Below are 70,876 nucleotides of genomic sequence, written 5' to 3' on the forward strand. Positions count from 1 at the left end.
GACCAAGTATGTAAACCTGTTTTTCTTTGGCTCATTAACTATAGCTACACAAGATTCTCTAAGAGCCAGAAAGTAGTCAGTGAGTAAGACACTTGACTTGCCCACAACCAATCTGAGTTCAGTCCCCAGAATCCCTTAAGGTAGATACCCAGAGCCAGAGCCAGGAAAAAGGCCTCAGCACCACTGGATGTGCCCCACCTCTCAACTCCAAAACTAAAACTCTTAAAATATGTATTAAAACTCAGACATAATTAAATGTCTCGTTCCCTTTTGCTTCCTCACATGAATATGGACACAGAGTTAACACTTCAACTAGGATCCTCAGACGTTAGAGCCTGTCTCTTCAATTCCTGGACTTTTATTTGTTTCATTTCTGCCTAAGATCCTTTCTTTAAGAGACTAAGAGGTGGGACTGGAGCGATAGCACAGCGAATAGGGTGTTTGCTTTGCACATGGCCGACCTGGGTTCGATTCCCAACATCCCATATGGTCCCCTGAGCACCACCAGGAGTAATTCCTGAGTGCATGAGCCAGGAGTAACTCCAGTGCAACACCGGGTGAGACCAGAGAGAGAGAGAGAGAGAGAGAGAGAGAGAGAGACTAAGGGGTGAAGAAATGGAAAAGAGAATTAAGCAAAGTAGAGATAAGGAGGAGGTCTGCCCCACAGCTTGGAAACTGGCCTCATATGCTGGAGGGAAAAGCAGCTCAGACAGAGAAGGGAACACTTAGTAGAGGATGTTGGGAGGACCCATTAAGGTTGGAAGATGCAAACTGAAAGTAGACTACAGACCGAACATGAAGGCCACTCAATCTACTGCAAACTACAACATCCAAAAGGAGAGAGAACAAAAGGGAATGCCCTGCTGCAGAAGCAGAGTGGGGTGGTGGGGGATGGGGTGGTGGGAGGGATGCTAGGATCATTGGTGAAGGTGAATGGACACTGATGGAGGGATGGGTAAACGATCACTGTATGAGTGAAATGCAAACACAAAAGTTCGTAAGTTTGTAACTGTACATCACAGTGATTCTCTAATAAATTTTTTTTAATTTAAAAAAAATTTTTTAATTTAAATTCTAAGTACTTTCAAAAAAAGAATTAAGCAAAAAATATTTCTTTATTTGAACTTTTTGTTTTAATCACTCAAAGCATATTTAATAACTTAATGTATAAGAGACTGGGTACAAAGGAGACAAATAAATACTAGTCTGTGAACATCACTACATGATATTCAAGCCTTTCTGAACCGTTCTGACATCTTTGTTGATCATATGTATGATAATAGCATCTTTCATTCTAAATATAATTACATTAAGAAATAAATACCAGAGGGGCTGGAGCGGTAGCACAGTGGTTAGGGCATTTTCTTGCACACAGCTGACCCGGGTTGGATTCCCAGCATCCCACATGCTCACCTGAGCACCACCAGGAGTTATTCCTGAGTGCAGAGCCAGATGTTAACTCCTGTGCATTGCTGGGTGTGACCCAAAAAGCAAAAAAAAAAAAAAAAAAGAAGAAGAAAGAAAAAAATAACAGCAAGGAAGAATCTATTCAGAAAGTATTTTTTTAAATATTTTGATCTTCTACACACAGCTTGTGTTTACAAGCCTTATATCAAGAAGGAAAAAAAAAAGCCAGAACATATGCTTGGGGATAACAATATTTTGGCAAAAATAAAATATCTACCCTCCCCCCCCTTTTTTTTTTTGCTGTTCCATATTGCAGGGCATTTTCCCAGTGAGGGGTTTCAGAGCTGTCTCCAGGACAGCCCACCCCTAGGAGACACTGGCTTGTAATCAGTGGCAGGTTGCCCGGTTAACCTCTCACCTTGCACCTTGCGTCTCACTCAACAAAGATGTCCCCTAAGTTTGGATTTTATTAAACAAATCATGTTGGCTGGAAGCACTGTTAGGTAAAGGAATTTAACATAGATCCTTTTAAAAATTGAAAAGGATTTTTAGAAATAGAAATGTTTCTCCCTAAAATACAGTAAATATTCAGTTGTTATGGTTGGTTACTGAGCTTACTTAAATTGGCCTGTGTGTTCAAAAAAATAAAAAACAGAATGGGAGTATGGTCAAAGCTTCACTGTACTTTTGTAACTGTGACCCAGTGTTATAAGTAGAAATAAACTTACTAAGACCCACAGCAAGTGTTATTATAACTGGCTTATCTGAGCATATATTAAAAAAAAAGTTGCCCCTTTTAAAACTTTTTTTTGTAATTGTTTTATGAAAATTGTAAGTTCAAGAATAACAGCCTTGAAAAAGACTCATGAGGTCAACAATGGTAAAACCAGCACTTGAGGGTATCTGTAATTGCTGAAAATCTAAATTTAATTGAAAAAAATAACATTTGGAACTGTGGCAAAAACAAAACAAAGCCCCTCCCCCCCAAAAAAATCCCGTTATTGTGTGATTTTTTTTCAATTATAGCTTTCTTGTCCTTTTACATGTTATATTTCTATCTCAATAAGAAAAAATAAGAATACACTTAGATTTGGACTCTGGAAATTTTCTGCGAAGACTCCCCATCTATTTTCTGCACTGGCTGTGCTTTGTAAAATCCAGCAGGAATAGGGTAGGATTGTATTGGGCTGGAGTCTGAAGAATTGTTTTAGCAGGAATTTTATATGCAAGACTAAATGCTGATCAACAGAGCATAATATTATATTCTGAAGTGTGCTAGCGAAAGCACAATTAATTTTTTTTTCTCCTTTCTTTCCTGCTCCTGAAATCTTCTGCCATAGCGACTGCATTTGCCTCCAGACTTGTCAGACACAGTGAGCCGCTCAAGCAAACAGGAGCTGGCAGGATCCACCACACTGCTGGGCCCAGGCTGTGGCATGATGGCCGGAGGCAAGAAGCACCTGGACTTCTAGCGATTCCTCCTTAGTCGTGGCAGGCAGAATTCTGTGACACTCTAATTATGATTGCTAATAGCTTATGTAAATATTTTCCTTAATGATTTGACCCTCCAATCCTTGGAAATACATAGTTAGGATTACAAAATGAGGCCACCGTTCATATCCTGAACCAACTTTTTCTACAAAAACAGGATAGCAGAAGTACTTTCACTTTAAATGTTTGCTAATTTTCTGTGTAGGAAATGCAAATTGTCTTATTTTTTAATAAAAGCTAATAAAATGTCCCAAGTTCAAGTTGCCTCTTTCCGATGGTCAATAGTGTCTGTGTATGAAGTTGCTTCCGTTTTCAGCACAATGCTTGTGATAGCAGGTAGCCAAGAAAACATGATGCAATCGGAACTGTATATGAAAAACATCATTGCTCTTTATTTTTTAAAAAGTAATTTGTCTCAAAAAATGCTAACTTTGTTTCAATGAAATATTCATTGGGTAATATATGGACACTATACTAAAATTAATTTGCATGTATGCATCCATTATTGAAATGATGAAGACAAAATAATATTTGGGACTAAGACTCCATTTAAAATAGTTACTCTACCATGGTCATTAATAAATATGAAAAGCTTGAGTGATAGATAGCACAGAAAAAGGAATTGATGGTCTTCTGTTTAGTATTCCTACACAATTGAAGTAAGCGCTATGAAATTATGTCAACAGACATAATTCAAGATTGAAATTCAAACTGACAACCACGTTAACTCCAGAATTCGGGGGGAGAATTGTTTGCAGAACGCAGGTCTAAAGCAAAGTAGAAAATTAAATGGAACTTGGACTTCTATTGCACAGGTAAGTCCTTTGTGAAATAAGAATATTGCTTGATAGCTATATTTCTAACTACAGAAACTTGACTTTGGGGGCCTGTAGCATGTTGAGTAAGTTTTCATAGAAATCTCTAGGTTTTTGAATCAGAGCTCCATATTCTTTAAGCTTTTGATCATAATAAACAAAAAAAATTTACAGTTTTGAAAGCAACTTACACACTAAAGGAAAGGATTTCAGTATTTTTAAATCTTTTTAACATCCATTAGGAAAAACTCAATTTCAAAATACACTTTCAAATATGGCAGACTGTTTTGCAGCAGTTATAACTAGCATCTTAAGCAATTTGCTTTTAATATACCACAAATTATACTTTATTTGTTCTTGACAACATTGTAGAAAACAAAGGCTAGGTTTTTAAAACTGTCTAACCAATATGATGAATGTCAGTCACTTAAAAAAAAAAAAAACCACTGTAGCATAAACACATACTGTATACAGCTTTTATTCAGAATTAGAATAATTGAATCAATGACAGTGATTTGCCAGGATGTCAAATCTCTCCATCATATTCTGTCACTACCAGTTTATTTTTTGTGATCAAAATCAAAAAGACAACTATTTGTCTCCTGCTATTTCATTAGTACTTAAAATCAGGTTTCTTCGTCTATTTTTTTTTTAGGATGTCTGATTTTTTTTTCACATCTTTTAATTCTAAAGACACAAATTCGTCCTCATTTTCTTTTCAAAATAAAGTTTTAGAATTGATCTGTCAGTTAAAATTAAAGGGCTTTTTTATTAGGCAAAGGTGTTTTAAAAATGTAAAGCAACTTCAAAAAATCAATTTAGCTCTTAGATAATAAATAATATGCAGATGTTCCACAAAAGCTTTGCTGTGTCCTTTGAAAACTATTACGAACAATATGAACAAATTCAAATGAATATTTTAGCCAGGCTATTTTAACAACCCTAATCTTTTTCTTACCGTGTTGTGATTCATTTTACACAAACACCACGGAACAATTGCATAGCGTTTAGCTCTGGAAAGGAAATGTGAGGTCATCAGATATGTAAATTGCTTGTCAAAAATACTTAAAAGTCATTGATTTACTACCCTAACATTTCTATAAAATTAACAAACCAGTATTAGTTAATAGATGCTTTGTAAATAGATAAATACTATAAAAATTAGAGTGTGCATATTTGAATTTTTATTTTAAATATGAAAGAAACTTCAAACTCAGTGAAAGTAAATTTTGAATAGTAAAAGTACCTGGGCTTTTCCCTAATCAGATCCAAATACTTGCTATTCTGCTTCTCTAGGACAGGCTTTGTGAAAAATTAACTACTAGTAGTAAAGAGGGAGTGTATATTTTTGTTTTCCTCTGAAAACCCAAAATCTAAAAATGTTTTTCTTTAGGAAACATCATTCAGATGCTAATCACGTTCTACATTAAAACTGGTCTCCGATATAATGCTACTGTAGGTAGATACTATTTCAATACATTTTGAAATATAATCTATTAGTAGATTTTTTCAATTATCATCTTGTCTCAAAGATGTAAATACTTAAGAATAATGCCAAGCATAGTGTTTGAAATGTCCTCCTAGCTTTTTTAAAACTTCACAATCTATATGGCATTCATTTCTTACGCTAGAATTGCCTTTCTTTGCAACAGATGTAAATATTTTGACTGATGCCGTCTGCTCAGGTGCTCACGTTCTTAGACCTTCTGAATTTCTGTGTAGTAGTCCAAGACCATCTCTCCATTTCCTCTCTGTCTTCCATTTTTCCCAGTATCCACCTCCAGGATAGACAATATTCAAGCTCGAAAAAAATAAAATGTCTTCCAAAGAAAGCAACCCTTTACAATCATTCCCCGTCTCTCATTTTTTTTAAAGGAGCAGACACACATATAGACATGCAAAAGGAGAGTGGAGGGGCCCTATTCATCTGTCGAAGCCTATTACAAGTGTCATTTCTAAACCACCCTGTTAGTGCTTTCCAAAAGTGATCACCATCAACATCATCAAGTTTAAGCAACACTAACCCTAAGTATATTCACACTCTGAACTTTAAAGTTGAGTCATTCAGGATTCAGGCAAAAATCGATACGGTTTATTCGTGAGAAATAGAAAAGGGAAGATAGTCTGTTTGATCTTTTGATAAGCAAAACATAAAAAGGTGAAAAGCCCCTTTAACATTAGGCCCAAAGAAAAAGAGAATGCTGAATACAGACCCTATCCTAAGATGACAAAGAATCACTGAATAAAGCTGATTCTAAGAATAATATTGCATATGTGAATCATAAGAAACTTCATCAAGATTGTTTTTAAGTCAGAAGAAATGGTTATGTAAAAAACTGCTTGCACGTAAGCACGTAAACCTCGGACACAACTTTTGGGGATGGAGAAAGATGGGATATTCTGGAAACTCATTGTAATTTTTAAAACATCTTTTTTTTAAAAAAATTGCTCAGAGTAATGCCAATGTCTCTTACACATTCAGCTCTGAGTCTGTTTACCTAGTCTCCCTAAGTCAACCCAATTGGGAAAGAAGTCATAGTCTATCAGTCTTGTGTTTCTTCTGTGGATGCTACAAATAGACAGTCACCATCCCCTGCATTAAAGCTTCCCTGCAGAGTTCATGTTGGTAAATATATAAATATACCTATCAATAAATAAATAGACACAGATCAATTATTCCAGCAGTGCCTACAAGGCCCTGCGTCCGCACTGAGCGGGAGTGTGCCTGGAGCTCCATTCAGGATGGTGCATCTCCCAAGGGTGAGGGCAGAAGGCAAGGTCCATCCCACTGGACAGAAGGCTACTGCCACTGAGCAGCTCCTTCAGAATAAATCAAGCTGTGCCCCAGTGCCTGGCAATCCTCACCCCACACATGTGCCTCCAAGTGGCTACTTGCAGACCTTATGCTCCTGCCACACTCCCTTTCTCCTATCCCACTTCCTGCACACCCAGAGCACAACTCCTGGTTCCTTTAAGTCTATGCTCTCCATGCTGGCTGCCTAACACTGGCCCAAGCCATAGCCAATTGGAAAGGAACGCTTCCTGCAGGCAAGGAGGCTGCCAGCAGCCACAACACATGCTCACATACAGCCCTTCTCTGACAGTTCCCTGGGCATGTGTCCCTCAGGGAATGTGGGCTGCAGAATGTCAGAAAGAAATGACATCTGCACGTGAGCAACTGCAGTGCACGTTGTGCGTGTGCCACTGCAGAAGTGTGCAAGCATGCAGTGCAGGCCGACAGGAAACAAAATGATGTGTATCACATAAAAACTGATACTCCTAGGGAAGTGTCTCCAAAGTCAATTGGGTGAAATAAAAATATTCATCTCTAACATGCCTGAGGGATGAATCAATTCTCTCTTCACCAGTAACTCCTTCACTAGACATTGCACTAAGTTATTCCTAAAGCCTCAATTTATACAATCTTGCTTATCTGACTTAGAAGATGTTAAAAATTAATAAGAAAGAGCAGAGAACAATTTAGTGAAGTGTGTCTTTGTCACATGCCGTGCAAGCATTTATTCTGAACTGTCAGAACTCTCAGCCATTGACTGAAGTTGGGCAAAGGAAACTTGTCTATGTTGACTTATATGATGGGCAGAACAGACAAAAATAAAAGTGTCAGGCGGGCCTCTTTCACCCAACAAAGGCTTATTTTTCTCCCCATCCTTTGCTTGGGCTCAAGCACTCCTGCCCTGCGTGCCGCCACTTTAAACATGATCAGATCTGTGCTTCACTACAAATAACAACTGACCGACAATGAGCCCCGCTTCATAGATTTGGGAATGTTTGGCTTAAGCTGCCAATGACTGAAGGCCTTTAACTCCCACCGGCCAGTCACAGTCCGCTTTGTTGTTGTCTGTTGATGTGTCTGTGCTCATTATTCCTTGACATGCAACATCCCCCCTCCACCCTCCAACCATCCACAACCCCACAGAAAGCGAGATTCAAATGGGAACAGCTGTAGTGGTTCAATGGGAAATGATGCCTCTTGTGCAAAGGGGAGGGAGACAGAAAAGGGAGAGGGGCCTATTTGAGAAAGGCAACAGCTTTCAGAGAGTCTTGTCTAAGAAATCTACTTTTGAATATACTTCAGTGAAATCACTGTTGAAATAGGCTGACAATGGTAATCTGCCCAGATTGAAAATGCCAGCCTTAATTCAAAAGACAATTCCTAGTTAATAGCTTGTTGCATTTTTAAATTATTTCTAGACCTTGGGCTTTTGAATTAAATAGCTAACTGAGAAACATTACCCTTTTGTAGATATGGGCTAGGTTTTTGTGGACACAAATTTGCACACAGATTTAAGTGGAATGTTTTTTGAGTGCCTTCTACTTTCTGTTTATGTATAAGAATTGTTTCTTTTAGGATTGTCAGGATTTCAAATAGAGTATGTGTGATCCACCATTATTTAGAATGTTATTCTAATATGGTAACAAAATTTGTAACACCACACTATTAGGTTAAAAAGAAAATAGTATAATAAAGGAAATACAAAGGCTTTGGCATGGTTTTTACAATCAACAATGGTTAATTCTGATATGTAGTTGTGAACAACTTCAAAACACTTAAGTTTAAAACTCTTGCAAGCACTTTTAATTGATTAGGAATGAATTCTAGATGCACATAATGATTGGACTGTGAACAGTAATACAACTATATCTAAGAACAATTAACTTTTGCTGGCCAAAAAAAGAAACGTATGATTGCATGAAAATGTGTATAAAACATCTATAGAGTATTCTTGTCAAATATAAATGAAATTAACTTTATTATAGAAATCATTCTGAGGATTTCTAGGGAAGACAAATACTTACATTTTGACATAAAACAAATTGGATTATATCGAAGACACACTCTACCTTTTGGCTATCAACTTTTTCCTTCCTTGAATTTATATCTTACCTTTTTTTTTTGCACATAAACTTCATCTGTTAACAACCTTTGGAAAACCAACAGATATTTCTTACATAAAATCTAGTGCATGTTGTTCCAGGTTTAATTATATGCAAAAGAATGATACAAACTTGGAACATCAGTCCATAAACTATGAACAGATGGGTAGAAGTATTCGATATATTGTGATAAAACTCTTTAAATTCATGGCAAATTGTTGATCAAGGTTTTCTTATTTTTTAACAACTTCATGACCAACACAGTTCAAACATCCATCCAGTCTACGTTGTTCTTTTTTTTTTCATTATAACATACAAATGCCCATTTACAAATAATACACCAAAATGAATAAAAGTTTGGATACCAAAATGAAGATTTGTTCCAACTGATTTCGTGCCTTCTGTATGCAAAGGTCCATGTTTCAAGTCCATCCCCCAGTGGTACAATACAGGACACAATTGCAGAACTGAAGTGCTTCTAACAGTCATTTTTCTCTCCTTCCTGAATGACCAACTGTGTGTCCAGAGTCACTGACCAAATTGAAACAATATATCCTTTCTGAAATACTTTTACTGTAATCTTGGCCAATATTGAGACATATCAGGTTCACTTCCAGGAACTTGAACAGGAACTGACACGCCAGGGGAAATGAGTCCTAGAAATGAATGAAAGAATAGACATGTCAATCTTTCCTTAGGAGACAAGCACAAAGTCTGAATTTATAGATTTTTTTAATATGATACTTTCTAACATTTTAAAAAAATATTCCAAGGGATGGCTCAAAAGGCTGAACACATGCTTTGCATGCAAGAGGCCCAGGTTTGACCTCTGGCACTGCATTGTCTGGCACTACAGGAAGCGATACCCAAGCACAGAATTGGGAGCAGCCCTGACCACTGTTGGGTGTGGCCCCCAAAACAAATAACAGAATTGGAAAGAAAAGTAGAATATTCAGAAACCAGATAAAATATTTATTTACACATACCTATTGAATCCCAAGTACACCCACCTACAAGAAAATTAAAAACATGCTTGGAACTTCCGCAATACAATGATCCAATATGATACTTCTTCAGTTGCAGTGAAAGGCACTGAGAAACAAGCCAATGGAGGTATTCCAATAAGTGCCCTCATGCAGGTCAGGGGATTGCCCCCAAGCATCTCACCAGTTCGCTCTGCCTAATAATCTTTCTTAAAAATTTCATAGTCTCAGGCCTTGTAACATATAACTTCTGGGTTGATTAAATTCAGGGGAAAAAAAGTTTTGTTTTTTTTTTTTCCTTTCTGTATCTAAGGTGTCAAGTTACTAAGTAGCTTGACTGAATTTGCCTTTTCCAGAGAAGCAGGCAGCAAAGAGTTTGCAGCCCTGTCACACCAGCCAGGAAGTTGTTGGACTAGAAGGGTATGACCTGGCCAGAGAAGGTGGGCAAGCCCCTGGAATGCAGCCTGTGGGAAGCAGTGACTCACCTGTGGAGGTGGTGCCCGAGGTGCCCATTGGCTGACTATTCATGTGTGTCTGCATATGTGGGGGGGTGTAGGTGTCATAACTCCGCCCATTCACCGAAGGGCTGGTGGGCAGCATGCAGGAGTACGAGGAGGTCTGACTGGGGACTGGAGGCTGAGGGGAGAGAGACAAACCTGTGGTTACTGAGAAAAACACATCACACAAACACACCCCCAGGTTCCCTTCCCTACAGGAACTCTGCCAACACACCTGACCATTAATGATGCTAGTGGGGAAAATACTGGAATTCTGTCCAATAACTCTTAAGGTTATATGTCTGACCATTCCTCGCACTGGCCACTGTCAAGAGTCCAGCCGCCTATGTACTGCACTTCTAAAGTGCTCATGAGTTCATAGTGGAGAGTGTCTAAGGGGTGGTAGTGGCATTTCAATATAAAAATTTGTAAATACTGGGGCTGGAGCAAGAGGGGGCTGGAGCAAATTTTTTCATTTTCATCTTGCCATCTTTCTAGAGAGCCCATAGCCTGAGAATTTTCTGCCATGCCTCCTACAAGCCCCATTTGTTTCGGGCCTCCAGTGACCCTCAAGCCTATATCTCAAATTTTGGGGCAGAGAACAGTGTGAAAAGTTTGGTTTTAAGAGGTGAGGTTCATAGCCCCGAAGGCTGGAGTTAATATGATAGGTATTTGGGAGTCCCATATTTGATCTCTAGCACCACATGGTCCTTCAACCACCACTGAGAGCAAATGTTCACCTTACCCAGCACCACCAAAGAAATTAATTTGGCTTAAGGACCTTGAGAGCCTCTCACAGTTGGACTCATGAGATTCAAGATTCTTTGAAAAGGCAGATCTATAATGAGCTCAGCTTAAAGTGGTCCGAATTCATCCTAAAGCTGTAACCCTCTTACAAACCCCATAAGCCTAGGGATTGATGTTATCCATAAAGATGTGTGGGCTCTCCCTAAGTACTTGAAAATGTGGACCATTTCTCCTAATTTAACAAGAAATTCAAGGGACTAGAACAGAGTCCTTCATGAGCTCTCGAGAGGCCAGGTCACTGAACTGGGGATGCATGAGTTCATAAAGGTCTAATGTTGGATACAAAGGCTGTACTAGTACTATGGTATAGCCCTGCTCCTATAGAGAAGTGGTGAACATCCCAGATCCATATTTTTAGAGAGACTGACACAGCAGAAGGATCAGGAAGGCTCCAACCTTTTGCAAAACTCTTGATCAGAGATTGAATTGGTGAATAGAAAAGCCAGCATCTGCTAAGTCTGAAACTCAGAGAGTAGTCTGAGTACTTGAATGACTAATAGTTTTGATTTGTGTTTAGTGAGTGTATATTTTTGCAGGAGAGGAGGGCAGCTAAGCAGTGCATAGGAGAGCCAGAGGACCAACTGATGTTTCTCAGCAAACCAAGGTGACAATTCAATGCAAGGGTCTGGGGATGCAATGCTGCTCTGGCCTTATGGTACTGAGATACCCAGGCCAGCCCCAGAGGAGCAGGGGACATTCAGGGTTGTCCCCTGGCAATTTTGCAAGACCAGGTGGTGCCAGGAATCAATCAAACCCAACTTGGGCGTATGCGAGGCATGTGTTTCCATTTAGAAAACTGGACCGGACCCTCACTGGCCTTCCTAAAGGCAGAAGACCACTGTAACATCAGGTTTAAAAAGGCAAGCAGCAGATCAGAGCGACAGCAGAGATGGTAGGGTACTTGCTTGCACGTGGCCAACCTGGGTTTGATGTCAGCCCATGGTCCCCTAAGCACCGAGTCAGGAGTGATCCCTAAGCGCAGAGCCAGGAGTAAGCCCTGAGCACTGCTGTACATGCCCCTCCTCCCCCAACGCCCCCCCCCACACACACACACACACGAGGTAAGCAGGCATTTGATTCTGATTACTAAAGTCACTTCCTCAAAGCAGTCTGACTTCTGGGAAGTTCCAAGGCAGTTGTAACAACTGTTAATTAATTTGCATCCATTGCACTAATACGGCCACTCTCATCCAGATGCAATAAAAACAAACTTTCTGAAGATACTTATCTAGCCACTCCTGTTTTAATCTGACAACTGTGAAGCATGTGTTTTGCTATCATTTGGATTAGAAATCTAACCAAAAATGCTCACCAGAAAAGAAAGAATGTTTGCAGCCCTAGACCTGCTTCCAGAGAGGACTCATGCTGGCCAGTCTCACCCCATGTGGGCAGCTTTAATTGTTATACATATATCAGTCCTGAGATAGAAACTGGAGAAGAATCCCCCCCCTCCAATAAAAGACCCATTCTCCCCATCAAAAAATTATGTGGTTCTGAAGTTCTGATCTACCCCATCTGTTGTGTACAGCTTTCATCAGAAGGGTTAATATAATGAGTCCTAGAGCTACCATACAAATAGCATCAACATTTCCAGGCAACAAAAAGGCCACAAACTCTTCACATGGTTTATGGCAAAAAGACATTAAATTTTGAGCAAGTACCATCTTCCTTTTTTATTGTCAGACACGGGAAAAAAATTTTCCTCTATATTAAGCATATCCCATTTTGTAAATATGAATCTCATTTCCAATCTTTTTTCATTCATTACTTGTTTATCCCATAATGTTCAAAATGCATATGCAGATTAGATGTTCAATCATATAAACAAATTAAAAATAAACCCACATTTTATGTTTACTAACCCCTTACAATTGACTCCACAGCATATTATCTCCAAGCATTAGGCGCATATTTCACTGGTACCCAAAATTTACCCTAACCCCTCCAACACAATCAAACTAACATTCTCTGTGGGCAAAATGTGGATAAATTTGACTGAACATCAGGTGAGTCGTTTTGGTTTTTTGATTTTTTTTTTTTTAGGACATGAATCAATCAATCAGTCCGTCAACTAAAAGACTGTTGACTGTTTTCACCTCAGATTTGACTGGCCCAGCCAAACACTGCAACAAGAATGACTTCCAGGGGGCTGGAGCAATAGCACAGCGGGTAGGGCGTTTGCCTTGCACGCAGCTGACCCGGGTTCGATTCTCAGCATCCCATATGGTCCCCTGAGCACCGCCAGGAGAAATTCCTGATTGCATGAGCCAGGAGTAACCCCTGTGTATTGCCGGGTGTGACCCAAAAGGAAAAAAAAAATGACTTCCAAGGGTGCACACACGGCAATGAGGTCTGCAATCTCCCACCCTTCCTCACTGCACCCGGGAGCAGGCAGCTTCCAGCAGCCTCACTTACTTGCATGGGCAGGTTATTTGCCATGGTAAAACTAGGCATGGGCGGCAGAGCGCTGTACGTGTTTGTGAGGGCTGTGTCTGTCCGGCCCAACATGGAGCCAGAGGTGAAGGAGGAAACTGGAAAAGAAGAATGTGACAGACAATTGTAGTGAGAATCAGAATCAAGGGAAAACAGGTTCAACACTTTTTTTTTCTCATAGAATTAATACTTCAAAGCACCTGGTGTGGTAGGCTGTGGGATTGGCTGGTAGACACTGGTGCTGAAACTACTGCTGATAGGAATATGACTAGGTGTGTTGCTGGCCTGTCTTCTCTGATTCCTCAGTTTTTCTTCTCTTCTCCATTTGGCCCTTCGATTAGAAAACCATACCTAGAAATAAGATGAGACAGGTTAGGGGCTGGAGTGATAGCACAGCAGGTAGGGCGTTTGCCTTGATCTCGGCCGACCTGGGTTTGAATCCCAGCATCCCATATGGTCCCCTGAGCACCGCCAGGGGTAATTCCTGAGTGAAAAGCCAGGAGTAACCCCTGTGCATCGCCAGGCATGACCCAAAAAGAAAAAAAAAAAAGATGGGACAGGTTAGCCCTGTGCTCAATCCCACCCACCACCCTGGTACATCAACTATCCGCCCCCCTCACACACACACACATTACTACTACTATTATTATTATATTATTATTACTAACACACACACAAAAGTGCACTCACACAAAAAAAAATATTTAGCAGACTGAACCTGCTACTTTTTGTACAGTGTTCCTTGGAAGAACCTTTGTCTTTTAACTCTTTCTAAATCAATCATGTGAAGCACAAAACATGAAACCACACAGTGCCTAGGTACCTGTATTCTTGCTTCTGGTAGATCTATTTTGGCCGCTAGTCTTTCGCGGGCAAAAACATCTGGATAATGGGTTCTCTCAAACTCTGAAAGAATAAATAGAGTTTTCTACATGTACCAGAACTACACAAAATATTAAAATCCAAGACCAAGATCAAGCTAGTTCCTACCTCCCTCCCCACTCCAACCAATTCCCTGTAAAGATCTTCTATTCAAACGGACTGAATCCAAATGAACTGTCCACCACAACTCAGCTAACTCTTTACTGGAATGACATTCCAGAACCTTCTATGACCTGAATTAAGCAAATAGATGGGAGGGGGTTTCCCCTTATGAGAAGTCAGACATTCAGTCTTTGAATTACAGGTACATAAAAAGAAGAAATAAAACACACACCAACTGAAAATATGCCCAGAAAAGAAAAAAAAAGAGAAAGGAAAAAGAAACCTTTTCAGTCCTCTATGCAAAGGGCCCTGGCCAAATTTAGCTCTTTGTACTGAAGATGTGGCATTTACTTTGATTTACTGCTTCTCTACTTTGAAAAACTCCATCACCTTTCTCCAGGGCCTCAATTTGCTCTTGGGTAAAGGATGTTCTATTTCTTTGCAGCTTCCGCTTCAGCTGAAGTCGCATTTGGGCCTCGTCTGAATCTTCTCCGTTGGAACTGATGGAGTTGGTATTCTCCCCCCCTCCTTCCTGTTGCTGGCAGCCATCTGGAACAAAAAGAATAGGACAGTGAAAGAAATTTGGAATAACTTGGAGCATCCAAAGGGATTAGATATAGCCATAAGATCCAAAAGCTATACATTCTGACAGTCTGTCTAGCCAAAACATTTCCAAGGTAACTAAGTGTTGACCTTCCTTTAATAAAAAGCATTTGTATCACCTGATCACCATTTGTTTTTATCAAGATGAAACTGTATAATACAGGCACAAATGGAAGTTCTTTGACAAAAGCACCTGTGAAAGTTTCCAATAAAATGTTTATTAACTAGCCTTCATTCCCCAATGCCTCATGCAGTTTTCTTTCCGTACAGAATTTATTTACCTATGGCTGTGTTGGGGAAATAGAAGAGTGATGTTCAAGATTTCAGCTGATCTATAATCAGTAATTCCTATCTAATCAATTAGATGTTGATAGGTTTGTAGAAAATGCTATTAAGAAACCAAACCAAGCTTGTAATCTTTTTAAAAAAATATTTATCTAGTTTTTATTTGAATTCTGCACAGTCAATTTCATTTTAAAGGTTGTGAATTTAGAAGTGCTCGCATTGTTCTGCAGTTTGATTCAACTATTGTATGAGTGCGCTTTGCCTTGACACCTATTACGAGCACAGCTGTAATTATATCATCACCAAGAACAGGCTATAATTGCTGAAAATGGAATTTTATATTTAGATAAAAGGACTGTCCATTCTTTGTAATGTGTTACACCAGAGAAAAGTAAGATTTCTTTTAAATTTTTAACGTGTAATTTTAAAAAAGAAATAGTAGAGAGTTCACTAACTAGCTAAATATGCTCTGGTGCAGCTGAATCCTTGGCATATCATTGAAGTGGTACATTTTTAATTAGGGCATTTCCACCACTTTTAATGTAATTTCTATCATTAAACAGGGGAAAGTTTTATTGTTTTCCTTGGCTGCATGGAGGGCAGGATGTGCTCTTGGGCTCGCTGGCTGAGTCTTGTGCCCGGTTCGGGAGTCCGCAGCCCCACTAAAGGGAAGAGTTCAATGTGACAGGGTCCCCAGGACCACAGAGCAGGGTCTTGGATCCAGAAACCCTGAGGGACACCAACAGGGGCTGTTCCCCTCCACACACACACCTCCATTCTAGAAACTTGGCTACTTGGTGGGGGAAGGGGCCCGTAGGGGCGCGTTGGTGGGAATCGACTTGGCCAGGAATATCATTTATAACCAGGAGACAATAGGCAATGCCTTCAAAGGGTTCGGGGAATTGTGACAGGATCTAGTGGGATCTTTTCAGGAACTTTGAAATGTTTTAAAACCCCAACTTTCTTCCCCATTTAAACAGGCGGATTCATCAGCACTGGCCACCATATGGGCCCTTGGAGATCTATTGAGATGACCACCAACACTTGAATAGCGAGGGGCTGCTTTTCAGGGCTGCACAATGCCCCGTGAGTAAGGGAAACTATTAAACTCCTGGGGCAGGAGCGTTGGCAAACTTTCGTGGGCAGAATTTTGAGGCCACAATGAGCGCGGACAACAAAAGGATTCTCTTGAGGCGTGCAGCGGGCCACATTGTGTTACAAGAAGCCCAGTCAACAGACTTTTCAGTGAAGTGTGTTAACCCCTTTGCTCTGCTCTCATTAATCACTGTCCGAAGAGCAGGCGCCTCAATGCTATTTAGGGCGCTTGGCTGGGAGGATGAAGGGTAGATGGGGGGCCAAAGTGGGGGGGAAGGGGCGGTCACGGATGGGGGAGGGGGAGAGGACAAGGAGGGTAGGGACACTGGGAGGGAGAGTGGGGGCCCATGGGGAGGGAGCAGGAGAGTTGAGGAGGGGAGAGGTACAGAGGGAAAAAGGGAAAAAGGGCTTCCAGGAGAGGAGGTCAGAGAGGTAGAAGGACAGAAGAGAATGGAGAGAAGCAAGAGGAACAAAAGGATGGAAGGAGAGGTTTCGGGAGGCGGGAGAGAGAAGAAGGAAGATAATGGAGAGGTGTTGCAGGCTATGGCTCCACCCTGCGTTATCCTGCTTTATAGACACATAAGATGGGGGGAGGAGAGTAGCTTTCCCTAAGCTGAGGGAAAAACCCGTTCAACTCATGTAAGTTGGCATAAGTGTCTATGCTAATTTACTGCTACCAGTTTTCTGGGAGATTTTTCAAAGTGATCTTCAGAGATTGGGTGTGGAGCGGGGAGGGGAGAATGAAGAATCCTCATCCACCTGCTCCCTTATTTCTGATTCCTGGAATACTTGAGAAATCCCCCCTTTTAGGCCAATTTAAAAGACAAGACCAGGCCAATTTAAAAGACAAGGACAGTTATCTCTTTAAACACAAACAACAATCCGTGCGCATCAGGATGCCTTGAGTTCCAGTGCACGTAATGCATTAGTGCATCTCAGCCCAGTGGTCAGCGGGAGTGGTCACTCAGGGCCCTTCAAGGGTCCCCGCCCCTCTCCCTTTTCAGGCACTTTCGGTCCAACCCATTCAACAGTACTGCTTGGGTGTTCTCAGAAGACATTCCCCTGCCCCACCCACCCTACCCCCTTAGTATTATCTGCTCTTGTTTGCTTCTTTGACATTTTCCTAACTTTAAAAATATGGAGATTTGCTCTATCTCTTTATTCCACCTCCTCCCCTCTCTCTCTCTCCCCACCCCCACCATGTCACCCCCCCCCCCCCCGCAGGTTTCACTGACTGGAGAACTGACATCTCGGGGCCAGTAAGTTGAGTTGGAAAGTGGATGAGGAGAGTTTGACCTCAAGATTTTTTAAACCCTTGGGGTGGCAGAGGAGAGGGAAGAGTGGTCTAAGAGGAAGCTGGTAAGAAGTTGCACCTCCAGGCTGCTGGGTTACCCACCCCTGTCAGTCCCTGCAGAGAGTTGGAAGTGTGGTAGCTGCTGTCGAAGGAGCGGCTATCTGCAACCAGCCGGTGACTGAAAGAGCACCCCCTTATCCTTAGATTGGGCAACCTTCACTTTTTTATTATTTTCTTAGTGGATTTACTTTCTGCTGTTGGAGCTTTTGACAAAAATAAAACTAAAAGTTGGATCTCGAATCCTCCCCCCACCGTCATAAACTTAACTGGCAGACAATTAAGATATCTTCTTTAAAAGGCGCCCTCGAGCGAGCTAGCAGCGCAAAGAAGGGGCCTTCAATGGGCTCCGAGCACCTTCCAGCCTAATCCGTGAGAAGGCCAGCGAATGCGCCTCCCATTATCCCAGCCCCAGCACCATCTGACGCTAGGGATAGGATTTGTTTCCTGGAAGAAGGAGAAGGGGGAGTGGGGGTGGCTGCGCGGGGTTGGGGGGGGGGGGGGTTGGGGGTAGAGAAAAAAAAAAGACGCTGGGAAATAAAATCATTCCTTAGTTTCTTAGTGTCTTAATCAGTGAGGCGGAAAACAAGCAAGAAAAGATAGCAACCCGGTTGCGGCACCTTTTCAGCTCTGGAGCGCGGATCAAAACATTGTAGCATCTGTTGAAAAAGAGACGGCCTAAATCCTATAGAGGGCCGGGGTATTATTGGGGAGGGGGGAGGGCGGGAGGAGACAAGAAAAGTGTCTCCGTGATCCCTAAAACCACCAAATCGCTGGAGAATTGGGGCTGGATTGAGTTGTCTCCTGTGATTGTGAGCTCACGTCACCACGATTTTATTCACTGCCGCGTGGCATTGATCAGATGGAAACCATATTTGTCTCCCTCTGAGACCTAACCTTGCCTTATGCTTTTCGAGTAATGGACTCTTTAAGACATCCCCACCCCCCAAAATAAAGCTTTCTGGGCAAGAAACGAAGGCCCGAGGAGGGAGGGGGACTTCTTAGTGCCAAAGGCCTGCGGATTCCCGGTCACCAGCCCCTGTCCTGCTATAACCGCCTCCCCTGGGCCTCTGCTCACTGGGCTGGAAGCTTGCTCGTCCTCCCCACGCGATAGGGTGGGGGCCTGGAACCCCTAAACAATGCACAAGAGAGGGGTGGCTTTTTTTTTTTTTTGGAGAAGGGGTTGTAATTGGCACTTAATGAGCCCAGAATGTCTATCAATTCTGAACCTAAAAGTTAAATGCTCCCGAACTAGCGCCATCTCCTGCCCTTACCTGAACTACTGAATCTGGGTCTGGCGCTGACACTCTCCTGCTGGGGCAGCCCTAATCTTGACTCCCCATTGTGGGGAAATGGTGCGAGTGGCGAAGCTACCCTCTCCGGGGAGCTGGGAGCATGGAGGGTGCCCAGCCTCTAGTCCCCACCTAATGTGAGCCCTAGCGCCAAGGGAGAGGGTACAGTGCAGCTCCCCTGGCACTTTGCCTCTGTACCGCAGACAGCCCCTCTCTTGAACCCCATATTTTTGAAACAGCCCCTTCAGATTGCAGGGGACGAAGGAGCTGACATGGCAGCAGTCTGAAGTTGAGGTTCCCCTCAGACACACCTGCAGGTGTACCGTTATTAAGGTCAGGTGGAGGGGGGTAGAATGGCACAGACGCTCGAGCTGGCCCTGGCCTGGAGACAGCGCCTTCCTCGGTGCTCCAGCTGACCCCGGGAAGTCATAGAATGGGGACATGGTGGGAAGATCGCCCAAGGGAACCCTACCCTGCGTGTCTGTCCCAGACCAGCGGTTGAGCTGAAAGGCCCTGAGCCTCTGAGCGGAGCTTTGCTCCCTATCTTCCCAGTGTCCGTCCTATATTGTTTCCTGCTCTTAAAACTGACATGTCTAATTGGCAATTGGTGCCGAATCGTGTCCAGAGGTCTCTTGTGGAACATTTCTACAGCTGTCTCCTTCAACTAGACGCTTATTCATGTCGCCTTAATGAGAAACAAAACGTTCTCTAATGAGCAATTACAGAGCGACAGGATTGTTCCCATAACAAATTCTTGCGAGTGACAGAAGCATCCTTTGTACCAGATATTTCGCATACTGTTACCGATTTTTCCCTTATCTAGCTGGCTCAGAGTGGGCTCGGGATACCCCAAGCAGGTCCGAGAGAGCGTGGGGTGCCTGAGCAACCCTGGCCGAGTCCCGCACCGCTGCCCCCCAGGTCCAGAGCTCCCGGGCTGCTTCTTGCTCTGGAGAGTGAGATGCCACGTCCCATTATCCCACATATTATCTCCTTGTCACGGGGACAACAAATACCGATTAATCTTGGGAGGAAACTGTTTCCTACTCTTGACCAAGATACCTCAGGGTAGAGAGAGGGAAGAGAGGAGAGAGCTAGCCTAGCCCATCCCACCCTGCCCCCTCCTGCTCCTCATTCCTCCATCCCTACTCTCTCCTGGGATGTCCAGAGTCCATCTCTCCTCCAGTCAGAAAGCAGCTCTGAGAATCCTAATTTAGCTTATAGTGTCCCCCACAAACCTTTCTAGCCAGTAATATCGCCCCTCCTACAGAGAAGGGGAAAGAACTGGCATGGTGGGGCTATTTTACTGAGCAGACCACCACCTCAGATGCCCCCCTCCTCAATAGCACCCTACTCATAGTCACATAATTTGTCAATTACAGCAAAAAGCAAAATAATACAATTATGTTTACCTCGCAGTCTGTCAGTGTGTTAACTTGTCACACTTCTACAAGGGGACTCCCTATGCATTTTAATGGCAAATTTGAATAGGGCACCACACAGCAAACTCTCACAGATAAACATCTACTCCTGCCCATATCTTCTCCTCCCCCCTTCCCCCCGCCATCATGCTCATACTTGTACTGACATACAAGCCTCATATTCCCAGAACAACCAGATAGTTCAATAAACACCACCTGCAAACAACACAAATCATTATGTCTCAAAGCTTTTGAAGACTCTTCACTACATTTCCAACTACAGGAGTCAAAAAAAGGCATCCTCAATTGGGAGATATGAGGATGAGCAAAGCGTTGCATATATAGCGAATCTCAAGGATGGGTGCATGGCATTTTACCTTGCGTAGGTTGCCCTGGCACCGATGTTCCCGGATACCAACCAGGGCGGGTGCCCCAACTTCCTGTCTGCCCGTTCAACATCCTTAGTTTATCATACATGCCGTCTGCGCCCATCTGTTGCTTTTCGCTAGCCAGGTTGCGAAGAACTCTGTTTATCGATGACACCTGTAAATCAAACCAAAATCAAATCAAATGGTAGCGTCTCCTGAAGAAAAGGACGCCCTTTCTTTAATCCCCATCTCAGCACACCTACCCCTTATAGAATCCCTCTTAACATATTAAAAGACTCCCAGCTATTCTGGGACTGTAGGTGAGTTTTCAGGGCCCTTGGGGGAAAGCAAGCCAGCCAGCACTTAGGATACGGAAACTCAAGTTGGATAGAGAATTAGGAGACTAGAGTTGGGGGTGGGGGATAGGGGGGAATCCTTTACCATTGTTTAGTATCTCTGGCCACCTAACTCACAGGGTTGCTTTGCTTTGTTCAATGACTTACCCCACCCCACCCCCCAAAAAACATGCAATCTTGATTTAGAGCTTTCTTTCAGTTTAATATTAGGACAGAAATAGGTATTTGGTGCCTGAAGAGAGGTTCAGGCAGGCAGACTTGGAGACCTGGCATTCATTTTCATTTTCTTTCTCGATGCACGTGCCTTTCAGAGGGTGCCTCCACCCTCTACTCTGCAACATGCAAATGAGGTGGACAAAGCCCCACACTTCCTCTCTACAACCCCAGGTACCGAGGAGATTTCAAAGCAGCAGCTAGGAAATAGAGACTGAGAGACCTCAGTAGAGAGGAAAGCAGGGGGAGGTAAAGTAAAAGATGGTAAAAAGAGAGCATGGAGCTTAGGTCATGGAGGGGAATGTTCTCAGTGAACTTACACTTGGTATGTTATCGTTGGTACAGACCCCCTCGGACAATAATCTGTCTCGGATTTCCCAAGCAAAGATGGACGGGCACTCCCGCTTATACTGGGCTATTTTGCTTACAACTTCTGGAGTCGCTACTCTCGGTTTACTACCACCGATTGCCCTGGGTCTGATGGAGCCAGTCTCGTAATACCTGCCCAGAATTTTACTCACACATCCGTTGGACACCTGCATAGGGGAAGTGGACAGAAAACCACATTATTAATAATTTCAAGACAAAAATAAAATTGTTTAAGTATGCATTAAACAATGACAAGCTTACGTTTTGATTGTCCAGCACTTGGACTTTTGCATCTGCATGGGTCTATAACACAAAAATATACCTTCAATGGTATGAGAACTTACTGTAGAGAGTTTTCTTTCTTAAAATGACATTTGTAGCCCTAGAAACTACAAATAGGGTGATACTTTCAAACATTTTGAAATAAAAAATACTGTTTTTTTTGTTTTTTTAAAAACTGTTCTCTTAAACACTGCCTGAAGATGCATCAAAACGAAGTCAGATTGTTTTGTGCTAACCTTACTTAAAGGTTATAGTTTCATGAACAAAGGGAAAAGAAAATGGAAATATTAACTCATTTTTTTCTTCAAAAATATGCCCAATTGAGTAAATGAGAATTAAGTGGGTGGAAGGAATAAACAGCATTGGTCTTTCTCAGCAAATATATATTCTTCACAAATATGAAGAACACAAACAGATATTTCAGGTAACCATGGGATGAGGGAGAGGAAATGAAATTATGCTGATTGATATAACTCAGCTTGTTATAGTTCATAAACTGTTAAACAATGTATGTTTTTACCAAATGAAAAAACAAAGGTGTTATTTATTAAATTCTCACACATTTTTTTTTTCCTGAAGCAGATGAGTTAGCTTATGTCACTGACCCAAGTTGCGAGAAAAAAGGGAAGGATGGCAGAAGGAAAGGGGACAGCAAGGCAGGGAGCAGGGTAGGACTGGGGTGGGGGACTGAGGAGGGTCCATAATTAGCGTTTGCAGTAAGAAATGAAGAGAGGGCGTTGAAAGTGGAGGACCTCAGGGGTGGCGAGTGGGGCGGCGCCGGGAGGATCACCTGCAGAATTCGGGAAATGTCGCACGGCCGGGCCCCGCTGTGAGCTAGTTCTACGATCTTCTGCCGGGTGGAGTCCGGCAGTGGCCGCCCGTTGACAAAGACACCACCGAGCTGGTTCACTCCGCTGTGACCTGAGGAAAGGGAGAGGAGAGCAGAGCAGAAGAGAAGAGAGAGAAGAGAAAGGAGGAAGAGGAAAAGGAAAGAGATAAAAGGGGGAGGAAGAAGGTGAAAAGAAAGGAGGGAGAGGAGAAACAACCACAATGCATCCTCAGCTCCCTGCCAACCCATGCCATGGGTGGGGAGGGGAAACACCAACAGGACCCACGCAGCCATGCAGGGCACCAGGTAGCCCAGCCCCAAACACAGCCATATTCCTGCCCACTGAAGTGCAGAAGCGGCATACAAACTTCCACATAGCAATGAGCAGAAATACCGCCTCTCAATACGGCCTTCACCCCAGCAGTACCCACAGCCCCCTGGCCCTCTTCAAAAACACACCAGTCTGCCTCTGAACCCACAGGGTGCAAACAATCAGCTATCAAAACATCCTCTGGAAGATCCTCCTCTGAAAGCCACGGCACACAGTGGGGTCCACAGAAACCCCCGTGGAATCTGCAAAGTCTCTGCCTCACTGGCACTGTGCTAGCAAAACCCAGACCTCTTGGCACTGGAGCCTGAAATGTTCGCTGTTACGTCCCAAACTGCCAGAGGCATCCCAGGAGCACCAGGGGATTCAAAGTGAAAACTAAATAGGAGAAGAGAAGAGAGTCGAGTAGGGAAGAACCAGAGGACCAATTCTGTAGCTAGCAAAGCACAAGAAGCCCAACCTGGGCTTCAACACCTCTACTGCAGGCGTGAAGGTCTGAGCCCCTGCCCAGTTCCAACCGTAAAGTGGCCCATATGCCCAGTGGAGTTGAGAGCTGGAAGTCTATTTGCACTGGCCGTTGCTCCCTTTACTTATGCCGCTGAACTTGGCCCTCCCATAGTCAGGGTTAGACGTTAAGGGGAAACTCAGAGAGAGAGAGAGAGAGACAGAGAGAGAGAGAGAGAGAGAGAGAGAGAGAGAGGAAAGGGAGAGGGGAGAGAAAGAGAGAGAGGGAGGGAGGGAGAGAGAGAGACTACAATGTCCTCCATCCCTCTATCTTATTATCTCCCAGTCTCACCCATTGTCTGATCTTACAAGAGTTAGCACTCTCTGGAGCTTCCTCCCCCAGAAACCACAGGCATACAAATAAAGCCAACTGCCAATTCCCACTTCCTTTAAAAAAAAAAAAATCTCCAACCTGCAGCCCCGACTCTCTAGAGCAGTCCTTGCAGGAGAAACCGGCACCCAGATCAGCTCTCGCCTCTCCTCGCCTCTCCTTGCTTCTCCTTGGAGCCTCCTGATAAATTGACTCCAGGAGTCTGAGCTTCTTAGCAATAAATAAGCTCCAAATATAGAAGAGGGGGGAAAATATGATGAGCTTCTCTGACATTTGTCTTTAAAATAAAACTAGCTGCACGTCAAGTTTGAGCTTAATTTCTGGAAATAGGCGGAAGTCGCTCCGGATCATGCATGGAAGGCTAATTGAAAAGATCAGTCGGGGCGCTTGTGGCAGCCTTGTCACTTTGTGACAGTGCTCCGCTCCAGGAAATTGCATCGTCACGACAAACGGGACCATGATAAAACGACCCTTTCCGTCCCTATTTGTAGATCACTCAGACGAGATTGAACTGCACTCGTTTACCCTTCGAGGGGAGCCACGTTTTCAGGGTAGCCGAAGGCTAGGGATGGGGGGGGCGCCCGCTAAAGAGAGGGGGGTTCAGATCTCAACTCGATGAGAAGTGACAGGCATTGGGAGATTTGGGTTCTGGCAGGGCCCAGCGCAAGTGGGGACAAGGCAGGGACATCCTTTCCTCCAACAGAGCCAGGCCTTGTCATGCATCTGCTTGCTCCTACATTCCCCTTTTCACCTACCTTTGCCTTGCAAGACCTATCTATGGCTCCAGGCGACGGGGTCTCCCCTTGAGAAGAAGCGAGCCCCCCACCTCACCCCAACACCCCAGGAAAGACAAAGGCTAGCTCAGAGAAGCGCTGAGAAACAGTTTGCTAACTTCACGCACAACCTGGTCCTCCATCCCCGCTCGATCAAAAGCCAAGGCGCTCCAGGTGGCGGCAGCCTAGACCTTCCTCCTCGCACCTAGCCGCCACCACAACCCCGTGGCAAAAAATTTCGCGATCCCGCCACCTCCACCACCACCGCGCGCGCCAGGAGACGCCCGAGTCAGTCGCCTCTGCCAGCATCGAAATGGCAGCGAGGCAGCGCAACTCGAAGTTCCCCCTCAGAGGTTAAGCCTCAATCATTGTGTCCTTTCCCTTGGGACGGCTGGCGCTCTCGCCCAGTGGCGATGATTATGCGCCTAGAATTCGACCGCGAAGCATCTAATAGGAAAACATATGGTGTCAATTTGGATGCTCCGCGCCTCGGGCACCCGGGAGCGAGCGGCACAAAGCCCTGCGGGCCGGCCCGCGACCCCGCGCCCCTCGGGGCCCGCCAGCCAGGCCGCAGCGGCCAGCACTCACTCGGCGCTGCGCTCTCGGCCCGGCCCGGCCCGGCCCGGCCCACCCGCGGGCCAGCTAGAGGCTGCGGCCCCGGAATGCTGAGTTCCTGCGGGAAGATCCCGGCATCCCGGAGGGCCGAGCCGGGGAGAAAGATGCTCGTGCCCAACCCCGGGGGCCTGGCAGCTTTGGTGCCACTAAGCCGCCTTTGCGCTCCGTCCTGGGCTTCGCGCCCTCCGGCTGCAGAAGCCAGGAGCTGGTGGCTATGCTTGAGGTTTCCTAAATCCCGGAGCTCAACCCTGCTGAAATGTGCCGAGTAGCTGCCGGACTTAGGACTTTGCGCACTTCTAAGACAGCCAAGACTGAAACCGCATCCAGACGCGTGCCGCCACCCACGCACGTTTGCTGGACCTGCAAGGTTTCCAGGCCCAGGTCCAGACTGGCCTGGTCACATACCAGTGGTGTCCATGGGCGGTGTGAAAGGTGGGCTGGGGGCCCAAGGGACCTGGGCAGAGGGAGGAGGATGGGAAGCCTAAGAGTTGGGGAAGCAAAGGCCCGGCCCCATTCCAGGGCCACTTGTCCCGTTCAAGGCACCGCCAACTTTGGGGCTCATCCCATTGGCTTCCCACACCTAGGAAATCCTGTAACCACCCTGTGAATTTACTAACCACCTCCATGGTGTGAATTTACCACCCCCCACCCACCCACCCAGCTAGCCAGCCACAGGCCAGGGGTGTCCTGCTCACGGGTCGGGGTGAGGAGGGGAGGAGCTGCCCTGAGAATGACTGAGGGAGGGGAGCCCCCTCCCCCCTTACCCCGATGGTGAAGTCTTAGCTAAGCCCAAAGGGGCCTCCTCCTAGTTCAGCCAAGAGAAGCCTCGCCCCGCCCTGCCCAGCCCAGCCCCTCTCTCTGGGGTCAGAGCCCGGGCAGGGGCGGGGAAGGGGGTGTGAGTTACAGGATTTGGTGGGGGGGGGGGATGGGGTTTCTCTACCGCAGCTTCACCAACTCAAATGGCCTGTTCTGAAGGGGCCAGACCCTGTTCTTCCAGGCCGGAGAAAAGCAGAACAAACGTCCCTCCCTCTCGGGTTGCGGGGCCGATGAGAGGGGCACAGCTGCAGCGGGTCCGAAGCTGCTGGCTCCCCTCCCACCAGGAAGCCTGGCCAGCGCGGGCACTGCAAAACCTCCAGGCCCTCCCAGAACCGATGGTCAGCGTCCCCCAAGCCGAAACCCCGACCACACTAGAAGCACTTACTGTTCTGCATGCTGGCGCTGGCTGGGGGCCGCAGGATCCCTCGGGGCTCGGCTGTGGGGCTCTGTGAGCAAGAATGCAGGCATGAATAGCCAGGCCACTGAGACAGGTAGGCCTAACACGGGACCGAGAAGACCTGGACCCAGGCCTTGAGAATCCTCTCAGCCGCTTGGTCATCCCTCTCTGCCCTCTAGTGCATGCAAACCCCTTTGGGTGACAAATAAAATACTCCAATATTTCCAGTCTGTTTTTTCCCAAATTCTTTTGTAATGAACCCATTTTCTTTTTTGAATTCGAAGAGCTGATGACCCAATTTTGATTTTGATTTTGAGGTTTTTTTTTTTTTTTTGGCTTCCATCTGAACTACTGTGCAGCAGCACTCGGAAATGCAAATTTTGTTTGAGCTCTCTTGGGGTTTGAAGCCCAAAGCAGCCGCTGTATAACTTGCCTGAGATTTGGGATGTCTGTCCACTCCTACAATAAAGGGTCTCACACATCTGCGCGCCCCTAGTTAAAGTCTTCCCCCTAAGACAAAACAGGAGAGAAAGGTCGGTCACACTGTAGCTCAAAAGTATAAGGCCCAGTGGCACTCTGAGACTCACTGTGGGTGGGGAGCGGGGATGCTTCTCAGGCTGGGCTCAAGCTGTCATAAAACCCTAAATCTCAGAGTTGAACAAACCTTTTCAGGGTTTGCTTCTGCAGAGAGCCCACATTTTAGATGTGACTTCCCTAGACTGGCTTGGGAGTCTAGATGGTCCAACAAGCCAAGCTCCCAATTTTGCAAATGAGAAAGGACAGGGAGAGAACAAGAGAAGGAAGTGAGGCAGAGAGTGGGTGGGAGGGACGCAGCTACCTAGAGTTTAGAGGTAAGAGGAAGAGGTCCCGGAACTTTAGGACACCTGAGTGTGCAGGCAGGGATCACTGGACTGAGAGAAATGCAGAGCCATGTTCTCTTCTTCCTTAAGGACTTTCACCACCCCTATGTTCCCCAAGGCTCTCACAAAACCACTCTCTGGTTACCTCTTTATTCCTCAGTCTCCCCTTCCAAGTTTTCCAGCCAGACCCCCCTTCTCGGCCCATCTCCTAGCCCTTCTGGAACTTAGAAAGTGATGAGCCCCCCACACCAACCCCCTTATTGTGATTAGCTTCTCCTTTGGTGTTTAGATCTTCCCCCTTTTACTGTACTGTGACACACGCAGTCTACCTCGCCTCAATGCTTTAAAAAGTACGAACAGGAGGGGGTGAGCATGGTCGACAAAGCCTTCAGACAGCAAACAATGGCTTCTATTCTCCAGCTCTCCCCAAACCCAAAGAGCAAAACCGAGTCTCCCTAACCAGCAACACAGCTTCTAACCACACGCACCAACAACCCACCAACTCACAAAGGGAACAGAGGGACACTTCTCCTCGCTTCAAAAGTCTTGACCTAGTGCAGGTCTCTCCACAGTGCCCCTCTCTACCACCTCCCTGCATTCTCCTAAAAAGTAGGTTCTGGGTGTCTGGGAGGTGGGGGACAGAAAAGTAATTTCTTGTTATAAATATCTGGAAGTAATTGTGTTACTGGTGTGAGTTGTTAGGGGCTGTAAAAAGATACAACGGCGCGGTGGGGAGCTCAATTGGGAAGAGAGAGCTACAATAAAGAGCCCATTCAAGACATTTGCAAAAAAAGAAAAAAAAGGTAAAATAATTAAATAGCCAAAGCATCTTTTCTCTGTGTTTTTGTTTCATAAAATGCTAAAATGGTCATCCTTTTTGCCTGCTTTGCCAATTATGATTATTAATTTTGCCTTCCAACAAGCAAAGAATTACAATAACATATTTTTCCTTCTCTTCAAGCCATTCATGGTTTAATTTATTAACTAGCCAGGAGGCAGTTTAAATCCATAAAAACAAACTTCTGAGCAGGACTTTTCCCTTCAGCTTCTGAATCTGGCCTGGTAAATGCTAAAATGCAAAAGGCTACCAAGTTACCCCTAGATGAGTTGCCTTCCTGAGGGATCCCTCCTGTCTCTCACTCATTTCCCAGCCTCATAGACAGAAATCCCAGCCTCCAGAGAATGTGCCCTCACTTTCTAAGTAGGGCTCAAATGGCAAAGTCGTTGCAGGGAGAAAGGGAGTGGAATTCCCCCTGAACTGGGAAAACTTCCCGAACTCCTCTCCGTAACCTACACTGTACTCAATCACCACTGAATGCCCCCACACCAGACCACCCATTCTTGAAGCTATTAAAAGAAGAGTTCATTAGCTGATTCCAGAAAGGCCCAGTCGATGAATTTTCGCAGCAGCTGGGAAGGTAGAAGTATTTCGAGTTCCGGTTGTGTTCCATTCCCACCCCACTCTCCATTAAGAAGCGATCTAATTACTTAAGTAATCGTTAACTTAGTGCAGAAGCAATCTGGGAAGCCAGGGACACTGACAGCAGGAAGCAGTTCTGCACCGAGAGGCTAGACCCCCCCCAGCCTTAGCCAGAACTTCCCAGCTCAGCCCCAGGCTTTGTATAGCCCTGACCGGCTCAGAGAGGCCACTCTGGGAAAGTCTTTCTAGACACCTAGCAATCACCCAGGCCTTCGTCCTGAGCCACTGGACCACTGCCTCTCTCCTATCCCCAACACAAGCCCTAGCTTTCAAATACTGCTGTTCTAATTACTTAATTCTCAAAATCATCCCCTGAACTGGGGCGAAAGGGGGGAGCTCACTTTCGCCCTCCTGGTTCCCCAGCCTAAGTGTAATTAGCAATTAAGATGACAAAGTTTTACTCTCTAGGGCCAAATAAGATAACAACTAATCAAATTGCCTTCAGACATTTGCAAATGTCACCAGCTATAAAAACTGTAATGTCAACACCAACAATTACTATTTCTCCCCCCGTAAACTCACCAGGCTTTCAAGCTCTTTGCTTTTTCATTTCATTTTCTGCTCCTGCCAACCTCCCCCCCCCTCCCGCCCCATTCACACCCTTTTCCTCAAACATTCCCAAGTTCGAGTTAAACCTCTAAAATGGTTTAGTGAGCTTTGGGGAGTATGAGAGAAAAAAAGAAACCACAGTTCACTTTGTTTTTAAACTTTCTAGAAATCACTTCGGACTGGAGAGCCGGTTTTAGCACTCGAAAAAGAAAGCAATTCCACTTGAAATTCAACTCCATTTCCCCCCAATTACACTTGCTAAAATTCAGGTCTATTATGGTACAGGGGGGACTGAGAAAATCAGCACAAGGAAAGAGGCAACAACTTTATGAACTTTGAAAAGACACTTTTCCTCCTGGGGTCTTAGAATCTCGAAAAGCTCTCAAATTACTTAGACTAATTAGCTGGGAGAGGATGTGATCAGAGGAATGAGCAGAGCAATGCTTTCATATTAATTTCTTTTCAGGTTTCACAAAGAAAAAAAATCAGTTGATTTTGATATATTTTTTTAAAAGGCACTCCACCTTTTCACCTCGAAACTTGTTGAAATGCCAGGGTCGGATGCAGCTTTGTCAGAGAGAAAGAAGAAAAAATACCCACCGAGCGCTGGGAGCCGAAGGACGGGAGGAGAAGACCTCAGCTTCCGCAGAGCTGGGGGCGAAGGTTGGGAGAAGCCTGGGGAGCAGAGAGTTTTCAAGTTCCGAGCTCTGCGCTCAAGTTGGGGACAAGAGTCTGGGGGCTGGCTGGAAGCTGACAATTCTCCCGCTCGGCTCTCAGCTGCTTCGGAGCGCGCGTTCCGTTCGACCGCCTTGGCCTGGTGGCTTCCTCCCCGGCTCGCGCTCACTTCGCTCTTTCTCTCCGCCTCCGGCGGCGGCCGTGGAGCTGCCTCGCCCGCCGACTCTGCTCGCGTTGGTGGCGGGCACGGTGCCCCTCGGCGCTCGAGTGTCTGCGAACTCTTCCGTGCCCGAGCCGAGTTCGGCACAAAGCCGGAGGGCGAGCGGGCGGGCGGGCGGGCGGGCGGCGAACGGGCTCTCTCGGCGCGCCCGCTCTCTGCGCACTCGCTGGGCCCGCGGCAGGGACAAAGCCGCCCGAGGCGGCTGATCTCAGCGGCCGTCCCCGGGCCGGGGGCACCGGAGCATCGCTGCGTCCTCTCCCGCCCTCCGGGAGCTTTTGGCGACGCTGTGGCCAGGAGCCGCGGCGGCGGCTGCGCCGGGAGCCTCGATTCTTCCTGCGAGCTCAGCCCGCGCTGGCGCTGGCGCTGCGGTGGTGCCGGCCGCCCGCCCCCCGAGCCCTGAGCCGCTCCCGCTCGCTGGCAGTCGCCCTCCGACGCGGGCTTTCGCTGGAAGTAGAAAGTTTGGGCTCCTGCGTGGAAACTTCTCCGGCCCAACTCTCCCGGCGTTGCAGTGGGGGAGGGGACCGGCGATCTGGGAGAAGGAAGGGGGGGTGGGGTGGAAGGGGGGGAGACCTGCCTGGATATCGCAATAAAAATGAAGCGAGAAGAAAGAAGCGGACTCACCTTTATGAGGCATCCTCTCTCGCGAAAGCTCCTGTCAAGAGTTTTGTTTGGTTAGGGTTTTGGTTTGGTTTTTGTTTTTGCTGTAGTAGTTGCTTAAAGACCACAACGGTTTGAAATGGTGTTTTAAAGGAGTTGCTGGCGAGAGTTTTCTCCACGGACGCTGCTGGTTTGGTGTGTGAGAGCAATTCTCAGATCCCTGGGAAGGAGACAGAGATTGACAATAAAATGGGCTGTCAGCGGCTGGAGAGTGAGAGATAAAGAGTGTGGGTGAGGGAAGTGGCTGCAGCCAGCACACCTATGCTGATTGGTGATGGCTCAAGTGTGTTAATGTGTGTGTGCCGGCGCCCGGCCTCGCCTCCACCGCTCCTCACTGGCCCATTAGCGAAGCCTGACCTCTGTCATCATCCTCCAGCAAAACACTTCCTCCTGCGCCTGAACCAGAGCGGGAAATGAGGCCGAGCCACGGTTCGCTTTTCAAACCCACTAATCACTCCGCAACATGCAAATGCACCGCTCGCTCCCACACAAAATATTGCTTTATGCAAAGCAGCGCCGGAGCCTCGCGCCAGCCGATTGGATGCTCCCTCTCCCCGCCTGGTGCAATTGGTCCGTTTGTTTGAATATGAATACACTTGTTTTCGGCTCCGCCGGTGGGTCCCAGCTCCTCTCCCCGGCGCTGGGCCCCCCGCGCCCAGGCCCTGGAGCTGGCGCTCGCCGACATCGCTAAGCTCCGAGCGCTCCGGGAGTTCGTGCGGCTTGCACGATGCCTGCAAACCTGAGGGTTCGAGTGGAGGCCGTTGGTGGTGGAGGGGTGGGGGGTGGAAGGGGGGGTCGCGCCGCCGCCCCCGCCCCCTAAGCCGAGCACGGGACTCCCAGTTCCAGGCGGGAACAAGTTTCCGCAGCAATGTGCAGTCCTTTCTTGCCAACTCCGGCGCAGCGTGGCCTGCTGCCCCGCCCCCGCCGCCCTCCACTCTTGCACCCACACCATCCTGGGCCTGAGCACTGGCAAGCAGGGTCCCCGCAGCGACCGCGCCCGAGGCCACCTAGCTTCTAGGAAGAAGACGAGGAGGAAAGGGGGCGTGCGCCGTAGGGGGTCGCCGCAAGAATAATCCGGTGGAGGCCGAGGCAAGGCTAGGCCCAAAGAGGGCCACGGGGTTGGGAACTCACTGAGGCCGATCGGACTCCCGAGCCTAGGCCTCCCGTTCCCCCCACAGCCCTTTCTTCTGTCCTTTCTCCTTTCGGAAGCCGCGGTGCGCAACGGAGCGGGAGGGAGCACAGCCCGGACTGGAGAGGCCCGAGCAAACACGCCACTTACTTTGTGTACAGAGGGTTCTTGTGAAAAGCCCTGAAGAGTCCTTACCAAACACTCACCAACTTCTCCCACGTGCCATTTGTTGACTAAGTGCCGCTGCTTTTGCAGGCTCCCAAGAGGAGGGGGCAGGCGGGGGAGACTAGGGGTGGGGGTGAGGGGGCTGACCGGGGGTAAAGGGAGACTGGGACAGCATGCGTCGCCCCGGCAGCAACGCCGTGGTGTGAATATGGACCGGAGTGTGACACTGGTTCTCTGTGGGTGATGTGTGAGTTTCTGCACCACGACCCCTTCTCCTGGGTCTGTCCAATCCACGGGAGGCAGCTCCCCTTCAGCCGTTGCCAGAAAACCGTGGAGGAAAGTAAGTAAATGGCTTTTCTCTTCTGACCACACACCAGAAGTCCATTTGTTGAAAGCCGGACAATTAGGCCACACCTCAATACACTCCAAAGGCGCCCCTCGGTGCCAGCAGTTAAGGTGACAGGGGAGGGAGCGGCTGCCTTGTCCTGCGCAGTCCAGAGTGTGCAGGCTCCTGGAGCTGGGGACGGGGAAGGTTTGGGACAGGACACAACCCAGGATCTGGCCCAGGAGAACGAGCTTGGAGAAGCTGAGGCAAGGAGGCCACCACCGGCTACACTTGACTCCTCTTGACTTCTGAAAAGTGCTGAAAGTCAGAGCTCATCAATAAAATCTGTGCACCCTGGACTCTCGGCTGGCAGGCGGCGCTGGAGCTGCCCCTGGGAACTGGGCCCCCAGGATGCTCCGGGCTGCCCTGGCCACAGCGCCTGCTTCGCCTCTCACGCTGTGTGTGAAGAGCAGGAAGCGGGCAGCGGGAACGGAGGCCTCCCAGCTCGAGACCGGGATGGGGTGGCACAAACCGCTCACCTTGGACCTGGACATGAGGCCGGCCCTTTCCGAGGCCCAGGAGTACTCGTCGCGGGGAGAAAGCTCGGGCCAAGTGGAGGAGATGGCGCCGGGCGAGGGGGTCCGCGGCCTCGGGTGGCAATTTCGTAGGAGCGCGACTTTCCGAGGAGCCCGGGAAAGGGGGCAGCGGACCCACGTCCAGACCAGAGCGAGCTGGCGTTCTTTCTTTCTCTCTCTCTCTCCTTTTTATTTCTAATGTGAATTAAAGAAGCTGAAGTCAAGTCCTCCGGACATAGCGAGGGAGAGGGGGGAGTGACGGTCCGAAGTGGAGGCGAATATCATTTTTTACAACCTCACAATTAGCGATCGAGTGGATTAGCACCTTCTTAAGCTTTGCCTCAGAAAGCTGCAACCCATAATCTTGTTGCTATTTCCCCCCCAGGGCACGGGCGCTTTGCATCCTTCTTCCACCCCCCACTCCCCAGCAAACTTTGGAGAAAAGTTTTAACCACGTCAAAAAAAAAAATTCTAAGGGACCAGGAGCGGGGAGCGAATGCCCCTGACGTCATTGCGCGTGGGGGGTGGGGGCTCAGAGACCGACTCTTGGAAACCCTTCGGAACAAATCAGCGACCAAAAGGACTTGGTTGCTTCCAATTTGTCGATATTTGAAGGGGAAGCTCAGCCCCGACGGAGGCAGAGTTTGCAAAGTTTAAAGGAGAGAGAGGTGGGGCTGCAGAATTTCTGCTGGCTCGGAGCTCTCCCCGCAGGGTTGAGGGTGCAGTTTTATCTGGTCCGGCGCCCCACGCCTTCCGCCTAGTACCTTTACAGGGTGGACGCGGCTGCGTGGGGGCTGGGGGAGGAGTGGGGTCCGAGGGGGCGCCACCCCCGAGCGCGCCCGAAGGTCGCCATTTGCATCGCGGCACTCGGCGCGGCCCGAGGCCCACTCGCTGCCCACCAAGCCCGGGCTCGGCGCCTTCCCTTTCCTTTTCGGTCTCGCATTTCCCCGCCTCCACCCCTCCAAAAGCCCCCTCTCCTCTGCCCCGAACCTCACTCGCAGAAGGCAACTCTCCGCTGGGCTGGGCCGGGTCCCCCGGGTCATCCCACCCGGTCTGGGGAGGCTGAGGGCCCACGAGAGAATCGCCGCGCACCCTCCCCGGCAGGGAGCCGCCCGCCAGTCTCCAGCAAAAGTGTGAGACCGCAGAGCAGCTTTCCCCGGCCCGCACCGGTGCCAATCCGCCAGGTTTCCTGTGCAGAAGTGGCCTATGGCAGACTGAAGACCTGCCCCGTGCCTAGGGCTTGTCCCTTGACTCTGGGCTTCGGAACCCGAGGTCGCGACACCTCCGATCGGCTACTTATCACCACGGAGCCAAAGCGTGGGGTTGGCGCTCAGGGCAGAATGAGGGACGAGTTTGTGGACAGGAGGGAAATCTCCGCAGACACCTGCGTCCCTCTCCTGCTCTCTCTTTGCAGGCCCAGGCTGTGTGGGTTTCCCGGTTGGTGGTTGCTGGCAAAGGAGAGAGATGCCCACCGCATTGGCCGGGTCGGGGTGCCTCAGCCACTCGGGGCCTTGTTCTGTCTCTCCTTTCTTCAGCAGCTGCAGTTTTTGGGTCACCGGGAAGCCTCAGGGATCCCGGAGCACTGGAAAGCCGAGGACAGCCAGAAGTGGCTGGATGGTCCTTCCAGGCTGTGGCCACACAGACCAGGGGGCTAGCAGGTGCCCTCACCCTTCCACTCTCCTGCCAAATAGCAAGCGTGTCAGAGCACTCTGTGTGACTCGGGTTCCTCTTTCAGGCACAGGAGGTGGCAAGCAAGTGACTTTTTCCCTCCCTGGGAAGGATGCTTTTAAAACTCATGGTCCTACTGGTTCTCCCAGCTCTGAGATTCCTGCAATCTCTGGGATCCCATTCTCTCAAACCTTCCCTTCCCCAACCAGATGTGGTCTTGTCTAGCTAGGGATCGGGTGTAAAACTCCTGCTGTCCTCTTGAGATCAGTGGCACTCTCCAAATTTTTGCAAATAGGGTTCCTAGGAAAGTTTGCTTTCCATTTCCTCTTGCAGAGTGGTCCCCAATCTCTTCCCACCCCTCATCAGGCAGCCTCCTCACCAGGCGAGTTCAACTTCAAAGGAAAAGCAAATATAGTTTCCCTTAGTCTAGTCTCCCTAGAGATCCTCTTCGGTTTGAAAGACCAGGGACCTAGCCATGCAGTTTGCCCTGGAGTGCAGCGGGGCACTTGGTCTGGGTACTGGACACTTTGCTGAAAGGGGAGGAATTTGAGGCTGGGGATAGAAGAGGGAGCAAATGTCACGTCTGGCTCCCAGAGCAGCCAGGGACTCAGAGCTAAGTGTATCCTGACGGGCTTTTAAAATGACATTGATTGGGACAAGCTGTTCCCCACCCCTGTAAGAGTTAATCTGCCTGTTAATCAAGGCACTAAAGAATTCAATGCGAGTTTTATTAGCGATTGGAGAACAGAGGCGACAGCAAGGGATCAAAAGCCTGGCGCCCAGATATTTGTCAACGGCGGTCAGAAAAAAAAAAGTATTTTCAATTAGAGAACAATTCGGCGCTTTTCATCACTTCTTACCTCTGTCCCATAGACAGTGACTAACAAACGAGGCAAGAGGGAAAACTGAGGCCAGAGCTGCGGTTTGGAGAAGCAGGGGAGGGTGAGGGGGTTGGTAAGAATCCTCAGCCGGGAGCCTGGAGGTTGCGGATTCCTCCCACGAAAGAAAAGAAGAAAAAGTAAAGCCCCACCTGCCACCACCAGTCCCAGTCTTGCATGTGTCCTATCCAGCCAGCTCTGCTCCCGGGGCTCAGACCTGGCTCGATCTGGGGAGGAAAGTTTACCCAGCAAGAGGGACTTTCCTTCCCACTCCCTTGCGTTGCCCCCTTCTGCCCCAAAGGGGCGTGGGGCTCTCTTTGGTTTCCTTTTCCAAGTCTGAGCAAATTCATAAACAATCACCCAGCCCTGGGGAGATCTATCTGCACGGTAAATCATTCAATAATCCATATGATAGGAAAAGGCCGGACAGGAGAGGAGACTTTGGGGGGGGGGGCGAAGACCAGGCGGCCACAAGCGCCCTCCGATCCAGGAGGGTACTCGAATGAGAAGGAGACAGAGGAGGTCCCCTCTTCGCCCTGGGCGCGGGGCACTGACTCTGGTCTGAGGTAATTATGTCACTGCGTTTTCTCACCGTGACAGCCGAATAAACATCATCTCCAATAAACATCTCTAATGAGGGAGGAGGCCCGAGGATGGCGGAGTTTGATTTATGACTGGAGGAGAAGGTCCACTTCCCACTGCGAAGCGGGCAACCTGCTCACCGCCGTCCAGCTCCGGGGACCTCTGCGCAGAGGAGCCGGGCCCAGGTAAGGCGCCGGCTGCAGCCGCTTCTCTCGTGGACCCGGATCCCCTGCGAGGGGGTGGGGGGCCACGGGCCGGGTACCCCTCCCTGGGAGTGGGGTAGGGGTCCCCAGCACCTGTCACACGTGTCACAGACACACGGTCCTCCCAGTGTGCTCTTCCGCAGACCTTCCACAGGAAGGGGGTGCCAGGAGGGAGGAGAAAGGGGGCGAGCTCCGGCCTAGTAGAGAGGTCTCCGGGCGGGTTGCCCCTGGGCCCTGCCCAAGCCTGCCCTGGCGTCTCCGGCCGCTTGGGGCTGGACGCCCGGAACTTTCGCTCCGTCGAACCACGACTGAGTCGAAGTGGGGTGGGGGCCTCCCGTGCCTGACCCAGTTCCGAGACACTTCTGGCAGCGGGCTCCGGCCGTGCCGAAGGCCAAAGAGGGGGCTCGGCTCAGCTCTCCCCCGCTCCCCCAGGCCCCACCAACTTCGCACCGAGGCGGCGAGCGCAGGGCGGGCGGTAACCCGATTCCGCGTTCTAGCTCAGTGAGAATCGCTAATTATTAGGTCTCCCCGAGTGAAGCTCAAATCACACGCTGGGAGCCCTCGGCGCTGCCCAGCTCCGCGGGCCACATTCTTTCGTCCTCCGCTCCTCTCTGAGAAACGAACTCCCGGCGCTCAGACTTTGTTTCGGTCCGACCAGCTACACCACACAACCGCGAGAAAGTTTTGCAGCGCTTCGCCTGCCGCGCGCGCCCGGGTGTTGCCACGAACTCTAGCAGCTAGGGGGAACTTCTCAGCGCATGAATGTCGTGAACTGCGGTGGCGAGGGATGGGTGGGGGGGTTATCTGGGTGCCAAAGGCTCTCCCCACCTCCTGCATTTCTCAAGGTTGCAAGCAGGTTCTGCAAACGACAACAGCAGACCCCTATGTGCCCTCACCCCCCACCCCGCGGCTCAGCACCCAACTGCAAGTCCTCTCTGGGGACTGGAACCTTTTGCTACTTTGGCACAAAAGCGCGCCCGGCAAAGAGAAGACAGCCCTCCCTCCCCCGCTTTTCAAATCCACCCTTCCATCTTTGTATGTCTCCATTTAAAAAGCAAAATGGGATAAAAAAAAAAAAAAGAGGGGGGAATCAAGCCCTTGAGCTACTTGGGGGCGGGCTTGGAATGGGGGCACCCGTCGTGGGGCAGCTGAGAAGGCGGCGCGGGCCGGGCACCGGACTCAGGGCCGGAGCTCAGGCGGTTACCTGGGAGCGGAGGGCGGGGAGGCAGGTGAGCCTGGCGGCGCCGGTTCCCACACTTCTCACCGCCGCTCGGCAGGGAAAGTGGCAGATCTGACAGCCGCGTTCTACGCGAGGACCTGCCCCAGAGTTTAAATGTCAATGATAAGAAAAGAGGGTGCTCCGGCAGACGCTAACTTTCCTTAATATCCTTGCCAGCGCCGTCCTCATTGGCTGCGCGGCGCGAGTGACGTCACGGCGGCCCGAGTTGGGCCTCTGCTCCTTGCGGACTAGCGCTCGGGCCCGGCGGGAGCCTCCCCCTGCTCGGCTGGGCCCGGCCTGTGCCTCGCCCAGCGAGGTCTTCCTGCGCTCTCGGCGGGGGCAGCCCACCCGCACCCCGGCCCGCCCCTCCCACCCGGAGGGCGCAGATCAACCCTAAGGAAACCGGTCCCTCCGAAACGCGCGGCTCCACGCACCCCGTCGCCGCGCGGTCAGGCGGGTCCACACCACCGTCCCCTTCTCTTATCTCCGTGGAGGACACTTTCCCAGTGGGACTAGGAGGTCGCGCCGGGGTTGAGAGGAACCTCGGGCAGGGATAGTTTTCAGGAGTAGCTTCGGGAGAGACAGAACCCTCAGTTTGGCTCTCGTGTCTACTTGTCACCAGCTGGGCACACACAGTCACTCTGGAGAGAAGATCGGTACTCCCTTCGGGCTGAGATCCAAGTCCTGGTCAAGCCCACTCGGTTCTCCAGAGCCGAGCCCCAAAGACACCTACTGGTGCTTCCTTTGGCCCCTTCTGGTCTTGGGCTGTAAAGCTCCTGAGTTGTGTAGAGAAAAACTCAACAACATAATTTAATTTATTTTTTTCCTTGGGGTCTGGCTAACTGTTGATTTTGTGGCCTAGAGGATTAAAAACAGCAAAGTCCTGGATTCTGAAGACAAGATTCGGCTTCTTGTGCAGATCAAATCATTGAGATTTGGAGTGTGGTGGATGGTGACTGCCTCCACTTTTAAGCTGGTAGCCAGTTTGACCCCTCACCCCCCAACCCCCAGGACTGCCAGGCAGTTTAGTGGAGCTGGGCCTGTTGTCTGGGGGGCGGGGGTGGGGAATCAGACCACAGCCATCATTCTCCAGACATCCTCCGCCACCGAGAAGAGCAGACCACTCCCAACTGTGCCTCCAGGCTCTACCTTGAACTTGGAAGTGACAGAGGTCCAGGGGCCATGGGACAGGTGGCAGGGAAGGGAAGCGGTGGGGCGTGGCATTGCTTTGGGACAGCTTGTGGGAGGTTGCCTCTGGTAACCTAGGCATGAGTCCAGGCGCAGAGATGGGACCTCTAGGCCGGACCCTGGCCCCTTGCTGCGATGGAACAAGAGTGGGGCACAGATGGCACCCAGACAGGAAAGGCAGAGAGGGTTCCATTCCCACTCTGGCACATCTGGCCAGATGTGGAGCTCTGAAACCAGCCTGATTGCCCCCTTCTCCAATACTCTGCCAGCTCCCTGTGAGACTGGAAGTTTCTTTTCTTGGCACACCCAGAATCTGGGGACATGATAGAGCTGGGAGAAGAATGAGGGTTTATTGGGTGACAGATCTAAGCTGGGTATTCCTACATAACTTACAAAGGATGCCTGCCTCCCCCACTTCCTCTCTATGCCCAGCTCCCAGACTCTGCAGGCAACTCCCAGGCAATTGCCTGCTCTTCCACCCAAAGCTCAAGCGATCCCCCGAGTCTGGGCAGGACTCCTTCTGCGGTCCTGAGTCCCCAAGGTCTGCTCAGAGCAGAGGCGCCCAAGGGGGCGTTAGCTCGTTTTTCTGTCGCCCTCAGCTATCTCCCATGACCTCTTTTCTTCTCAGTCAATAGCTCCCTTCCAGGATCCGGCCCTGCCCCGGGCTGCAGCCGACCTGAAACCTCCCGCTCCCCGTGGCTACTTTTGAAGATCCGGCGGAAGCGTAGGCCGTGGACCTGGGGCGGCCTCCCTAGCCCCCAGTTTCTGACGGTGCTCCCTCTGTGTACGCCGGAGGCCGCGAGGAAGGGTGCTTGTTTGGAGTTTGGGCCATTAAGCGTGAGCGGATCCCTGCAACCCATCAGGGTGCTCGACTGGGACGCTGGAAACGCCACGGCCCCAGCCGGCTTATCTGCCTGTCAATAAAGGGCGCGCTCAGGCCGCGCGGGAGCGCCGGGAGCAGGCGGCGAGGCCCCATCGGGTCCTTCCGAGCTCCGGGCCAACGCCAGAGCCGCTCTTCATCCGCCCCAGGCACAGAGAGCAGGGCGTGAGCCAGCCCGCGCCGTGGGGCGCCGCCCTGAGAGGACTCGGCGAGCTCGATCCCGGAGGCGCTCTGCACCCAGGAGAATGCTGGAGACCCTCCTGTCTTAGACCTGCAGGTTGCTCCCGCCAGGCCCCACCACGGCCCTTACAGGCCTTCTCATGGTGCCCCGAGGGAGACTCTGGGTCGCATTGGGTAGCCACGGGTGCCCCGAGGGAGGTCCGGGGGGCACCTTCGAAGCTCTGTACCCCGGGATGTGGAATGCGACCGTGAGATGGTATGTGCGGAGGATGCAAAAGGCCAGAAACGGGCTTCCCCTTCGCTCAGTCCAGCCCAGGCTGAGATTCGGAGCCATCTAGGGCAGTGCCAAGCGCCGAAGCTGCACAGAGGCCGGCAGTGTGCTCGCAGCCGCTAGGGCTCCCTGGTCACCGGCCTAGGCGGCGGCCAGGAAACCCAGAGGAGCGAGCTAGGGCTGGGGGTGCGGTGGGGAACCCGAGCCAAGGGTCAGGGGAAGAGAACAGGAGCTAGAGAGAAGATTGGAGCGCAAGGCTTGGTTGAAATACGAGAGAGGGAACCTAGATCGTCCCCTGCCTTGAACCGCGGCAGAGTCGGGCAGTTCTGGTCCGAGGTACGTCCCCCGCCTCCCGTTAACTACTTTATGCAAATAAAGCGGCCTCCAGATTGGCCGCGCCCCTCCCGCCCGATCTACAGGATGGGTGGGAATTGATTTAGTATTTGTCCTTTCAGTGAATTGGGCATTGGGTCTCTCTCGCAATCACTGGAAAGTAGAACTGACTTTTCAACTTCAATATTTTCATTTCATTTTACAAGTCTGGATAATAATGTATCCTGTTGACTTCTATTTTATTTATTACTGGATGAGTACAAATTTAAAAGGGAGCTTAAAACTTTTCTATATAAAAATTAATGGAGGGAGAGGGGAAAGTCCCCAACGAAGTGAGAGAAAATAATGTGCATATTGTGTTATCACTTCATATAACCAGACAAGCTAGAAACCCATATAATTTTGTACAACTTAGGCATTAAATTTGCAGTGCATGTAGCACTTTTTCTTTCAGCCCCTGCATTTTCTTATTTTTCAATGGCAAGCTTGCTTTCTAAGCACGATTTTTATTTTAAATATAGATGGGAGGACTGTTTTGAATGAATCTGAGTATCAAAAAGGGAAATATTTTGGAAGATAATATTTGTTATCTCTTCACCCAGGTCTAAGAGACTGCATAAAGGCATAATTATACACAATACTATGATTTCACTGCCAGCCAATCCCCTGCTCTCAAAGGGATCCAGTTTATTTTCTCTTCTGTCAGTTCTTCCCCCACCATAAAGTTTTCTTGGACATTTGGGGAGATGTTCAAATCTTTCTAGTTTGCTTTCCCACCAAGAAAATCTCTATTACAACCAATTTGTGGGAATCCTGCCTCCCTTTTAGTTCTAATCATTTTCATATTATGTCAGTCTGTGGCACCATGTTTGATTTCTTTCTTGCTCTTGTCTGGGTGGAGACTGAGACATTAGCTGAATTCCCTGAGGGTGATTGGATGCAATTCGCTGAAAGTCGACAGGCACGTCCTGGATGTTAGAAATTCACTTTTTCTCAACTTGACAAGGCCGCCTTCGATCTACAATTGTATTTGAATGGGCAATGAGCGGAAAGATCTCTCATCATTAAGCCTGCTTCTATTTTAGCAAAATAACGAGAGGCTTCATTTGCACACAAATGCTCATAAAACTCAGATTCCCTGCAATTCTTTAATAAAAAGGGATGGCTGCGTAATTTAAACTAGAGGTGAGATAACAGAGAGAGATAGGGGGTGAGTTCAGAGGTAGCCCCTCCCTTGCCCCTAAAAACCCATGTGATGGAGTTGACTTAAAAAAAAAAACTTTAAATCTTAAATAAGATGTGAGTTGTAACAAGGGGATTGGCACTTACTCTGTGACCCTTATAATTGGATTAAATATAGACTGAGACGTACAAAAACATACCAAGATTGACACCTGCCAACTGGACTTCCTTATGATTGATTGTGATGCTTCGTGCTGGCAACAATAATGAAATAAATTGTACGGATAAAACAGCACATTTGTCATTTCCGTGCCATGAGTGAGGAAGTCAACGAGTTAGGCAGGCTGCTAGCTGACAGGCGCGAGCAGGAGGCAAGCTAAAGAGATAAATAAGGATTCCAGGCATTGACAGGACAAATTATAACTTGTCACAACCTTTTTCAATTCAGAAGTTTTCAATTAACATATATATTGCTGTTACATATAAGATAAGGGGGCGCCTACATAAACACGCTTGGTGCCCAGAAGACCCTCCCCCGCAACCCCAGCGCCAAGGGCTTAGGTCTCCCAGGTTGTATTTGCAGGTGAGTCCTGGGGCCATCTGGGAGCCAGGGGTGACCAGTCAACCTTCAGTGACCCCAGGATTCATAAGGTGGGTATGGGGGGGTATGTCTGGCTGGCTTGGGAGTCTCTTCCTGTCAGTTGGTCTACAGGTCTTGGACCCAATTTGTCCTTCCCAAATGCAGCTCCCCACCCAAGGGAGAATCTGGGCAATGCCTGAATCCAGGTCAGGGAGAGGGAGTCCAGCTCCAGCTTGCTCTGCTATTCAAGTGATGGAAGAGGTAGAGGGCAAAGGCACTCCCTTTCCTGCTCTCAGAAATTCTGAATCCCTACACACGGGGTATCAGAAATGACTCCTTCTGGGTCCCGGCCTAGGCCATGGAATCCTGGCCAGCTCTGGAGTCCTCCTCTGATTGCTGGCCAACCCTGCCCTGGAGGAGGTGACTAAACCGGCTCTTTGTCCTACCAGCGAAAAGGAATTGCTTTCCCCTCTGAACCCTTTGATTTTTGTACAGCTTCCACATTTCCTGTTGGCCCATGGACAAGGAAGAGCCAGCCTGTATGTCCCTGGGTGACCTGAGGCCATTACTGTAGAGTTAGTGAGGTTTGGGGGAAGCAAAGCAATAGATCTACTCATAAGGGGCTACAAGTAGGAGGCTATCTTGGTGCAGATATGGTGGAAAGATGGACACCAATGTAGCTGAAGTTGGACAAACTGTTAGGAAGCGGTGGTTAAACTCCTTAGGCATCCCATCCTGGAGAATGCTGACTTGTTTTAAAAAAAATTTTTTTTTATTAGTGAAATCACCATGAGGTACAGTTACAGACTTACAAACTTTCATGCTTGCATTTCAGTCATACAATGGTTGAGTACCCATCCCTCCACCAGTGCCCATTTTCCACCACCAATGATCCCAGTATTCCTCCCCCCATCCCCACCCCATCCCTTCCAATTCACCCCGCCTCTGTGGCAGGGCATTCCCTTTTGATTTCTTTATTTTATAGTTTAAGCACATCCCAACCTAGAACCAGGGCTTGGTCGACTCTCATTATTTTCAGTCCCTCTAGGATCAAATGTTTCTGTCTCCCGCCCAAGCTCGGTTGGCACTTGGGAAAGTCTGGACGAAAGCCTGCTCAGGTCTGAGGCTACAGGGCGGGTGGGGGTGGGGGCACAGAATTGGATGGATCTCCCTGAGGTCCAGTGGAAGAGCTCCAGGTCTGAGGAAGCCCGCGGGTTCCCAGCAGGCGGCGCAGGCCTGGGGCAAGGCCTCCACCCAGGCCGCAGTCTGCCTCTGCTTGTCCACTCCCAGTCTTGCTGTCGATGCCCTACCACCTGTCCTCACAAACACTGTCCAAAGAAGTATATCAACCCACAAGCTCCTGCGTCCTAATTGCCCGGTGCCAGCACCAGACTTTCTGCAAAGACAGAAGAGCCAGAGGAAGAAGGGGAGAAAGAGAAAGGGAGCAAAAAAAAAAGCCCACCAAAAAACATGAACCAAGTGACAAGGAATTAGCTGGAAGCGGCAGCATTCCCCAGCGACCGCAGCCATTAACATTATAATCTCAAACGCCATTTTTTATGTAACACTATTGTTAGTAAATCAACTCCTCAGGTCCTCTGAGACGCTGACCCCTGGCAATTCAGTGAAAGTGTAATTATCTCCCCGAATCTTGGACAGATTTAAGAGATTACATTTCAACTAAATCTATATCAATGCTAATTCCCTCTCTGCCTCCAGCCTGCAGGTGCTAGGCACGGGAAATGGCGTCAGGCCCCAGCAGAACATTCACAAAGGGGAGAGGGCTTGCTGCGTACAGGGCCAAAAGAAATGAAGCCCCACATAAAATTACACCTATTTTTTTTTTTTTGCTACAAAACCTGGTTCTTATATAGCAAAGTTAAACAAAGCAGCTATGCTAAATTAGCGTTACATAAAGGCGAGTTTAATGCTCGGTTACAGTCAACTGGTGTATCTCTGATGGCTAATTGTCTATCAAAATTAAAGAGAAAAGAACAAATGATTCGTTATAAGAAGGTGTTAAAAGCTTCCACAAAAGGACATTTCACAAATATAATATCGGCAGTTCGGGGATTGCCCGCGGGGTTGTTCAGGCCCCGGCCCTGCGCAGCTATGAAAAGTGGGGTGCGGGCTGCTATTTGCCTGGCAAGAGCTCATTTCCTCCCAAATGAGTATAATAAAACCTGAGAGGCGATATTAGTGTAAAGATCAGGATTAGTAGTAATCGGCGCGATGGACGTGGCTTCAAAGGCGACCCCTACTCTCTCTGCCCGAGATGGGGGCGGAGGGCGCTCTGCCATCCCCCCTTACCGCCCCCCCCACCCCCGCCCAGGACACCACATCCACTCGCCAGTGCCTCCAGTGTCAGGGACAAGAGGGAGCGAGCACCGGGCTGGGGTGGTTTCAACAAAGGCGAGCAGGCTGCGCTGTCCGGGCTCTTCCCTGCCTTCTCCCGGCTGGAAGCGGATCTTGGTGGTTCTCGCCCGGCTCTCCGAGGCGCGGGCACTGTCCAGCACGTGCCTTTCTGAAGCGCCGCCCTGGCCAGCCCACCCTCCTGGGCTGGGCAGGATGCACATTGTAATTACGACGGTCCCCCTTCCTCAAGACGACACCAGTCCTAGAGCTCCAGGCGTATCTGTTGTTCAAAGTTCATTAAACCCGAAAGCAACCAAAATGTGCTCTCCAGGAACACGGAGGCCAACTCCAGATTCACGCAGCCGGCCCGCAGCGTCGGAGAAGCTGCGAGGGTCACCCCGGCTCGCTCCCTCGGCCGAATCTCCGTTAAAGAATCTGAGGCTGGGGAATAAAAGCCGACACCAAATTAGGCAGCAAGAGCAACAAACCGTCTGGAAAACGGACCGGCGGAGGTGCAAGAATGTACTTTTCTTTTCTTTCTTTCTATTTTTTTTAAGTAGATCTATCTTTGACAACTTGTGTCCTAAAAAAAAAAAGTGTATTGAAGATAATTGAAATGATTACAATTCATTGCTGCTTGACTTTGAATATGAACAGTCACATAATGACATCCCCCCCGCTCTATAACAACAGTTTAATTTCCATTATCCGACTTCAGGATCCTCACGCCAGCCTCCGGGGCAACGCGGAGCTCATGCAGAAATCTTGGCTCCTGCCTGCATTATTCATTTCGGAGACGTGGGGGTAGGATAAGAGTGGGGGAATGGTGTGTTGTCATCTCCTCCTCAAAACTGGCCCCGAAAATCCTAGGGATCTGCGGAGGGAGAGGAACCAACCGCGAGACAATCACAGTCAAGGAGAGACTTTGCCCGACGGGGCCGCGGGCTATGGCACTGTGTTGCAGCTGAGGTGTGTGCCCGAGTTCAGGGATCTTCAAGGGCTGGTCCTCTGCTCCCATCAGAGGGGTCAGGGCTAAAGAGGGACTAAATCGAGCCAGATTAGCCTTCTGGGGCGGCCGCCTTTCTTTCGGCCTCCCCCTTCATTCTAACCTTCTGCCCCGTCCTCTTTGCTCCTGCGTTCCCAACAGGCTAGCCCGGGTTGACTCCAGGGACACCCCAGCCCCCACACCATCACTGGGAATAAAAAATTGCTGGGGCCTTAAGCTTCCACCATGAGCACCCACGTCCCATGACCCAAGAGAAAGAGCGAAGAAAGTCAAGGTGTCTTGGCTTGGGAGACAGGGGCGCACATCTTGGGACCCGAGCCGGTGTTCTCCCAGATGAGAAATTGGTGGGGAGCGAAGTGGGCACCGTTCCCTTCCCAGACGTGGGGTCTTGGGGACAGACCCTGTGTCCCTCTCGGGGAAACTACCGCCTCTTAAAAAAAAAAAGACCATCTGGTAATTGTCTTTCTTTAGATCTTCCCTTAATTATGCTTTTAATTAAAGATGGTTCAAGGCACCGGACCACATGAAGGGCAGTAATTACAAATTACATTACAAACCCGACAGATGTAGGGGGATCTGCTGGGAAAAAAGGTACCGGAATAAAAATTGGACTAAACTTTGGGATAAATTAATCGGCGGCTTGCAGAACAGAAGCACGGTTCTGATGATGGAGGCTGCAGCCAGAATTTAAGTTTTGTGTCATGATTGTTTTCATATTTCTTTGACGTCTATTGATTTGGAGGCAGCTGCGAGCCTTTGTCACAGGAGAGAAGAGCAGTCACAATATATTAGCTTGATGGCATAACTCGAACCGAAGAGGCGAGGGGAGTCGGAGTGACGGGGGCGCACGTGACCCCGCCCGGGGCTTCCCGGTCCAGCCCTTACATTAACTTGTTTTAACAAGAATAATGGAGCATTACTACCGAGCGCTCGGTCAGAATGCGCTCTCAGGTGTAGAACAAGGGCGCGGTGGGAGGGCTGCGGCCGTGGGACCGAGGGTTTCGGGGCCCCTTGCCCCGGAATTGCGGGCTGCAGCCCCGCCGCCCCGAAGCTGAGGCCCAGCTCCGGGCGCCGCGCAGCGCGTTTCTGCTCTTCGCTCCGCGCCCACGTCGAGGGGCGCCTGTAAGGGAGTGGCGCAGCGGTACTCAGCCTCAGTCCTCAGGCCCAAGGCTAAGTCTTCCCTCTCGGGGTACCCATGGGGGCTTCCAGCCGGCAGCCTAGGGAATGCAGGGTCAGGGGAGACGAAAACGGCGACCTCCCGGGGGTGGGGATGGTGGTTGTGTGTGGCCGGCCTGAGCTGGAGGGAGCCGCCGCTCGCCGCAGGCTCGGGACGCACAGGAGCGTGACGCAGCTTGTGAACACACAGGGGAGGCGGTTGGGTCATTTCCTTCGCTGATGATCGTCCCAGCCTGCGCCTTCTTCCACCCGCAGCCCATCCCCGCCGCCGCCCAGTCTCGTACAGGTCCCTGCGCCAGAGTCTGATTCACCGGGAGCCCGTCGCTGAGCATTATAAAGAACAAATACGTGCCCATCACTCACCCACCTATCGACTGCGCGGGTGCGGCGCCCCCGGGAACTGGCCTGGACAATTAAACACGCCCATTGACCGTGGGAAGATCGAGGCTTTCTATTATCCACGTGCTTTCAGGACATCAATACCTCCCCCCCACCCTCCACGCCCTCACCCCTAAATGCTGACACAAAATTCTGCACGTGGAGCTCGCCACGGACGAACATTCCCCAAAAAGGTGTATTATCCACGCCTGATCTCACCGAAGAGAACAGGTCTGTGGTTGGAGAAGACCCAGCGGGCCTGACACCTCCTTGCTGTCTGCGCAACGGAAAGTTTCCTTTTGATTCGTCCTCTCACTGTGCTTCCTCTTCTCCTTGGCGTTACAGTTTCTCAGAGGAATGTAAATATTTTGACTAGACCGCTGCAGGGGCCTTTTAAACACCAGGCACAATCATCTGTGGAATACTGTAGTTCATAGTTTCAAAACTTGGGTGTTGAAGAGTCTGTCTTGCTGAGGAAACCATAGAACTAGTGGCGACCTCTCAACTCCCTATTTGTATACTGAAACCAAGTATTTCCTAGTAATTGTCCAAATTTCTGCCCCTGCCACTTCTCAATTGTTTGCAGGGAAGAAAAAAATATCAACACAGCAGACCTTTTGATGGACTCGGGAAAGCAAATTTTACTTGCTTCTGACTACATACTCTACCCTTGCGACTTGGGGGCACGTTCTGAAAGTGTGCAAAAGTAGAAAGAATATAATGGAGTTTGAAACAGAACACTCTGTTTAACTCTTCTGTGTATTTTAAGTAGGTCTTTCCTGTTTTGTCTTTAACACAAAACAAATATGTTGAAATAGAATGCAAAGTTCAGAGCTTCGGTAAGCAGAAAAGCAGTGCTAAAGTTCCTCTCCTTTTGTATATAATACAAATAATATGTCTTTTCATCCAGATTAAAACAAGAATTGCCAGGTTGCATACTGCATCACTGAATATGTGTTTTGCAAAAAGTATATAGCAAACATTTCCAACATTTATGTGCCAGCGTTTTATAGTCTAAAAATGTTTCTACACACTGCTATGTTACAAAAAACATTGACCTCAACTTTTTGTTTTTGTTCAAGTATTTTTTTTAAACATCCACATTCTTAATGCCATTTGTGGCCATTTTAGAACCTAGATGCAGGACCTTTAGTATCTTTTTACTTCCCTATCCCCCTTTCCTATAGTACAATGAGAATATTATATCAAATGCCTTAAACATTTTGAGTAATTTTTAAAATGAAATACTCTTTTGTGACAAGTAAAGACTTTTTTGTTTTATAGCAAATTTATTTCAATGAAATAAAGCAGAATCCTGAGAATGTAATTGCTCTATACAATTCTGACCAAAAAATGTGAAAGCAAAAAAAGGAAATATGCTAGTATTCACTATAATATTGCTTGCAGTTATATTTTTGTTGTTATTGTAAGAAACCTGAGTCTTCCAGCAAATATTTTTCTGTTACCTTGTCCCATGTTTCTATTAGAATGCTCACTTACAAGTATTCTAAGAATACTTCTGTGTGTTCTATGAATTTTAAGAAATATAAATTATTGCTTAAAAGAGTTGAGTGTTTCCTTGAGCCATATCTCATTGTTCTCTCTTTACAATCTGTTCCAAGTTGTTTTTTAGAAATCCCATTGCAGCTCTTTCCCCTCAATTCCATCATGAAAGTGAATAGTAAATGCCATTCAATTTAGAGGAGCTCAAGCACAGAGAATATAAAGATTTTGTTCAAAGAAAACCTTCCTCACATCTATTTTTGGACTTGGAGAGAGTTCTCGACTGGAGGCAACATCAGTACACATCTCTGACTGCATGCATATGAAACTACTTGAAGCAGGTTGCTTTAAGGTTCATTTTAGAAACAAGATAAACAGGGAAGCATGGGTTCCTGAGAGACTGGCAGACTGCAGTTGGTCCCAGGAGGAATCAAGTAACCCAGGCTCACACCCGCCTCTAAGTTACAGGCAAGCATGAGCTTCCTCTTATTTTCCTGCCTGTGTTACTTTTTTTCCCTGTTTGATAACTGAACCAGACAGCAGTCTGTAACATCTTGTCTTTGGGGACTTCTTGTGGCTTTGCCCCATTCCCTGGAGATCCTCAGAATCTTGGAATAGATGGAGGGATTACAGAGAACCACAAACAGCATTCTCCCCCTAATCCATCCGGGGTTGATGCAGTATTGATAACAACCTTTCTGTGACTTGACAGTTTCAGGCCATTCAAATGAGAACAAATAACAGGAATTTAGTAGTGGAGATGGGAATAAAGTAGGGGCAATTGGTATCATCTTTCAGGTTGAAAAGATTGGGTTTATTCCAAAATCATGGAACAAAGTGCAAAGTTGAATACACCCCTCGCATTTCTTTCTGAATGATTTCTTCTTTCCTTTGGTTATTATTGTGCATTTGGATTGGGGCACTGACACATTTATTTGCCAAGAAATCTTACATTGTCTTCAGAACAAGACAGTGCTCAGTTGCTTGAATTTTTTAGAGTTTGCTTGGTTCTCTGTGACTGAAATGACTCTTAGGTAATAAGGAAGCCTATTTGCATTAGATAATAAGAGTCTGGGACAAGACATACACAGTGCTGATTAAACAAGGACTCATCCCATTTGAGATCCCCCTGATAACTAGAGCCCCAATCACATCAGTAGGTCAAGCAAAAATCTAAAGATGAAATCAATGTCAGTTTTCTGTCTTGGTGACAGAGAGCCACCAGAAATCTTGTTATCAGGTACCTTACTGGCATCGATGAATCCAGTCACGCTGTGGGTCAAGTCATGCCCCTACCTCCATGATACTGTTCATAGCATCTCTCTCCTTGACACAGGCACACTTGGAACAATATGCTAATAATTACAGCTGTCGAAACAGTGGAAAGCTGCTTTGTAAGGTGAGATGAGTGGAGACATTGGAAATGTTAGGTGAGATATAGAATGTGGTGAAGGCTAAGTCCTCAGAAAGAGGAGAAATTGACCCACTCCTCAAACTCCTGTTCAGGTCTAGTTCAATTAGATTCCTTCCAGGAACATTGACTGATGTATTGACTAATTTTAATAGAATTGCTTCTTGAGCATGAGTAGACATTTATGTGGTGCAGAATGCTAAATATATACATATTATTTTTTTTAAAAAACAACATATCCTTTATACCTGGGTCATATCCAGTTCTCAACATATCCAGTTCTCAACACTGGGTTCAACCATATACAATTTTTTGGATTTAAGGGAATTGAAAACATACAGCATCCTGAGGCCTATTTAATCAGGTTATTTGGAGAGAAAAGGCAGATTAGGTCTTTTCATTTGCATTTATTTCTTTTTATCTCCTTCCCCAATTCATTGTAATTGTTATTGTTGTTGTTGAAATGACTGGAGAGGGGTTTGCACATCTGGCAGTGGCACTCATACATTGTTAGCTATAGGTGCTTGCTAGGGGTCCTACATCAGGTTGCAAATGTCTGCACATTTGGTGGTATGATCACCAGAGTTTGCTTTCTTATGGTCACAGTGCTGGCAACATGTGCTCAGCGCAGCACTTTAAATAAAGTGAGGTATCAAGACTTAGAATGGTATTTATATCAATGTTTTACTCATACAATGCTACTGTACCACACCAACCATGAGAGTGCCAATATTCCTCTGCTGCTGTGTTGCTCTCTGCTCTCTGAGTTGAGAAACACGTGTTGTGCTACTTGCCAGGGATCACTGCAGTGCTCACACACGTGCTCAGTCAAGGTTGTGTTTTTTGGTTTTGGAGTATGCAGATATTTTAGTGATGGTGCTTGTCATGGATTCATGCCTTTTCTGTAATACACACACATCATATGCACACTTAGTATAGCTGGAAACTGTTTCTAGCACTGGGGATTACAGAGCCTAGCTATCAGGCTCAAGTAGTAGATGTGCCAAGATAGTGCTCAGTATGTGTGAGACACCAGAGATTTGAACTTGTGACTATAACCTGGTAAGACTGGTGCTCAAAGTCCCTGTGCTAATTCCTTTGGGTCCTGCAATGTGTCTTTTAAAAAGCTTTCCAGATAATTTTGTTGAGCACTTTTTTCTTTTTGCTTTTTTTGGTTACACCCGGCGATGCACAGGGGTTACTCCTGGCTCTGTACTCAGGTGGTGCTCAGGGGACCAAATGGGATGCTGGGAATCAAACCCGGGTTAGCTGCGTGCAAGGTAAACACCCTACCTGCTGTGTTATTGCTCCAGTCCCTTGTTGAGCACTTCTAAACTTTTTTTCCAAATACTATTTGAAGAAAACCCAAATGTTAATTTATTCTATACATGCCCATATAAACCAAAGTATTTTTAAGATCAGTGTACTTAAAATTATTTCTGTAGTAGTTTCTGCCACACCATCAATGCTCAGTGTTTACTCCTGGCTCTATGCTTGGGGTCATTCCTGGCTCAAAAGACCATATGAGATGCCTGCAATTGAACCAGGATTAAGCATGTGTAAGGCAAGTACCTTGATCTGCTGTGCTATCTCTTCAGTCTGCATATGCAAGTACATATGCAGAAGTACAGAATATTTTCTTGTTTCAGTTCATATTTTATAGTAGTTAGAAACTGAGGGTTTTAATGACTTGACCAAGATTATTCATGTAGTTAATAATAGAATGTAATTTAAAGGAATCCTGTGATCTAGACACTTTTACCCTGATTCTACTCTACACCATACATTATAATAAAATGTACCCATGCTTCAAAATAATTACTTGTTGTAAACTTTTCTGAAAGAAAATTTAAATTATTTAGGAATGAGTTATTCATTTTGTTTAGATGATTCAACTTTTGTTACATATATACATATGTAAATATAATAATTAATATATAAATTTGAGCTGCAGTGACATGTTGTGATAATATTTTTAATCATTAAGACATTTGTTGATGCCAACTTATGATTTTCATTTAATGCCATGAATGTGTGGTTTATTTATTCATTTCTTAAACTGAATCACCCTGAGATTCAGTTACAAAGCTTTCGTGATCGGGTTTCAGTCATACAATGTTCCAACACCCATCCTTCCACCAGTGTACATTTCCCACCATCAATACTCACCCCCATCCTTCCTGCCACGCCTCTGAGCCTGCTTCTATAGCAGGCACTTTTCCTCTTTGTCATGAGGAATATATTTTCGGGCACCAGGCATGCCTTACTTTATATGACTGTCCAGATATCTAAGGTGTTCTGTCTCTAGTGATTGCCTTTGTCTCTTTTTGCCCTTTAGATTATGGCTCAAGAGAAGTGAAAAGTGCATACAGAAGTTGTACCCTTGGACTTCAGATATACATTGATTTTCACTGCGTACACATCCCCTCTTTTCTTTGTATTCTTTTGTTTTTGTTTTTGTTCTTTTGCTTTTCGGGTCACACTTGGAGATGCACAGGAGTTATTCCTGGCTCTGCACTCAGGAAATACTCCTGGCGGTGTTCAGGGGACCATATGGGATGCTGGGAATCGAACTTGGATCGGCCGCATGCAAGGCAAACACTCTACCCTCTATGCTATCGCTCCAGCCCCTTCTCTTTGTATTTTTTTGTATTCTTTTCTCCAGAATATAGTCATTTGTACACAGAAAAATGGGTAGGATGAAAAACGGACCAACTTTAAAGGAAAGAAATGATAATGGAGTATGGTCTCGAACTGGAAGTATCTATTATAAATACAGCTACGAGATTGTAGTAATTCTGCAATATATATAGTAATTCTACAATATATAATTCTACAATAATATAAGAGCCAATGATGGGGTGTTTTTAAAATTCTGGTCATTGTATTCTTTTCAGTGCAGAAGTTTCTTTGTTTGATGTAGTCCCATTTGTTTCCATTTGCTTGGCCAGTGGCACTGAATCACTAAAGATACCTCTAGATTCAATGTCATGAAGTGTTCTATTATATGTTCCTCAATATAATCTATGGACTCAGGTCTGATATCAAGGTTTTATTTTTATTTTTTTGGGGGGTCACACCTGGCAATGCACAGGGGTTACTCCTGGCTCTGCACTCAGGAATTACTCCTGGCGGTGCTCAGAGGAACATATGGGATGCTGGGATTTGAACCCGGTCGGCCGCGTGCAAGGCAGATGCCCTACCCACTGTGCTATCACTCCGGCCCCTGATATCAAGGTTTTAAATCAACTTTGATTTGACTTTTGTACATGGTGTTAGAAAGGGGTCTGAGTTCATTTTTTTCTTTCATGGAAACCAGTTTCCCAAACACTATTTGTTGAAGAGGCTTTCCTTGCTCCACTTTATATTTTTGCTCCTTTGTTGAAAATAAACTGTCATACATTTGAGGATCTGACTCTGGAATCTCAGTTCTATTCTTTTGATCTGAAAGTTGATCCTCACTTATTCCAGCAGCACACTGCTTTGATTACTAACTACAGCTTTATATTATAGTTTGAAGTCAGGAAAAGAAGACTCCCACCTGGTGGTGGGGGTAGTGGGTTTTACCTCATATAAATTTAAACAGTATTTTATCTGTGACTTCTAAAAATGTCATGGGTATATTTTAAAATCTTTATTATAACACAATGATTTATAAACTTGTTCATAATACAGTTTTATTTCAGGCATTCAGTGTTCCAACACTAATCCCACCTCCAGTGTGACCTTCCTTCTACCAATGACTCCATTTTACCACTCACTAAACCTGCCCTTTAGTAGGCACAAACAAATTTACTTCATATGGCTTGTTACAACAAAAAGGAAAATGAAATTATCAAAAAATACATCAATAGAAGTCAGTTTGTACTGTTACATCTCAAAATGGTGTTACCAAAATCATTGTCTGAGGATTTACTAAGCTGGTTGTTGCTAGTTGAATCTTATATATTAATGTTTTTGCACATCTAGTGTGGTGGTCTTTTACTTAACTTTGAACTGTGCTCCTACTCGATAATTCTCAAAAAAAAAAGGAGTTGAGCTTGCATATGACTCTGTCATTCTAGTTCTTGGGCATCCATCCTAGGGGCCACAAAACTCTTCAGGAAAAACATTTACACTTCCATATTCATTGCAGCATTATTCACAATAGCCAAAATCAGCAAACAACCCAAATGTCCAAGAACAGATAACTGGGTAAAGAAACTATCACACACACACACACACACACACACAAGGGAATACTACTCAACTTTAAGAAAAGATGAAATCATGCAATTTGCGGCTAAGTGGATGGACCTGGAGAGTTTGATGTTGAGTGAAATTAGAATAAGAGATGCAGACATGGAATGATCTCTCCTATGTATGGGATAAAAAGAAACATAGTAGGGGAAAAATAATGTCCCCTCCAGGAAGACACGCTCTGTCAGGTGACTGATCATGTGTTTCTAGATATTTTCACTCAAAAGTATAAATTCTTATTTTATTTTATTATTTTTAACTTTGATAAATATTTTATTCTATGGATGCATCACAGTTTAGTCAACAAGTTCTGTTAGTATAGACAGGATCCGTTCAATTTTTTTGTTTGATTACAAACAATAGTACGATGACCATTCATTAATATTTCTTTGTTATAATATGTCCATGTTATACATTTCAGCAATTTAAACTCTTACATTGAAGGAATTTGTACTTTTCTTTAGCTTTTTATGTCACACCTAGCAATGCTCAGGGGTTACTCCTGGCTCTATACTCACTCCTGGCAGTGCTTAGGTGGCCATATGGGTTGCCAAAGACCAAACCTGGGTTCACCGCGTGCAAGGCAAATATCCTATTCACTGTTTTATCGCTCTGGCCCCAGAATTTGTACTTTTTAAAGTTTTGACACAACTTGTTTAATTACCCTTTAGAAAATTATAAAATTATAAACCTATAATAAATTCTTAAATTATTTATTTCTCCATAATGTAGCAGACAATAAATAGTAACACTCATGTTTTACTGACTCACAGATAAAATGACTGATCCAAATTTGCATTTGTTAATGGTTTTATTCTTTTTCATGTGTCTAATGGCTAATTTATGTTACTTTTTATTAAAAATTTATTCAGAATGGTGACTCTTTGCCATTTAATATCTACATCTATTTTTACCTTTGGTTTTCAATTTTGTTTTAATTTCAGTTAAATTTCATTAATTTTATCCTTGAATTTCACTTTAAAAGGTGAAAACGTATTTACTTGGCTATTTTTTTTGGCCATACCCTCTTGTGTTCAGGACTTAGTTCTGATTCTGCACTTAGGGATCATTCTCAGTAGGGTTTGGGGGACCATATGGGATACCAGGAATTGAGCCTGGGTCAACTGCATGCAAGACAAATGGGAAATCATACAGAAATTATGACAAGATGACAGACAAGAGCTTTGTCTGAATGTTTTACTTTCAAACAATTTTATTTTCTAGAAGCAAATAAATATTAAATAGATTTTGGAAGATACTATAAGTCAGACAACTATACACACATATAAATGTATATATACATATACAGATAGATAGATAGATAGATAGATAGATAGATAGATAGATAGATAGATAGATAGATAGAGATGGAGATGGAGAGATAGATAGATAGATAGATAGAGAGAGAAGTTGGGTTTCTCCTTGTGGTGCTTGGGCCTGGTCTCTCAGTTCTGTGCTTGGGACTTAGTCTCAGAAGTTTCTCAAGGAACCATCCATTCAGTGGAATCAAATCCCAGACTCCTGCATGCAGAGTCCGCTGTATCCCACTGAGCTAGCTCTTCAAGTTAAGACACTTACCTATAAAAGAAAAAAATGTATATATATATACATGTATATATATATATGTGTGTGTGTGTGTGTGTGTGTGTGTGTGTGTGGTTCATTTTTTATTTTGAGAGGGTGGCACTTTTGGCAGTATGCAGGGTTTACTCCTGGCTCTGTCGTCAGGACAACTTCCGGCAGAGCTTGGGGGATCTTAGGGAGTGGCAGCAATCAGACTGGGTTGGTTGTGTGCAGGACAAGCACCCTACCCACTGTATTTTTACTGCAGCTCAATTATATCTATTTTTAATTTGCTCGATATACCTTTCTTCCTCTCACCAAATAACCCCCTTTCTTTCCACAGCCCAGCCTTTAAAGAGAAAACAGGAAATTTTGGAGGCATCTTAGATTTCTCTGTCAGGAGAAATTCCCTTTTTTTTTCTTTTTTGGTCACACCTGGCGATGCATAGGGGTTACTCCTGACTCATGTACTCAGGAATTACTCCTGGAGGTGCTTGGGGAACCATATGGGATGCTGGGAATCGAACCTGGGTCTGCCCAGTGCAAGGCAAACACCCTACCCACTGTGCTATTGCTCCAGCCCCCAAATTTCCTATTTTGAATATATATGAATTAATTTTGAATAAATATGTCAACGTCTTCTCAGGAGGTTTGGGATAAATCTGGTAAATATATAACTGGGTCATCCTAACAATATGAGAGTCAATGGAAGAAACTCCTCTTTCAGTTAATATCCAAACAAGAGTGTATTTCTTGCTGGCCTCACATGCTGGGGGAAAAGGCAGCTCAGATAGAGAAGGGACCACCAAGTAAAGGTTGCAAGGAGGGCCCGCTCAGGATGGGAGATGTGGGCTGAAAGTAGACTGTAGACAGAACATGATGGCCACTTAATACCTACCTCTATTGCAAATCACAACACCCAAAAGGAGAGAGAGAACAAAAGGAAATGCCCTGCCACAGAGACGGGGTAGTTTGGAGGGGACGATGGGGGTGGGGATGGTGGGAGGGATACTGGGACCACTGGTGGTGGAAAATGGGCACTGGTGGAGGGATGGGAACTCGAGCATTTAGCTTGACTGTAATGCAAGCACGAAAGTTTGTAAGTCTGTAACTGTACCTCGCAGTGATTCACTAATAAATTTTTTTTAAAAGATACATTCAAGGGGAAAAAAAGAATGTACTTCTTGTTTGCTTATTTTGGGTCACACTTCTCTGTGCTCAGGGTCTACTTCAGGCTTGGTGCTCAAGGGTTGTTCCCAGCAGCGCTTCTGGGATAATGCTGTGCTGGAAATAGAACCAGTGCAAATACAATACATGCAAGGTAAGAGCTCTACTACAGGAATGTACCATATTTCTCAATCTAATTGATAAAAAACAGCAACAACGTATTTAAAGGGCTGGGGTGAGAGTATAGCAGGTAGGGCACTTATGTTGCATGCACCAACCCAGGTTTGATCCTCAGTGTCCGATATGGTCCCTCAAGCCCCACTGAGAGTAAAGGAGAGCCAGGAGTAAACCCTGAACACTGCCAGATGTGGCCCCCAAAGAAGCAAGCAAACAAAAACAGAAACAAGCTTACTTTAAAATATTTATTTACTGTTTGATTTGGGGGCCATACCCAGAATGTTCAGGGCTTTTCCTGGCTCTGTGCTCAGCAATCTCTCCTAGCAGTGCTCAGGGTACCATATGGGGTTCCAGGAATTAGAATCCAGGTCAGTTGCATGCAAGGCCAGCTTAAAACCTCTATACTATATATTTAGCACTGTAAGATTTTTTAACCTAAAAATTTATAATTTTCATTTAATTTGTAGTTCAACTAATATTGAGTTTATTTTTAGATTATCTTAGAATTTTTCTGAAACTAAAGACAATTTCATGGGAAGGTGGATTTTGAAGCCTTGGGAAGCAGAGAGAGAGAGAGACAGAGAAAGAGAGAGAGAGAGAGAGGAGAGGAGAGGAAGGCAGGTTAGAGAAGTGAACAAAAGCATCAGAAATCAAACAATAGAAGACCCCTGGGAATAAGCTTGCATAAAAAGTGAAAGTATGAATCAAAGGATTGATGTCTCATTTCAACAAATTCTCAAGAACTGAAACGGATGGCCTGGCTGCCTGTGTGAAGCAAAATACTGATAGACAGCAAGGGTACCCCACACAGAGCTCACCCCACCCACTTCTTTTGCCCCCAGCTCATACATCTGGTTTAGGGCTCTGACCTCACAATAGAGGCGGATGGCCATTGAAATTTTGGTCCATTTGGCGATTTGGTACTGAAACTTCCGTTCCATATTGTGGTCAATATCTGCCCTGCCAGCACAGACTTAAAAATGGGCCTGAAGTTCATTATCTTAACTGGTTGCTAAGGAGATGATTATAGGGATTTTCCTACACTGGGAGTAGAGTTATCCTGGCGCACTGGGATAAATATATAGGGAAGGAAAATATGTTTCCTTTTGAAATTATAGATACACTATAACAATTTTAGAGTTTAGAATCAGAGGGGAAATCCTATCTATATTCACCACCTTAATAAAACAGCCCTGAATGTTTCCATATTCCCTCCTACTCACTGACTATTTGCCTTCATATTTTGACACCCCTGTAATCACAAGCTTTTCTCATTTTATACTTCAGCTTTGCTAATTATTTAAAATGATTGCATACTAGTCCCTTGAGTAGTTGTAGTATAATTTGCCTATTTATTCTCTTACTCTCAGACATTTTAGGTAGCTTTGAATTGTCTACTATTAGAGAAAAGTAACTCTTGGTTTTCTAGGTTTGAAAAATGACTTTTATGCACATGTTCATTTTATTATTAGATTAAATTATTTCACAACATATAACTTCCTTCTGCTGGCAGAGAAACTGATTTTTCTTAGTAGGATTAAGGGAGGTGACAATCTGTATAGCAAAATGGTTTGAACAGAGCTTGTCAAATAATGAGTGCCCTTTAAATGTAAAGTCTCTTATCATTTCCAGTTATTGTATTCTGTCACAATTTTAGGAAAATATATACAAAAAATAAAATTATTGGCAGGTACTGGATTACTTACAGAGAATTGGGATCAATACATGGAGAAGAACCAAAGAAGACTTGGCAGGAGAATCATAGTCCAAATTGTGCTACAAAACCAGTCTGATTTCTGTACATATTTTCTGGGAGTCCCAGCACTAGAGCTGGTGGACCAGATTACTCATTCTACATCCACAGGAAAAATCTTAGACAGTCCTTTGGTCTTTGCCTCATTTAAGAATTAAATATCTGGGATTGGAGCTATAGCACAGTGGGTAGGGCATTTTCCTTGCATGCAACCAACCCCGGTTCGATTCCCAGCATCCCATATGGTCCCCTGAGCACCGCCAGGATTGATTCCTGAGTGCATGAGCTAGGAGTAACCCCTGTGCATCGCCAGGTGTGACCCAAAAAGCAAAAAAAAAGGAATTAAATATCTGGGCTATTAAAAGAGCCCAAGTGGAAGAACACCTGCCATGTATAGGGCTCTGGGTTTGATCTCCTGCACTGCATGATCCCTCTGTGCAGAGCTGGAGATGGCTGTGGTATACCCTAGCCACACCAGCTGAGTGCCTCTCAGCCACAGGAGCCCAGTCTGTGGAGAGCTGCCCTACTAAAAAAGAACACCAACAATCAAAAATCTGAGTGGGGAACTGAGATTTTTTTGGGTTCTGAGTCTCACGTTGTGTGTCTTTAGTAGGAGGCAGGACTGAAGCTGTGGCAAATGGAAGAGGTACGCACAAATGGGGCAGTACCCTTAAATGCTGTAGTCAATTGATAAATACCTTTTCTTGTTCACTTGTTTAAAGACTCTTCCTTGACTATAAAACCTAAAGTGGAAATTCAACTCAACTCATTGCCAGAAAGCAACAGATCTTTTAGTGGTTTGGAGACAAATGCCAAATTCCCTGGTACTACCAAAATGCCCATGGGAAAACTCCCATTGCTACTTGCTTCCTCTAAAAGATTCCTTAAATAACATAAATTTGAAACTGCAGCTCATTTCACTGTCAGGATTACTTTGTTCCTGGTCTATTGGCTCCGCTATCATTTGATGAATGATTGTTCTCTTCTGTATCCCTAAAGAAATGAAGGTAGAGGTAGGGTCAGTGTGAAAAATGATATTTTTGTAAAATAACACTCCAAATTAGAAATTTAGCTAATTCTCAAGCTTGAGCAATATTGATTTGGAACTCCAGAAAATATAAAAATTAAGGGAAATAAAATCAGCATAATTATATAATTTACTTAAAAACTCAAGTTTTATATATTTTAGGATGGATTCCCAAATCCTTTCCCTTAACTATAAAACTTTGAAATAGTAACCCTTGCATTCCTGTTTAAGTCTTTCTTAGCTTTCCCTTCATTTCTTGACTTTCCCGTCTCTCTTTTATAATTTGGACCCCGCTGTGGTGTTCTCCATCCTTCCTGGAAGGGATATATCTCAAACTGGAAACAGGCAGAATTGGTACAGATATGATGAGAAAGATATCCTTTCACTATTGGTGTGAATGTCACTTTTATTTCTCAAAAATTAAGAATGGAGCTCCCATAAAACTCAGTTATTCCTCAAAACTCATTGTACTATAATAAAGATAGACCTGCAGACCAACAGAACAAAACTGAGAGTCCGGAGTTAAGCTCCTAGATTTATTTGGCAGCTAATCTATGACAAAGGAATTAAATATATGAGGTGGAGCAAAGAAAAATCTCTTCAACAAATGGTCTTGAGGAGGGGCTGGAGCAATAGCACAACGGGTTAGGGCGTTTGCCTTGCACGCAGCCTACCCAGGTTGATTCCCAGCATCCCATAAGGTCCCCTGAGCACCGCCAGGGGTGATTCCTGAGTGTAGAGCAAGGAGTAACCCCTGTGCATTGCCGGGTGTGACCCAAAAAGCCAAAAAAAAACAACCAAAAAACAGATGGTCTTGGGGAAATTGCATAGGTACATGAGAAAAAACCAAGTATCAACACAGAGGGCTTAACCTGTAATAATATTTTAGTAATCTCTATACAAGGGTTTAATAGCTCCACAGTGAGATACAACAATCTTCACTAACTTTCTTCTGAGGAAATAATTTTGGTCATTCATTTAGCAAATTATGACAAGCAATAAAATAAATTATTGAGGGCCTGCTTTGGGGGCAGGCTTAACAGGTGATTGGGAAAATTGGAGATAATGGTGGTGGGAAGGTGCAGTGGTCGTGGGATCAGTGTGGTATATTGAATGTCTGCAATGAATCATCATGTACAACTTTGTAAATAAGTGTTTATATAAAGTGTAAGGGGAAAATATAATAAAATAGATTAAAATTTAAAAAGTAAAAAGAATGGGAGCTTGAGCAATAGTACAGCGAGTAGGGCATTTGACTTGCATACAGCAAACCCAGATCTGATCACTCTTGATTCCCAAGCATCACCAGGAGTGATCCCTTAGTGCAGAGACAGGAGTAACTACGTGATCCCTTAGTGTAGAGACAGGAGTAACTCCTGAGCATTGCCAGGCACGACCCCCAAACAAACAAAAAATAGAATAACCATATTATTCATTATTCTACCTATGGGTATTTATTTATTTAGTCATTTGTTTATGTCTTTATGGGGGGCCCACACCTCATAGTGCACAGGGCTTATTCCTGGCTCTATGCTCAGGAATCACTTCTGGAGGGACTCCGAGACCATATGAGGTGGTAGGAACCGAACATGTGTTGGGTGTGTGAAAGGAAAGCACCCTGCCTACTGTGGCCCTACTTTCAAAAATGTTTATACATCATCTACATTAATATTTGAACTTGACCTCATAGTTAAGGAGGTGTTGCCAGATTTTGTCAAATAAAGCTACAGGTTTTTTTCTTCCCACGTTTCAGTTGAAGGCAAGATATTAAATTGAGCTTATAGTCAGGGAAAGGGGAATAAAATCTATTTCCCTGGGAAAAGAGAATTGGAAAGTTTGTGAACACATCAAGATCACCACAGTGATTTAGTTGGAGGGAGATTCTTAAATCCAGGACCCTGTTCTATTACTTCTAAAAATGTCACCCATTTACTTCTTTAAGCAATCATTCTGGTGTTAATTCATACAAAGAATATAAATTAGAAAGCACAGCTGGTAGGGTGTTTGCCTTGCATGTGGCTGACCCAGGTTCGATCCCCGGCACCCCATATGGTCCCCCAGGCACCACCAGGAGTAATTCCTGAGTGCAGAGCCAGGAGTAACCTCTGAGCTTCGCTGGATGTGACCCCAAAAAACAGCAAAAAAAAACCCCAAACCAAACCCATTTGAAAAAATTATTACTATGGCAATAGGTAGTCATGCTGGAGGAATGAGAATGTGAGTTGTTTTTGCTTTTTTCTAGTCCCAACTTTGTAGTAAAACCATTGTCTTTAATTTGCAATATCAGTTCTTTATATTCAGGTTAGATATTCTTTTTTTTTACTTTGGATTTAAAAATAATTTCTTATTAGTGAATCACTGTGAGGTACAGTTACAAACTTAGGAACTTTTGTGTTTGCATTTTAGTCATACAGTGATACAATAATCATTTACTCAGCCCTCCACCAGTGTCTATTCTCCTCCACCAATGTTCCCACCACCACCCAGGTTAGATATTCTTTTCTTTAATCTTCTTTTTTTAATTAGAGAATCACTGTGATGTACAGTTACAAACTTATGAACTTTTGTGTTTGCATTTCACTCATACAGTGATCGTTACCCATCCCTCCACCAGTGCCCATTCTCCTTTACCAATGATCCCAGTATCCCTCTCACCACCCCCACAAAAGATTTGAAAGAACCAGAAGAGTTGCTATCAAGGAAGTGAGGGTGCTGAAATGCATAGGCAGAAATTGTTGTGCCTTTAGCTTCATCAATAAAAATCTTATAACACTTGGAGTCTTATGCTGTTGCTTAAAATACAAAGTCCTTATCAACAGCTCAAGTTTTCCCTGGCACCATGAAGCACATTTTAGAGTGTGTCCAAGAGACACTGGCATGGTGAGAGAATGGTGGGGCAGGCACTTTATAAATGGCAAGGTTCCATTAAAAATGAGTTTATTATTATTGTTATTATTCCAGTGGCTCACTATGAAACAGCAAGAGCTTGGCAATGCAACATTGTCATGTTTCTTGGAGCAAAAGTGGATAATAACTTTGTCTCCATCTGCTAGGGACACAGAAAACAGGCCCGCTCTTTAGTGGATGTGTAATCTCCATGGGAAGTGGGATAGGATGAGGTGGGAGCCACACCAAAAAGAATCCAGAGTTCAGTGTTTTTAAAAGCATCAGGGGAGTTGGATAGACTTCAAACTTAAGAGAAAAACCCACAATTTGGAGCTGAACATTGAAGTGGGATTATGAAATGCTCAAAACATGAAAAAAAAAAAAGAGAAACTATCAAAAGGTCAGGAGGGAGGTTATTCTGTAACTAAAAATACCTACAAATCCCCCCCACCGCAGTCCCTCAACTTCCCTCTGACAGTACTCTGGAACCTTGACTCTTGACTCTGAGCGGCACCTTGCATTCCAGATGACTTGTAAAGCAATGATTTCTTGGTTTCAGAGCCAGCGAGCTTGGGAGCAGTTCAATAAGACAGTGTGGTCTGTGGGTCCTGCATCATTATTCTACCTGGCAACCTTATGACAGCTGCTAAATCTTGGAGGGGGCCACGAGGAGATGATGTTGATTTATAGAGGGAAATAAATAAAAATGTAATTGTGCTTCTTTCAGGCTCAGACATTTATCTATAGGAAAGGAGATCAGCCTTTACTGACAATTTAGCAGAGACCAAAATTTGGGAAAGGAAGCATTGCCTTGCATTTTCTCTAAATCTTGTGCTTTGCGTTAAAGGTTTCACAAAGTTTTATCAACACACTTAAAAATATCCCCCTCCTTTTTAAAATTGAATCAGTATGAGATACACAGTTATCAAAGTTGTTCATGATTTGGTTTCAGTCATACAATGTTGTAACACCCTACCCTTCACCAGTGTACATTTCCCACTGCTAATATTCCCAGTTTCCCTCAGGCCAACAGCCCTGCTCCAGCCTGTCTCTATGTTAAAACACTTTTTAATTCTTTTGTTGTTTTGGGGCCACACCCAATGATACTTAGGGCTTAGTCTTTGCTTTGTGCTCAGGGATCATTCCTGGAAGTGATCACTCCAGGGGACCGTATGTGGTGCCCAGAATCAAATTTAGTTGCATGTAAGGCAAGTGCCTTATTCTTTGTACCATCACTCTGGCCCCAAAATACTTTCTATAAGATAATTGGTACCGACTTGTCCTTTTCAGTTAAAAATCACTTCACTTGTATCACTTGTAGTCCCGTTGATCTTCGATTTGCTCGAGTGGGCACCAGTAACGTCTCCATTTGTCCCTGTCACAAGCTAGTGCAGCCCAATGATACCTGCTTGCTCCAGGAACATTCACCTGTCTCAGTTTAAAATATCCTCAATAAATGCCAATAAAGGGGTGATGTGGCAGTACGTGATGCAGGATTAAGTGTATTTTTCAAGAAAGCATTTTTGGTTTGGTAAATGATGATACATTTACATATGTGCATTATACGACATTTTATTTGTTCTTCATAACAACAATATGTTAGCACATTTTGAAAGAGGAAGAAACTGATACTCTAAGTAACTTGGGTAAAGTTAGCAGACAGTAAGAGAATTAGTAGATGAAGACCGGAACATTCTTTGCACTCTGCTGACCCCTCTGGGAAGTCTTGAACTGCTACCCTTCTATGAGACAGTGAGCAATAACAAATATATGTGCATCACAGTTTGGCAGGATCAATCAGAAGCAATTCTATTTTCTCTACATTAAGCATCAAAAAAATTAAAAGCCACTCAGGCTTGAATCTCAGATAGACAGGTAATAAGCCGTGATTGTACTTAGGTAGAGCACCCCAGGAAGATGCTCTCAGCTCTGGGCGGTAGACATATGAACAGTCTCATTACATCCTAAGAGTAATTCTGCCTGGGACAGGGAATGGACTGCTTAGAGTAAAGTGGGAGCAGTGTGCAGTGGGCTCTAGGTCTAAGAATTCAAAGCCAGATCAGGAAGAGCCTTGTAGAACACAGAACTTTGGGAGGAAATTTAAACCAGCGGAGTAACTAATTTTCTGAGTAGGAAATGGGCTGCAATTTCTCTCCTCCATGGGTGCACATTCTTTAGTTACTAAAAAAGCAGTTGCTTTCAATACAATAAATGGATTTTCTCATCTTTGTAGTGGATTTAAAATCTAAATGTGACTTCAGTTCAATTTCTTTCTATTTTTATATATACATAATTGCTCTTTAAGAATTTCTGGTATAGGAGCTGGAGCGATAGCACAACGGGTAGGGTGTTTGCCAATCTGGGTTAGATTCCCAGCATCCCATATGGTCCCCTGAGCACTGCCAGCGGTGATTCCTGAGTGCAGAGCCAGGAGTAACTCCTGTGCAATGCCAGATGTGACCCAAAAGGCAAAAAAAAAAAGGAATTTCTGGTATATTATGTAACTATATATTAATGACTTATTTTTATTAAGTAATATTTACAAGACTATTTATTCAAAGTGCCCATTTTAATTTTGTTTATTTTGAGGCTACATCGAGTGATGCTTGGTACTACTCCCTACTTTGTGCTTGGGGGTCTCCGCTGGTGGTGATTAGGTGACAGTGTGGTGGGATCCAACCCATGCCTCCACATGCAAAACATGCACTCTAGTCTGTTGAGCTACTGCTCTGGCTTCCAATTTCAATTTTTTCCTTTTCCTTTCTATTTTTTCCCTCTGATTTCATTTTAATTGGTCCTGAGTTTAGAGTTGCTTGGAGGCAAAATAATGGCAAGATTTAGGCAATATCCCTCAGAAAGGACCTTTTTAAAGCACAGGATTTGGTGGAAAGCATGAATGAGGTAATAAAATATTCGGAATTATTTATATGTTCATATTTAATGCTTTTGATGTTAGTCTTCTAAGCATCTCCAAATGTACAAAAAAACCCTTTTAGGTGATGAAGATGAATCCAAGAAATGAATAATGTATAGACTTCAAAAATGACTTTTTAATGATCTACCTTAATAAGTAAACTATTCCTTAGAGGTGAACAAATCAGCTCCAGGGACTTGGGATATAATTCCAGGGCCTGAAAGTGTCACCTCAGTCTGTGTCATTTATCCAGCTAGTCTCTACTCACTGCATTTGTTTTTTAGATTCCTTCTCTGTAAGAAATTATCATTCCCTAAGAGTTTTCTAGATAAATTCCTGAGGACCAATATGCCCAAGCTGGCTAGTTGGCTAACTGGGCTTTCAAGGGAAGCAGAATTGCTAAGATTAATAGCTATTAAATAAAATATTCTAGAGAGAGTTCAAAAAATTAATTTTCAGTAAGATTTTTACATCATTTTTCTTCTTCCTGAGAATTGTCTAAATTAAAAAAAAAACTTGGAAATATTTGCCTATCACTTTAATACATTAAAAATCATTTTTCCTTCCCATCCTTTGCAAAAATGACAATCAAACTAGCAATGTTTCCATCCAGCTCTGATTCTGCATATTTTGCAGCATAAAAAAAATCTCATTCCTTTTATAGAAATGCAATCCCCTGAGGTTGGCCCTTAAAAGCTGTTTTGATCCATGGATGTTATTGCTGCCAAATTTGCCAACTCCCAAACTACTATTATGCATTTTCTCTTGGACAGAGAATTTTAGGATCATCCCTTGTGACCCCACAATAAAACCATTTATTTCTCCCTGAGATGGAAGATTCATTTATTTTTCCCCTTGTTTCTCCTTGGCAATTATCTCTATTACTACCCATAATCTGCCCAATCTTTTTCAATAACATCCTGTGATTAAAGCCAATTGGCTCATGTTGAAAGCTAAAGGAAAGTTAACCAGGCACAGAAATATCACCCTTGGATTAAAGAAGGCCGACTTTCAGGAGGCTGGTGCTTGAGAGATTTTTGGTGGGGAATGATGTGATGCTGACCTAAAACTGGCAGTCATCTCTCTCTCACTGTCCCTCTGTCCCTCTCTCTCTCTCATACACACATACACATACGCCTATGTGCACCACACACAAATGTCAATATTCAAAACAGGGCTGAGGAACATATGGTGGCTCCTGATGGCAGACCAAAGGACAGATCTGCCTACAAATGAGGTCAAAGAATATCTTGTTGATTTTCAAATATTGTCACAATTATTATTCTAAGCAACACTTCAGAAGACAGGGAATCAGAAACTATTAATAATGATGAGGATAATGATAATAATAATAATAATAATAATAGCAGTAGGTACCATCTATTGAGTCAAGACGTTCATATCTATTTACATTATTCTTTACAGAACCCTTTAATCTAGACACTCTTATCCTTGTCTCAAAAAGAGGCAACATAATTTTTTCAAAGTCACTCAGCTGGCAAGGGGCAGAGCAAGAAACTGAATGTGGGTCAGAAAGCTCAAGTTATTTTAATGCCCAGCTCTGTGCTCAGTATGGCAGGGCATTGTGAGAGAGGCAAAACCACTTTTCTTTTTTTTTTAAATTTTATTGAATCACTGTGAGATAGTTACAAGCTTTCATGTTTGGGTTACAATCACACAATGATCAAACACCCATCCCTCCACCAGTGCACATTCCCCACCACCAATATCCCCAGTATCCGCCCCCCTTTCCCACCCTCCCTCTGCCTCTATGGCAGACAATATTCCCCATACTTTCTCTCTACTTTTGGGCATTATGGCTTGCAACACAGACACTGAAAGGTCATCATGTTTGGTCTATTATCTACTTTTGGCAGACATCTCCCATCATTTTCTTAGTGATCCCTCCTCTATTCCACCTGCTTTCTCCCCTCTGTTCATGAAGTAGGCTTCCAGCTATGGGGCAATCCTCCTGGCCCTTGTATCTAATCTTAAAGACCAATAAGGAATCACATTCAATTAAATCCCCCAAGCATTTAATTTTTTTGTGACTTGTTAATACTATTTATTTATTTTTATTTTGGGCCACACCCAGTGATGTCAGAGGTCACTTCTAGCTCTGCACTCAGGAATTACTCCTGGTGGGCTCGGTGGACCATATGGGATGCCAGAAAACAAACCTGGATCAGACTCGTGGCATGCAAGTGCCTTATGTGCTTATTATCACTCTGGACCCAGTAGTTTAAAAAAAATCTTAGATAATCTCTGTTTAAATTACTAGCATGGCTCTCTGTCTTCTGATTGGGTCTGTGGCATAAGGCACACACACTGAGAAGGTCAGGAACATGCAAGACACTTTGCAGGATAGAGTTTGAAGTCTGGGGTAATTGTGTCACTGGAAAATCATGGACAAATCACTTATTCTCTAGAATACAATTCCTTTATCTAAAAAACTTGAACACTCCAGTCATAGAATTTTAATTTAATTTTTTAAAATGATGTGAACAACACTCTTTTATAGGAGTGTTATGGAGGGAAGAAGAAAAGAAGGTAGAGAGGAAGAGATTTTCAAATGAGGTCTCTTTTAAAAGCAACACTATATATATATATATATATATATATATATATATATATATTTAATGGCATGGAATCACAGCCAGCAGTGCTCAAACACTACTAGATTTCTGCTAAGGGAAATCTCCTGGCTATGCTCAAGTGACCATATAAGGTGCTGGAATTGAGCCAGGGTCAGGGAGATGACGCTATGAAAGCAAGAGTCTTATCCCCTGTACTATCTCTCCAGTGCCACCACTATAATTTAGTGGCTCAGAAATTGCTGTTAAAAACCAAGCCCACTGGGGCCGGAGTGATAGCGCAGCGGGTAGGGCGTTTGCCTTGCACACGTCTGACCCAGGTTCGATCCCTGGCATCCCATATGGTCCCCTGAGCACCGCCAGGAGTAATTCCTGAGTGCAGAGCCAGGAGTAACCCCTGAGAATCGCTGGGTGTGACCCAACAAGCAAAAAAAAAAAAAAAAACAAGCCCACTACAAATAAGGAACAGATCACACCTCTTATTTCAGCATAAACCTTATTGAAAAAGCTGATTTTTGAATTGAGTGGCCTGGGCTAGTGTTTCAAATTTGTTCTGTCTCCTTTGACAATGCTAAAGATCACATGATGAGTTGCTTTGTCGTTGCTATATGATGTTGTGGAGTCTTGGTGCTTTTGATGAATTAGATTTCTTTTTTTTTGTGAAACTAGAGAGATAGTACAGTGGATAGAGTGCTTACCTTGCATGCAGCCAACCCAGGTTTGATCTTCAGCATCCCAGATGGTCTTCTGAGCATTGCCAGGAGTAATTCTTCTACAGAGAGCCAGAAGTAACTACTGAGCACTGGAAGATGTGTCCCCCCCAAAAAAATTGTTTGTTTGAGCTTTTTGGTCTTTGGCTACACCCTGCTGTACTTAGAGATCACTCCTGGTGGTGCTCAGGGGGCCATATGGGGCTGCTGGCAACTGAACCTAGGTCTGTTACATGCAAGAACTGTATCCACTACACTGTCTTTCCAGCCTTGAGTTAAGTTTCTGAAGAGAGGGAATGGCATCATTTCTAGGTTCTTAGTTCTTCTCAGTGCCCTGGGCACAAAAATTCACACGCACTGTTTTGCTTTTAGTTTTGTTTTTCACTTTTTGAGCAGGGGAGTCACCAGCAGTGCTCAGATGCCTGGGTGGTTCCCACTGGTGATTCTCAGTCAACTGGACACGCAGTTCAATGCAATTAGACTGTGCTGCTCAGGTCCTGCAGTGCCAGGAGTTCCCAGGTCACGGTGGTGTGACTCAGGGGGTGGTGGTGGTGGTGGTGGGGGCTCCAGCGTCACACCTGGCAGTGCTAGGAAGACCATATGGCATCAGGAATTGAACCCAGGTTGGGTGAGTGCTAGGCATGAGCCCTAACTGCTGTATTCTGTCTCAGTTTCTGCATTTTTTTAATTAATAATGTGCTTTTCTGTTTAATGACCCCTTTTTAAAATTTATTTCCCATCATTGCCATAGTGAGTCAATTTCACCATTGTAATATTTTGTAATAAGTAATATTACTTTAGGTAATCATTTGAAAATAGATTTATTCCTGGACAGAGAGAGATCAATGGGCTGAATTCAGGCAGTTTTTGTTTGTTTTTGTTTTGGTGATGATCAGGGGTTACTCCTGGCTCTGGACTTAAGAATTACTCCTGGAGGTGCTTGGGGACCATATGGGATTCCAGGAATTGCAAATGGGTTGGCCACGCACAAGGCAAGCGCCATTGTACTATAACTCTAGCCTTGAATTCAAGCTTTGTATGGGGGAGGTCCTGGGTTTATCCCAGCACTGCAGGAATTCCCAAGCATCATGAGGCAACCCTGAAGCACAGAACCAGGAGTAGACCCTGAGCACTGCTGGTGTAACTCCAAAAAGGAAAGGAAAAATCAGGAGGAAAAAAAGAAAGCAAGCAGAAAAGAAAAAGAAAAGCGGGATTTATTTTGAGGCAGAGAACAAGAAACGGCTGTTAATCTTCTGGACTTTACTGTGAATTAATCTATAGGCAATTTTGAAAGGGGAAATGACCAGACGGCATGAGTCACAATAATGTGACTTTAAGGAGGCGGGTCAGGAGTGAGGGCAAAGCTTTCGAATTCCAGCGGGGAAACTGTGCTGCTACCCTTGGATAGGCACAATGAGTGGGCTCTTCTCTATTTCACAGATCTAGGCTTTAGAACTGCAAACAGTTCCTTGATTTGGGAGATTACATTGCCTAGATGTTAAAATTGTGGGCTCTGTAATGAGATCTGGTTTTGAATTTCAGCTCTGGCTTTAACTAGCTGTGAGATTAGGCAAATAACTCTACCTCTCTGATTCCCAGTTTCCTCATCTACAAAATAGGTACAGCAGAAGTGTCTAATTATGAAATTTTAGTGAGGATCTTTTTCGTTTTATGGAATGC

The 70,876-nt window shown here is 45.8% G+C and overlaps 3 protein-coding genes across 12 annotated transcripts in view; 2 read left to right on the plus strand and 1 right to left on the minus strand.

Moving 5' to 3' along the window:
- The window catches only part of ELP4 (elongator acetyltransferase complex subunit 4), a 202,147-nt gene extending 198,989 nt beyond the window's left edge, over positions 1 to 3,158 (plus strand). The window contains exon 10 of the mRNA XM_004607869.3: positions 2,748 to 3,158. Within this exon, the coding sequence (XP_004607926.2) occupies positions 2,748 to 2,879 (132 nt within the window). The 3' untranslated portion in view covers positions 2,880 to 3,158. The remainder of the gene's footprint in view (positions 1 to 2,747) is intronic.
- A 1,017-nt stretch (positions 3,159 to 4,175) lies between these two features.
- Positions 4,176 to 31,427, minus strand: PAX6 (paired box 6). Of its 10 annotated transcripts, XM_055142646.1 has the most exons (16): positions 31,239 to 31,427; positions 30,944 to 31,139; positions 30,028 to 30,102; positions 26,972 to 27,048; positions 26,527 to 26,587; positions 22,736 to 22,866; positions 21,925 to 21,966; positions 21,615 to 21,830; positions 20,735 to 20,900; positions 14,704 to 14,862; positions 14,153 to 14,235; positions 13,530 to 13,680; positions 13,312 to 13,427; positions 10,078 to 10,228; positions 9,596 to 9,619; positions 4,176 to 9,265 (listed from the first exon to the last, which is right to left on the minus strand). In XM_055142646.1, the coding sequence occupies exons 5-16, from the start codon at positions 26,534 to 26,536 to the stop codon at positions 9,180 to 9,182; spliced, it is 1,335 nt and encodes a 444-aa protein (XP_054998621.1). In that variant the 5' UTR covers positions 26,537 to 26,587; positions 26,972 to 27,048; positions 30,028 to 30,102; positions 30,944 to 31,139; positions 31,239 to 31,427; the 3' UTR covers positions 4,176 to 9,179. The 10 variants fall into 10 exon arrangements, with proteins under 10 accessions (XP_054998621.1, XP_054998620.1, XP_054998624.1 ...); XM_055142645.1 differs by lacking the exon at positions 30,028 to 30,102; XM_055142649.1 differs by lacking the exons at positions 30,944 to 31,139; positions 31,239 to 31,427 and having other exon boundaries at positions 21,816 to 21,830; positions 30,028 to 30,158.
- A 4,667-nt stretch (positions 31,428 to 36,094) lies between these two features.
- On the plus strand, positions 36,095 to 38,120 carry LOC129405960 (uncharacterized). Its single transcript, XM_055143681.1, has 3 exons — positions 36,095 to 36,486; positions 37,027 to 37,539; positions 37,901 to 38,120. Exons 1-3 carry the CDS (start codon positions 36,353 to 36,355, stop codon positions 38,118 to 38,120), a joined length of 867 nt encoding a protein of 288 aa, XP_054999656.1. The 5' UTR covers positions 36,095 to 36,352.
- Positions 38,121 to 70,876: the final 32,756 nt, after the last annotated feature.

The sequence above is a fragment of the Sorex araneus genome, chromosome 6, assembly GCF_027595985.1.
Source record: "Sorex araneus isolate mSorAra2 chromosome 6, mSorAra2.pri, whole genome shotgun sequence".
Taxonomy (NCBI): Eukaryota; Metazoa; Chordata; class Mammalia; order Eulipotyphla; family Soricidae; genus Sorex; species Sorex araneus.

Bases quoted from the DNA above. Each gene is read 5' to 3' on its own strand.
- PAX6 (XM_055142645.1), bottom strand. The intron at 14,863-20,734 runs GTAAAATGCCAT...TTTTTGTTCCAG, and splicing joins GCCAGGGCAACCTACGCAAG to ATGGCTGCCAGCAACAGGAA. The intron at 9,266-9,595 runs GTATGTGTAAAT...ATTCATTTCTAG, and splicing joins GTGTACTTGGGATTCAATAG to GACTCATTTCCCCTGGCGTG.
- LOC129405960 (XM_055143681.1), top strand. From the start codon at position 36,353: ATGAGGGAGGAGGCCCGAGGATGGCGGAGTTTGATTTATGACTGGAGG. The intron at 36,487-37,026 runs GTAAGGCGCCGG...GCTAATTATTAG, and splicing joins CGCAGAGGAGCCGGGCCCAG to GTCTCCCCGAGTGAAGCTCA. The intron at 37,540-37,900 runs GTATGTCTCCAT...TATCCTTGCCAG, and splicing joins AAATCCACCCTTCCATCTTT to CGCCGTCCTCATTGGCTGCG.